The 72,089-nt window shown below is 42.7% G+C and overlaps 2 protein-coding genes across 2 annotated transcripts; both read left to right on the top strand.

The window, feature by feature from the left end:
- Positions 1–36,571: 36,571 nt before the first annotated feature.
- Positions 36,572–52,583, top strand: LOC138800103 (mucin-2-like). Its single transcript, XM_069981911.1, has 8 exons — positions 36,572–36,790; positions 38,558–38,616; positions 39,602–39,753; positions 40,500–45,940; positions 47,157–47,215; positions 48,315–48,466; positions 49,198–51,455; positions 52,521–52,583. The coding sequence occupies exons 1-8, from the start codon at positions 36,572–36,574 to the stop codon at positions 52,581–52,583; spliced, it is 8,403 nt and encodes a 2,800-aa protein (XP_069838012.1).
- A 2,812-nt stretch (positions 52,584–55,395) lies between these two features.
- LOC138800102 (mucin-2-like) lies at positions 55,396–68,906 on the top strand. The gene is made up of 9 exons (XM_069981910.1): positions 55,396–56,142; positions 56,712–56,770; positions 58,309–58,460; positions 59,044–60,881; positions 61,451–61,509; positions 63,047–63,198; positions 63,782–65,586; positions 66,252–66,310; positions 68,738–68,906. Exons 1-9 carry the CDS (start codon positions 55,396–55,398, stop codon positions 68,904–68,906), a joined length of 5,040 nt encoding a protein of 1,679 aa, XP_069838011.1.
- The last annotated feature ends 3,183 nt before the right edge of the window (positions 68,907–72,089 follow it).

Here is a 72,089-nt window from a genome sequence, read left to right as displayed (position 1 = left end):
ATCATCATACCACTACACCCCCCATCATCCTCATGTTCCATCATCATCATACCACTACACCCCCATCATCCTCTTGTTCCATCATCATACCACTACACCCCCCATCATCCTCTTGTTCCATCATCATACCACTACATCCTCATCATCCTCTTGTTCCATCATCATCATACCACTACACCCCCCATCATCCTCTTGTTCCATCATCATCATACCACTACACCCCCATCATCCTCTTGTTCCACCATCATACCACTACACCCCCATCATCCTCTTGTTCCACCACCATACCACTACACCCCCCATCATCCTCTTGTTCCATCATCATACCACTACACCCCCATCATGCCCTTTAAAACAAAAAAATCTTTACTCACCTGAATGGTTCCTCTAGTCTTCTTGTCACGCGCGCTGGCGGGCTTACCGCGGCTGGGGGCGGGGCTTCCAGCGGAGGGGGCGGAGCTTCGCGGGACCTGTTTTTTTCCCCTCAAGATGCTCCCAGCCCCGCAAGTCAGCCGGGGACCGTCCCAGCCTCCTCTTGTGATCGCAGGCAAAACATTGCTTGTGGTCACAAGAGGGAGTGGGAGGCGGGCAGTACAGTGGCAGTACAGTAGCGGCCCGGTCGCGGCGGCGACCGCTGCGACCGTGGTAGCTACGCCACTGAATGCCGCCCCCATGATAACAGCTGGTGGCGCCGCCTGAGGCAGACGACTCAGGTCGCCTCATCATTGCGGCGCCACTGCTGGTATCCGTGGCTACCATCGGGATTCTGCAATCACATTACACAGCCCCGTTGGGGAACAAAGAGAGAATTCTCCCTCTATACAAGGATAATTCCTTCTCTGCAGCCCTATAGATGATGCAGTCATGCATTTATAGAGCTAACTGTGAGCACCGGAGCGTGTCTCTAGTGCTGACAACTGTGGTGGGCCCTGGCTATCACTGAAAGCCGGGACCCTCTACGGATGACACAGGCACAGCTTCTCTGTACCTGTGTCATTCAGAGGACACTAATTACCAGAGAAGAAGGGGGATCAGTCTGGGGGGGGGGGGGGGGGGGGGTCCTGGTGACTGCTGGAACTGCTCCCTGCACGGCTGCACTGAGGGTTCTGTTCCTGGATGCTATGGCACTCTTTCTTCCTCCTCCAAGCTCAGCCATGCCTACTTGTGCCCTCCACGCACTCTTGTCCTGCTCACACGCTCTCTCCTCCTTCATCATGGTCCTGTCAGCACTGTAGGGTAGCAGTTATACAATGTGGTAGGTCCTTAACATATTATAACATAGACATTTTGGGGGACAATTATCAAACATGGTGTAAAATAGAATTTCCTTAGTTGCCCCTAGCAACCAATCAGATTCCACTTTACATTCCTCACAGATTCCTTTGAAACTGAAAGGTGTAATCTGATTGGTTGCTAGGGGCAACTAAGACAATTCTACTTTACACCAGTTTGATAAATCCCCCCCTTTATGTTTGCCCAGCAATGGTCTTCCATTACCTTCAGTGACCTGGCTCTATTAAAGGGATAACCTTCTAAGTATAGCATCCTCAGGCCCCAGGATGGTGATAGGAGTTGGGGCCCCGCCTAGGACTGTCACAGCTTCTCTCTCTCATTCCTCACATACCTGTATCACATTTTACAATGACGATGACTGTGCTAATTGATGTGTCCGTCTCTCCCTGCATCCCAGTGTCAGGTGTGAGCAGGAAAAGGGGATGTAATAGTGTGCAGGTCCCTGACTCAGGTCACCGACTGGCCCTGCCTCCTTTATTTAAGCCATTGTCACCTGTCGGGCCTCACATTCACCTTTATCAGCCGGGAGGATTATACAGGGATTGCACACACTCAGGTGAGGATGGAGAATTTCACTTTTGATGGATTTTTTTGTGTTTTTGAATATACATTTCACAACTTTGCTTGGCTCAATTGAAATGTCCACTACTATTACCTGAAGTCATGTGTGGTCTGCATAGGGGAGCTACTGGATTGTGCTGTCTTATTGGAGGCTGAACACAAAACTGAAGGCTATCTGGATATATCTGAAGGAACGTTATAGTCCCTGGTGGTCCTCAGTATTATAATATAATGAATTGTCTGCTTCTCCATTAGAACCGCAACACTAGCTTCAAATATCTACAACATGTGATATATATATATATATATATATATATATATATATATATATATATATATATATATATTCTCTTACCTATCATTTATAAAGGGGTAGAGTTAATATTTGGGATAGTTAGGGCTAGGGTAAGTCCTATTTCTAACCCCCTGTATGGTCACTGTTGATGGTGGTCAGAGGGGGTGCAAGCACACTGTGGACCTGGTGCCCAATGGACATTCTACCACTAAGACGATTGCCGGACTACAAATGGGACTGATGGACTTCAAGCTGCAGCTCCCTGGCTTTTGCCAAACTACAACTCCCAGCAAGCTCAGACAGCCAACAGCAGCCTGGGCATGCTGGGAGTTATGGTTTCGCAACGGCTGGAGAGCCACAAATTGCGATGCTAAGCACGACAAGAGGGGTCGTTCTCTGCCCTTCCTGCTGCAGCTCCTGTTTTTCTATTGTTCTCATATAACCAATGAAAATTAACCCTTATTCACAGTATCAGGAAGTTTCTAGATGGTGATGATGATGGTTATTGTTGTTGCTGTTATTAGGCTAGTTTCACACTGCGTTTTTGCAGTCTGTTTAATATGTTCGTTTTATGGGAAAAGACGGATGCAAAAACAGATTCTGTTTGGATTCATTTTTACATTGACTTCATTAAAAAAAAAGATCCTTTTTATTTATTTTTTTAGTGTACAAAAAACGTTAAAAAAATAATTATTTAAAAATGGATCTAATAAATGGACTGCAAAAGCACCGTGTGAACCCAGCCTAATACTAGGAGAAGAAATGCATCAATATTGTTAAGGAAGAAGTGGAGCAGTTGTCCATAGCAACCAATCAGATTCCAACTTTAATTTTTAAAAAGGGTCTCTGAAAAACGAAAGCTGATTGGTTGTTTTGAGCAACTGCTCCACTGCACAAGATTTGATACATCTCCCCATAGCCACAGGGAAGGAGATTCAAGAGGATGGAGGAAGGGAGCGCAGTGATGGTGCAGACCCCATTGAGGGTGTTATATGTGATATACCTGTGCTCCGTACGGCGTCCATCTGTCCAATGTACATGATGTATATTCATTACACTACACCTGCGCCGTACACACGCACACACATCTCTACAGCCATTTATTCACAGTAGGAAAGATTTTATTATAAAGGGACAATAGATGATATCTTTAGACTGACAACATAATGGAAACTGGTTCTGCTGCCTGGACTCAGCTGTCTATGTGTGTGACAGTGACTTTACTTAAAGGGATTCTCTATTTTAGACAATTCACAATAAGCAGACCACAAGTGTGTTTCTTGTGGGACCCCCCCCCCCCCCCATTGATCCGTTGTATTCTGTGGGGGAAACCTGGAAATAAGTGTTCAGTTTTCTTACAGCGCCATCACAGGGTAAATTAAGCATTGCACAATATCCCTTCATATTAGTGTGTTCTGTGTAATGTAGGACAGGACGGGTCCTCCAGGTAGACAGATGCTCTTTGTAACCGTTTCTAAACATAGGCCGCTCTCTATTAATACAGAAGGACAACTGGACAACCCCATTTAAGCTACAACAGATTCCTGATAATCTTCTTCCTCTCAATGGTGATATAGTTACATGTAATTATTCTGTCTTTGCTCTAAAAGGCCCCGTTCCCACTGAGGAAATGCCGTTAGCCTCCCGCTCATAATGGGAGTCTATGGGAGGCGCGCGCTCCTGCTCTGTCCGCGCTGAAGAATGAACATGTTCATTAATCGTTGAGGCAACTTATGCTGCGTTTACACGGAACGATTATCGTGCGAATTCGAATTCGAACGATAATCGTACGTGTAAATACAGCGAACAATCAAACGACGAGCGAGAAATCGTTCATTTTGATCTTTCAACAAGTTCTCAAATCGCCGTTGATCGTTCGCAAAAAATTCGCAGATCGTTCCGTGTGAACAGTCATTCGCCGATTTAACCAATGTGTGAGATAGGCTTTAAGCGATCGCAAAACGATCGTAAAACGAATTTCCCTACAATATATTGTACCGTCTAAACGCTGATCGTTTAAAAAAAAAACGTTACTCCGACATCGTTAATCGTACGATCGGGCGAATTATCGTTCCGTGTAAACGTAGCATTAGCTGAATAGCTGTGACCTAATAGAGTGGAGCTAAAACAGTCAGACTAGCATAGACTCCGATAGGCAGTGTATCTAAGCTGGAGGAAGGCAGCACCCAGAAGCATTTTTGGCGTCTTGTTTTTTGACGACATTTACGTTTGCATTAGGATTTAGCGACATTTACAAAGGAATCTAGTATAGTATGAAAACATAGTGTATGCTGGCCTGGAGTTCATTCAGTGACTGCTATCAGGTGGGGCAGGTTGCACATTTTCCGCCCCCTCCCTACACTTAGAGCTGGCAGCATTTCGGAGCCCATTTTTCAGGAATGCAGCCTGGTATTCACTCCATTTCCAATCTCACCCAAGCATCGCGGTGATGTCACCGGTGGCCGCAGATACGGCTGGTGACATTCTTGCCAATTTTAGTTCAGTCCTGCAGATGATATCACATTTGGGTGGAGACTGCAAGAACTTTAATGTCCCTAATAGCTTCTTAATTAAAAATAAATGTACAATGAGCAATAGAAAGACAATGAGATGTGCGGCAAACGCCTGGCGGTACGTGCCTGGGGGGGAACTGGGCCAGGGGCAGAAAGTTCGAGGAGCTGGAGGGGAAATCCTAAAGAGGAAAAACCTTCATTGTTTTGGATACAGAAATTTGGATTTGGTAAAAAAGTATATCTAAAATTTTTTGGTTAAAAATATGTGTTCAATATTTTTTTGTGCTGAGAATTCTGTAAGAATTATGAGGAGCCCGGCGGCAGAGGAAGAACTTGTTCTTCCAGAGTTGGAGGCTCGTGATCTGCGGCGTTTGCTTCATCTCCTGTCAGTGGAGTCTCATAAGGGGTTGTCTTGTCTGAAAGTTGTCATGCGCTGCTATTCTGATGAAGAGGACTTGATCCTTGAAATGTGAATATTGTATATTGTAAATTGTAAAATATTGTAAAATATTGTAAGAAATATTTTAAACTTTTTATCTTTTTCCAACTGTTGGAGTTCTTTGGGCAGCGCTGACCATTATGGATTAGTTAGTTTTTTCTTTGCATCTGGTTTTGTCTGAAAGTTGAAATTATGAGAATTTATGATTATACAACCCCTGGCAAAAAGTATGGAATCACCAGTCTTGGATGAGCACTCATTCAGACATTTCATGCTGTAAAACAATCTCAGATCAAAAACATGATACAATATTAAGGTCATTCCAAAGTGCAACTTGTTGGCTTTCGGGAACACTCAAAGAAATGAAGAGAAAACATTGTGGAAGTTAGTGAATGACCCTTTTATTGACCAAGCACAGGGAAATAAATATGGAATCACTCAATTCTGAGGAAAAAAAGTGTGGAATCATGAAAAACACATAAACAAAAGACCATTCAAAATACATCACTAGTATTTAGCTGCCCCACCTTTGGCTTTTATAACAGCTTTCAGTCTTTGAGGCATGGACTTGATGAGTGACAACAGTATTCTGCATCAATTTGGTGCCAACTCTCTTTGATAGCAGTTGCCAGATCAGCTTTGCAGGTTGGAGCCTTCTTGTGGACCATTTTTTTTCAATCTCCACTACAGGTTTTCAATTGGGTTGAGATCTGGACTATTTGCAGGCCATGACATCGACTGAATGTGTCTTTCTTCAAGGAATGCCTTCACTGTTTTTGCCCTATGGCACGATGCATTGTCATCTTGGAAAATTATTTCATCATCTCCAAACATCTGTTCAATTGAAGGGATGAGAAAACTGTCCAAAATGTCAATGTAAACTTGTGCATTGATGGAAGAATTAACCACAGTCATCTCCCCAGTGCCTTTGCCTGACATGCAGCCCCATATCATCAAGGACTGTGGAAATTTGGTTGTTTTCTTCAGGCAGGCCTCTTCATAAATCTCACTGGAACGGCACCAAACAAAAGTTCCAGCATCATCACCTTGTCCAATGCAGATTCTTGACTCATCACTGAAGACAACCTTCATCCAGTCATCCACAGTCCATGATTGCCTCTCCTTAGCCCATTGGAGTCTTGTTTTTTTATGTTTAGGTGTCAATGCTGGTTTTCGTTTAGCTTTCCTGTATAGAAATCCCATCTCCTTTAGGCGATTTCTTACGGTTCGGTCACATACATTGACTCCAGCTTCCTCCCATTTGTGCTTCATCTGTTTAGTTGTACTTTTTCGGTTTTCAAGACAAATGGCAAGGGAAAGGAAATAGACTGGGTGTGTCCTTTTTTTCTACCTCCAATTTGAGTGATTCCACACTTTTTTCCTCAGAATTGAGTGATTCCATATTTATTTCCCTGTGCTTGGTCAATAAAAGTGTCATTCACTAACTTCCACAATGTTTTCTCTTCATTTCATTGAGTGTTCCTGAAAGCCAACAAGTTGCACTTTGGAATGACCTTAAGGCTGCGTTCACACTACGTATATTTCAGTCAGTATTGCAACCAAAACCAGGAGTGGATTAAAAACACAAAAAGGATCTGTTCACATAATGTTGAAATTGAGTGGATGGCCGCCATTTAATGGCAAATATTTGCTGTTATTTTAGAACAACGGCTGTTATATTGCAATAATGGCCGTTATTTACTGTTATATGGCGGCCATCCACTCAATTTCAACATTGTGTGAACAGATCCTTTCTGTGTTTTTAATCCACTCCTGGTTTTGGTTGCAATACTGACTGAAATATACGTAGTGTGAACGCAGCCTAATATTGTATCATGTTTTTGATCTGAGTTTGTTTTACAGCATGAAATGTCTGAATGAGTGCTCATCCAAGACTGGTGAGTCCATACTTTTTGCCAGGGGTTGTAGGATACAATAATTATTATATTGCAGTTTGTGCACTGTTATGTCCACTCCAGCCTTAGTATTTAGAGTACCTGTCAATAAAAATAACTTTTGATATGTCATCAGGCAGGTCTTACTGCTGAAACCCGCTGTGATCAGGAGATATAGTTGGGGAAAGAGCGCGGCGACCATGTCATCCACTCCCCAGCCACTCACTAATTCTGACAATGTAGCCTCATAGACTTACATTGTCAGTGGGTCTTAGCAGTGAGACCCACTGCAATCAAGAATTTTTGACATGTCAAGAGTTATTTTTAATGACAGTGAATTTAAAAAAAACAAAAAAACAAAACAAAAACACTTTCACTAAAAGTTGCATAAATCATTAGTACAAGCAAATATAAGATACTTTGTAATTGATCCCGTCAGAGAAAAACACTTTTTCTAAACTTACCAGGTTCCTTTTTTTCCTCCCCAGTTTGGAGGCAGGATATCTGAGTGAGAGGTTAGGTTATGGCTGACTGTTTAAGTCTACTTACAGGGGAGGAGGAAGGTGCAGGAGACAGATGCAGAGACACAAGGAAGCTAATGAAAGCTTTTGTGATGAATTTACAGCTAACACTTCTCAGTACTGCTCTATAATGTCCTCTATGCTGCTGCTGCCTCTAAGAGTTTGCTATAGAGATACAGGGAAGTAGGGTGCCTGGACAGCACAATGTCGTCCACCTGTTGAAGCGCATGAAGTACAGAGAGATGTAAACTATAGTTCTTACTGATAAATAAAAGATAAAAAGAAATGTATGTAAGTTCTCCATAAGTTTTTACCCCCAAAGATTTCCTTAATGTCAGATAGATAACTGTTCGGCAGGCTCTTGGGCGGCTTTCCCATCTCCCTCCTGGGTGACTCATCGTCGACTCGTTTTGCTTCAAAACAAAGTAAAATGACACAGATGCAAATAGGGAAATTATTGCTAAACAAATTGTGTTAATGTAGAGAGAAGGAAAACCTATGCATATTAGTGACCAGGGACTAACCCAATCCATCACCTGCAGCAGGTAGCAGTGCTAGAGAGAGAGGGATATGAGATAGAAGAAGAATGGTGATGTGTATGACATGTAGCGGTGGTACATATGAAGGTGTGATGTATATGACATGTAGCAGTGTTACATATGAAGGTGTGATGTGTATGACATGTAGCAATGTTACATATGAAGGTGTGATGTGTATGACATGTAGCAGTGTTACATATGAAGGTGTGATGTATATGACATGTAGCAGTGTTACATATGAAGGTGTGATGTATATGGCATGTAGCAGTGTTACATATGAAGGTGTGATGTATATGACATATAGCAATGTTACATATGAAGGTGTGATGTATATGACATGTAGCAGTGTTACATATGAAGGTGTGATGTATATGACATGTAGCAGTGGTACACATGAAGGTGTGATGTATATGACATGTAGCAGTGTTACATATGAAGGTGTGATATATATGACATGTAGCAGTGGTACACATGAAGGTGTGATGTATATGACATGTACAGTAGCAGTGTTACATATGAAGGTGTGATGTATATGACATGTAGCAGTGTTACATATGAAGGTGATATATATGACATATACAGTAGCAGTGTTACACATGAAGGTGTGATGTATATGACATGTACAGTAGCAGTGTTACATATGAAGGTGTGATGTATATGACATGTAGCAGTGTTACACATGAAGGTGTGATGTATATGACATGTAGCAGTGTTACATATGAAGGTGTGATGTATATGACATGTAGCAGTGGTACACATGAAGGTGTGATGTATATGACATGTAGCAGTGTTACATATGAAGGTGTGATATATATGACATGTAGCAGTGTTACACATGAAGGTGTGATGTATATGACATGTAGCAGTGTTACATTTGAAAGTGTGATATATATGACATGTAGCAGTGTAACATATGAAAGTGTGATGTACATGATATTTAGTGGTGTTAAATATGAAGCTGTGATGTATATGACATGTAGCAGTGTTATTTATACAGTAAAGCTGTGATGTATATGACATGCAGCAGTGTTATTTATACAGTAAAGCTGTGATGTATATGACATGTAGTGATGTTACTTATACAGTAAAGCTGTGATGTATATGACATGTAGCAGTGTTACTTATACAGTAAAGCTGTGATGTATATGACATGTAGCAGTGTTATTTATACAGTAAAGCTGTGATGTATATGACATGTAGCAGTGTTATTTATACAGTAAAGCTGTGATGTATATGACATGTAGCAGTGTTATTTATACAGTTAAGCTGTGATGTATATGACATGTAGCAGTGTTATTTATACAGTAAAGCTGTGATGTATATGACATGTAGCAGTGTTATTTATACAGTAAAGCTGTGATGTATATGACATGTAGTGATGTTATTTATACAGTAAAGCTGTGATGTATATGACATGTAGCAGTGTTATTTATACAGTAAAGCTGTGATGTATATGACATGTAGCAGTGTTATTTATACAGTAAAGCTGTGATGTATATGACATGTAGTGATGTTATTTATACAGTAAAGCTGTGATGTATATGACATGTAGTGATGTTATTTATACAGTAAAGCTGTGATGTATATGACATGTAGCAGTGTTATTTATACAGTAAAGCTGTGATGTATATGACATGTAGCAGTGTTATTTATACAGTAAAGCTGTGATGTATATGACATGTAGCAGTGTTACTTATACAGTAAAGCTGTGATGTATATGACATGTAGCAGTGTTATTTATACAGTAAAGCTGTGATGTATATGACATGTAGCAGTGTTATTTATACAGTAAAGCTGTAATGTATATGACATGTAGTGATGTTATTTATACAGTAAAGCTGTGATGTATATGACATGCAGCAGTGTTATTTATACAGTAAAGCTGTGATGTATATGACATGTAGCAGTGTTATTTATACAGTAAAGCTGTGATGTATATGACATGTAGCAGTGTTACGTATACAGTAAAGCTGTGATGTATATGACATGTAGTGATGTTATTTATACAGTAAAGATGCAATGTATATGACATGTAGCAGTGTTACTTATACAGTAAAGGTGTGGTATATATGACATATAGAAGTGTTACATATACAGTAAAGGTGCAATGTACAGTATATGACATGTAGCAGTGTTACTTATACAGTAAAGGTGTGGTATATATGACATATAGCAGTGATACTTATAAAACCAGACAAGAGTTTGGACCTACTTTTCCATTCCATAGTTTGCCTTGTTTTTTCCCAACACTGTATATTCATGCTGAAGGCACAGACAAAAGATTTTAAGGAAACACATGGATTAAAGTAGTAAACAAAAAAGTTTACTAACCTTACTAGAATAAGTTTTATATTTGCGACTTCTTCCCTTTGCCTTGGTGACAGCTTTGCACACTCCTGACATTCTCTCGCTCAGCTCAGTAGTCACCGGCAATGGTTTTCTAACAGTCTTTGAGAGCTCTCCCAGGGGCGGAGGACATGTTGGCTGCTTCTCTACACTCTCTGGTACAGCTTACCTCGAAGCATCTCAAAAGGATTTGTGCTGGGTGATTGCGGTGGTGGCCATGTCGTCTGCCTATCACTTTATTGGTCACATAGCCTGGTAGTAGCTGCAGAATGCTGCAGTAGCCATGCTGGTTACATGTGCCTTACACTTGGAATACATTACACACATAGCAGCAAAGAAGAGTTGTCAGTTAAAGGGGTAGTCTGGAGAATAAAAATATCTTTTAAGTCAACTGGTGTCTCAAAGTTATACAGATATGTGAATTACTTCTATTTAAAAATGTCACGCCTTCCAGTACTTATCAGCTGCTGTATGCTCTGCAGGAAATTGTATATTCTTTCCAGTCTGACACAGTTTATAGGTGTGATGTATATGTCATGTAGCGGTGTTACATGACCAGTATGTGTATTTCATGCATTACACCCCATCATGTGACTATAACCAGTAACCCTTATATTTATATCCCAACAGATACTGGGGGCGCCGAATGATAAAGTCTGAGACTCCGATCTCAGAATGAATTGGAGGATATGGAGCAGTCTGTGGCTTTTTCTGGCAGGTAAGAGAAGGACCTGAAGGTCATGTAAGAACCGTACCCTGTATAGCTGAACCTATAACCCATGCTGGAAGCTGAGATATACTGAGTTGTTTGATAAAGTTCATGTGTTTAGTTTGTACATGTGACATGGACGAAAAAGTGGTTCTATCCCAGTCTGACACAATACCCTATCAGAAGAAAATCACCAATAACTTCAGTGTTCAATGTCACAATGTCACATTTTCAGACTTTGGTCTGAAAGAGTCACATTCATTACAAATAACTTTTGACAAGTGTGTCAAAAGTTACTGATTGCAGCGGGCCTCACTGCTGAGACCTGTTGTGATCTGCAGATATAGGCAGGGAGAGTGCGGCAGCAGCGGGATCCACTCCCCGGCTGTGATTGGCTAATTCTGAAAATGTAAATCTATGAGGCTACATTGTCGGAATTAGCGAGCGGCTGGGAAGTGTCTCAAACTGCTGCTCTGCTTCCTGCCAGCTACATCTACTCTTTACAGCAGGTCTCAGCAGTGAGATCCTTTGCTATCAATAACCTTCGACATGCTGGACAAAATGTTCTAAGTTATTTTTAATGACAGGTTCTCTTTAAATTTTCATTTCCATCTACACAATACATGATGTATTTATAACATAAAGTATGGATACAATATAACTTAGTCAGGAGCTCCCTCCACTGGTCAATGTCTGAAATTGTACCAATTTATATGACATTGCAGCACAACAAACAGAATCACCCTAAGGCCACGTTAACGCAACAGAGTTTTTCAAAATTTACATTGTGCTGCAGTCTGCAGAATGACGGTCGGAGTGTAAATACCTAGTTCACGCTCCGGCCGGGATCCCTAGCAGCCGCAACAAAAACTGACAGTGCACACATTGGAGAGTGTGGCTCCAGCCGCACTTTCCATTGTGTGTAATAGTGAATTGAGATGCGGGAGCACTTGGATGCACCCGAATCCCAATTCAATAAAAATGAAATTTATCCCGGCGGATACTGCAGTAGCGGCCGTTCTGTGACTAAGGCTATGTTCCCACACAGTATTTATGCTCAGTATTTTGCAGCCAAAACCAGGAGTGGATTGAAAACACAGATAGGTTATGTTCAAACACTGCTAAAATTTTGAAAATGGCCGTCATTTAATGGCAAATAACGGCCATTATTTCAAAACAATGGCCGTGCAGTGTGTAAACATGGCCTTTCTGTGTTTTCAATCCACTCCTGGTTTTGATTGAAAAATACTGACCAAAATACAAAATATGATGTAAGCGTTATAAGAGGAGAGGCTGATATCAGTCATTTTGGCTACAATGGCTGATAACAGATAACAATTGTTTTTGACTGCACTGAGGTATTTCATAACAGTATTATTATCATGACATATATTCTGTGTTTCTTGTATACAGCCCTGTGTGCAGAAGCCGGAGCGCAGAGTACCATGCCAAGTAAGTGAAACTTTACCTCAGTCTCACATCTTTAATACTGGTGAAACTGGGAATAGCTTGAGACTCTATGCAGGTCACATAGAAGTACACTTTGTAGTTATTGTGCCTTTAAATGTACAACCATCTGTCACATGTAATACTGCATTTCACCTGCAGAGGGCACTGTATTTTTCTTCTGTGTAGATGGGAGTTGTTGGTGTCTTTGCGATATCTTTTTATTGTATAATGGACAGTTATGATATTTTTGACATTTTCTAGATGTAACATCAGAACTCCCCATAACCAGCACTCCAACGACTACACAGGCACTAAACAGTGCTAGCAATATAACAACTAAAGAACCTTCAACTAGTGCAACTACAGATAGTACAACCAATGCTCAGCTTACAACAGAGAATAAAACCAGTGGTAAGCCTACAACTACAGATAGTACAACCAGTGTTCAGTCTACAATAAAGAGTACAACGAGTGCTCAGACTACAACAGATAGTACAACCAGTGCTCAGACTACAACTGATAGTACAACCAGTGCTCAGCTTACAACAGAGAATAAAACCAGCGGTAAGCCTACAACTACAGATAGTACAACCAGTGTTCAGTCTACAATAAAGAGTACAACGAGTGCTCAGACTACAACAGATAGTACAACCAGTGCTCAGACTACAACTAATAGTACAACTAGTGCTCAGCTTACAACAGAGAATAAAACCAGTGGTAAGCCTACAACTACAGATAAGACAACCAGTGGTCAGTCTACAACAGTGAGTACAACCACTGCTCAGGATAAAACAGAGAGTACAATCAGTGCTCAGCCTATAACTGCAGATAATACAAACAGTGCTCACCCTACAACAGTGAGTACAACCAATTCCAAGCCTACAACAGAGAGTAGAACCAGTGCTCAACCTACAACTACAGATAGTACAACCAGTGCTCTAACTACAATTACAGATAGTACAACCAGTGCTCTACCTACAACTACTACAATTACAGATAGTACAACCAGATCCCAGCCTACAACTAAAAATAGTACAACCAGTGCTCAGCCTATAACTACAGATAGTACAACCAGTGCTCAGACTACAATTACAGATAGTACAAACAGTGCTCTACCTACAACTACTACAAGTAAAGATAGTACAACGAGATCCCAGCCTATAACTACAAATAGTACAACCAGTGCTCAGCCTATAACTACAGATAGTACAACCAGTGCTCAGACTACAATTACAGATAGTACAACCAGTGCTCTACCTACAACTACTACAATTACAGATAGTACAACGAGATCCCAGCCTATAACTACAGATAGTACAACCAGTGCTCAGCCTACAACTACAAATAGTACAACCAGTTCTCAGCCAACAACTATAGCTAGTATAACCAGTGCTCAGTCTACAATAAAGAGTATAACCAGTGCTCAGACTAAAACAGAGAGTACAACCAGTGCTCAGTCTACAACAAAAAGTAAAACTAGTGCTCAGCCTATAACTACAGATAGTACAACCAGTTCTCAGCCTACAACTCCGAATAGTACAAACAGTGCTCAGCCTACAACTACAGATAGTACAACCAGTTCACAGCCTACAACTACAAATAGTACAACCAGTGCTCAGCCTACAACTACAGATAGTCCAACCAGTTCCCAGCCTACAACTACAAATGGTACAACCAGTGCTCAGCCTAAAACTACAAATAGTACAACCAGTGCTCAGCCTACAAGTTCAGATATTACAACCAGTTTCCAGCCTACAACTACAAATAGTACAACCGGTGCTCAGCCTATAACTACAAATAGTACAACCAGTGCTCAGCCTACAACTACAGCTAGTATAACCAGTCCTCAGTCTACAACTACAGCTAGTATAACCAGTCCTCAGTCTACAATAAAGAGTACAACCAGTGCTCAGACTACAACAGAGAGTACAACCAGTGATCAGTCTACAACAAACAGTACAATCAGTGCTCAGCCTACAATTACAGATAGTACAACCAGTTCCCAGCCTACAACTATAAATGGTACAACCAGTGCTCAGTCTACAACTACAAATAGTACAACCAGTGCTCAGCCTACAACAGAGAGTAGAATCAGTGCTCAGCCTACAACTACAAATAGTACAAGCAGTGCTCAGTCTACAACTACAGATAGTACAACCAGTTTCCAGCTTACAACTACAAATAGTACAACCAGTGCTCAGCCTACAACTACAGATAGTACAATCAGTTCCCAGCCTACAACTACAAATAGTACAAGCAGTTCTCAGTTTACAACAAAAAGTACAACCAGGGGTCAGCCTATAACAGAGAGTAGAAACAGTGTTCAGCCTACAACTATAGATAGTACAACCAGTTCCCAGCCTACAACTACAAATAGTACAGGCAGTGCTCAGCCTACAACTAGTATAACCAGTGCTCAGTCTACAATAAAGAGTTCAACCAGTGCTCAGACTACAACAGAGAGTACAACCAGTGCTCAGCTTACAACAAAAAGTACAACCAGTGCGCAGCCTATAATTACAGATAGTACAACCAGTTCCCAGCCTACAACTACAAATAGTACAACCAGTGCTCAGCCTACAGCAGAGAGAAGAACCAGTGCTCAGCCTACAACTACATATAGTACAGCCAGTGCTCAGTCTCCAACCACAGATAGTACAACCAGTTTCCAGCCTACAACTATAAATGGTACAATCAGTATTCAGCCTACAACTACAAATAATAAAACCAGTGCTCAGTCTACAACTACAGATAGTACAACCCGTTCTCAGCCTACAACTACAAATAGTACAAGCAGAGCTCAGTCTACAACTACAGATAGTAAAACCAGTTTCCAGCCTACAACTACAAATAGTACAACCAGTGCTCAGCCTACAGCAGAGAGTAGAACCAGTGCTCAGCCTACAACAACAAATAGTACAGCCAGTGCTCAGTCTACAACTACATTTAGTACAACCAGTTTCCAGCCTACAACTACAAATAGTACAACCAGTGCTCAGCCTACAACTACAGATAGTACAAGCAGTTCCCAGCCTACAACTACAAATGGTACAACCAGTGTTAAGCCTACAACTGCAAATAGTACAACCAGTGCTCAGCCTACAAGTTCAGATAGTACAACCAGTGCTCAGCCTACAAGTTCAGATAGTACAAAGAGTTTTCAGCCTACAACTACAAATAGTGCAACCAGTGCTCAGCCTATAACTACAGATAGTACAACCAGTGCAAAGCCTACAACTACAGCTAGTATAACCAGTCCTCAGTCTACAATAAAGAGTACAACCAGTGCTCAGACTACAACAGAGAGTACAACCAGTGCTCAGTTTACAACCAACATTACAACCAGTGCTCAGCCTACATTTACAGATAGTACAACCAGTTCCCAACCTACAACTATAAATGGTAAAATCAGTACTCAGCCTACAATTACAAATAGTACAACCAGTGCTCAGTCTACAACTACAGACAGTAAAACCAGTTCCCAGTCAACAACTACAAATAGTACAACCAGTGCTCAGCCTACAACTAAAGATAGTACAACCCGTTCTCAGCCTACAACTACAGATAGTACAACCAGTTCCCAGCCTACAACTACAAATAGTACAACCAGTGCTCAGCCTACAACTAGTATAACCAGTGCTCAGACTACAACAGAGAGTACAACCAGTGCTCAGCTTACAACAAAAAGTACAACCAGTGCTCAGCCCATAATTACAGATAGTTCAACCAGTTCCCAGCCTACAACTACAAATAGTACAACCAGTGCTCAGCCTACAGCAGAGAGTAGAACCAGTGCTCAGCCTACAACTACAAATAGTACAGCCAGTGCTCAGTCTACAGCTACAGATAGTAAAACCAGTTTCCAGCCTACAACTACAAATAGTACAACCAGTGCTCAGCCTACAACAGAGAGTAGAATCAGTGCTCAGCCTACAACTACAAATAGTACAAGCAGTGCTCAGTCTACAACTACAGATAGTACAACCAGTTCCCAGCCTACAACTACAAATAGTTTAACCAGTGCTCAGCCTACAGCAGAGAGTAGAACCAGTGCTCAGCCTACAACTACAAATAGCACAGCCAGTGCTCAGCCTACAACTACAGATAGTACAACCAGTTTCCAGCCTACAACTACAAACAGTACAACCAGTGCTCAGCCTACAACTACAGATAGTACAACCAGTTCCCAGCCTACAACTAAGAATGGTACAACCAGTGCTCAGCCTACAACTAGTATAACCAGTGCTCAGACCATAATTACAGATAGTACAACCAGTTCCCAGCCTACAACTACAAATAGTACAACCAGTGCTCAGCCAAGAACTACAACTAGTATAACCAGTGCTCAGTCTACAATAAAGAGTACAACCAGTGCTCAGACTACAACAGAGAGTACAACCAGTGCTCAGTCTACAACAAAAAGTACAACCAGTGCTCAGCCTATAACTACAGATAGTACAACCAGTTCCCAGCCTACAACTACAAATAGTACAACCAGTGCTCAGCCTACAGCAGAGAGTAGAACCAGTGCTCAGCCTACAACTACAAATAGTACAGCCAGTACTCAGTCTACAACTACAGATGGTAAAACCAGTTTCCAGCCTACAACTACAAATAGTACAACCAGTGCTCAGCCTACAACTACAGATAGTATAGCCAGTTCCCAGCCTACAATTACAAATAGTACAACCAGTGCTCAGCCTACAACAGAGAGTAGAACCAGTGCTCAGCGTACAACTACAAATAGTACAAGTACCCAGCCTACAACTACAGGTAGTACAACCAGTTCCCAGCCTACAACTACAAACAGTACAACCAGTGCTCAGCCTATAACAGAGAGTAGAAACAGTGCTCAGCCTACAACTACAGATAGTACAACCAGTTCCCAACCTACAACTACAAATAGTACAACCAGTGCTCAGCCTACAACTAGTGTAACCAGTGCTCAGACTACAACAGAGAGTACAACCAGTGCTCAGCTTACAACAAAAAGTACAACTAGTGCTCAGCCCATAATTACAGATAGTACAACCAGTTCCCAGCCTACAACTACAAATAGTACAACCAGTGCTGAGCCAACAACTACAACTAGTATAACCAGTGCTCAGTCTACAATAAAGAGTACAACCAGTGCTCAGACTACAACACAGAGTACAACCAGTGCTCAGTCTACAACAAAAAGTACAACCAGTGCTCAGCCTACAACTACAGATAGTACAGCCAGTGCTCAGTCTACAACTACAGATGGTAAAACCAGTTTCGAGCCTACAACTACAAATAGTATAACCAGTGCTCAGCCTACAATAAAGAGTACAACCAGTGCTCAGACTACAACAGAGAGTACAACCAGTGCTCAGTCTACAACAAAAAGTACAACCAGTGCTCAGCCTATAACTACAGATAGTACAACCAGTTCCCAGCCTACAACTACAAATAGTACAACCAGTGCTCAGCCTACAGCAGAGAGTAGAACCAGTGCTCAGCCTACAACTACAAATAGTACAGCCAGTGCTCAGTCTACAACTACAGATGGTAAAACCAGTTTGCAGCCTACAACTACAAATAGTACAACCAGTGCTCAGCCTACAACTACAGATAGTATAGCCAGTTCCCAGCCTACAATTACAAATAGTACAACCAGTGCTCAGCCCTTAGCAGAGAGTAGAACCAGTGCTCAGCGTACAACTACAAATAGTACAAGTACCCAGCCTACAACTACAGGTAGTACAACCAGTTCCCAGTCTACAACTACAAACAGTACAACCAGTGCTCAGCCTATAACAGAGAGTAGAAACAGTGTTCAGCCTACAACTACAGATAGTACAACCAGTTTCCAGCCTACAACTACAAATAGTACAACCAGTGCTCAGCCTACAACTACAGATATTACAACCAGTTCCCAGCCTACAACTACAAATAGTACAACCAGTGCTCAGCCTACAACTAGTGTAACCAGTGCTCAGACTACAACAGAGAGTACAACCAGTGCTCAGCTTACAACAAAAAGTACAACCAGTGCTCAGCCCATAATTACAGATAGTACAACCAGTTCCCAGCCTACAACTACAAATAGTACAACCAGTGCTGAGCCAACAACTACAACTAGTATAACCAGTGCTCAGTCTACAATAAAGAGTACAACCAGTGCTCAGACTACAACAGAGAGTACAACCAGTGCTCAGTCTACAACAAAAAGTACAACCAGTGCTCACCCTATAACTACAGATAGTACAACCAGTTCCCAGCCTACAACTACAAATAGTACAACCAGTGCTCAGCCTACAGCAAAGAGTAGAACCAGTGCTCAGCCTACAACTACAGATAGTAAAGCCAGTGCTCAGTCTACAACTACAGATGGTAAAACCAGTTTCGAGCCTACAACTACAAATAGTACAACCAGTGCTCAGCCTACAACTACAAATAGTATAGCCAGTTCCCCGCCTACAATTACAAATAGTACAACCAGTGCTCAGCCTACAGCAGAGAGTAGAACCAGTGCTCAGCCTACAACTACAAATAGTACAAGTACCCAGCCTACAACTACAGGTAGTACAACCAGTTCCCAGCCTACAACTACAAACAGTACAACCAGTGCTCAGCCTATAACAGAGAGTAGAAACAGTGTTCAGCCTACAACTACAGATAGTACAACCAGTTTCCAGCCTACACCTACAAATAGTACAACCAGTGCTCAGCCTACAACTACAGATAGTACAACCAGTTCCCAGCCTACAACTACAAATAGTACAACCAGTGCTCAGCCTACAACTAGAATAACCAGTGCTCAGACTACAACAGAGAGTACAACCAGTGCTCAGCTTACAACAAAAAGTACAACCAGTGCTCAGCCCATAATTACAGATAGTACAACCAGTTCCCAGCCTACAACTACAAATAGTACAACCAGTGTTCAGCCAACAACTACAACTAGTATAACCAGTGCTCAGTCTACAATAAAGAGTACAACCAGTGCTCAGACTACAACACAAAGTACAACCAGTGCTCAGTCTACAACAAAAAGTACAACCAGTGCTCAGCCTATAACTACAGATAGTACAACCAGTTCCCAGCCTACAACTACAAATAGTAGAACCAGTGCTCAGCCTACAGCAGAGAGTAGAACCAGTGCTCAGCCTGCAACTACAAATAGTACAGCCAGTGCTCAGTCTACAACTACAGATAGTAAAACCAGTTTCCAGCCTACAACTACAAATAGTACAACCAGTGCTCAGCCTACAACTACAGATAGTATAGCCAGTTCCCAGCCTACAATTACAAATAGTACAACCAGTGCTCAGCCTACAGCAGAGAGTAGAACCAGTGCTCAGCCTACAACTACAAATAGTACAGCCAGTGCTCAGCCTACAACTACAGATAGTATAGCCAGTTCCCAGCCTACAACTACAAACAGTACAACCAGTGCTCAGCCTACAACAGAGAGTAGAAACAGTGTTCAGCCTACAACTACAAATAGTGCAACCAGTTTCCAGCCTACAACTACAAATAGTACAACCAGTGCTCAGCCTACAACTACAGATAGTACAACCAGTTCCCAGCCTACAACTACAAATAGTACAACCAGTGCTCAGCCTACAACTAGTATAACCAGTGCTCAGACTACAACAGAGAGTACAACCAGTGCTCAGCTTACAACAAAAAGTACAACCAGTGCTCAGCCCATAATTACAGATAGTACAACCAGTTCCCAGCCTACAACTACAAATAGTACAGCCAGTGCTCAGTCTACAACTACAGATGGTAAAACCAGTTTGCAGCCTACAACTACAAATAGTACAACCAGTGCTCAGCCTACAACTACAGATAGTATAGCCAGTTCCCAGCCTACAATTACAAATAGTACAACCAGTGCTCAGCCCTTAGCAGAGAGTAGAACCAGTGCTCAGCGTACAACTACAAATAGTACAAGTACCCAGCCTACAACTACAGGTAGTACAACCAGTTCCCAGTCTACAACTACAAACAGTACAACCAGTGCTCAGCCTATAACAGAGAGTAGAAACAGTGTTCAGCCTACAACTACAGATAGTACAACCAGTTTCCAGCCTACAACTACAAATAGTACAACCAGTGCTCAGCCTACAACTACAGATAGTACAACCAGTTCCCAGCCTACAACTACAAATAGTACAACCAGTGCTCAGCCTACAACTAGTTTAACCAGTGCTCAGACTACAACAGAGAGTACAACCAGTGCTCAGCTTACAACAAAAAGTACAACCAGTGCTCAGCCCATAATTACAGATAGTACAACCAGTTCCCAGCCTACAACTACAAATAGTACAACCAGTGCTGAGCCAACAACTACAACTAGTATAACCAGTGCTCAGTCTACAATAAAGAGTACAACCAGTGCTCAGACTACAACAGAGAGTACAACCAGTGCTCAGTCTACAACAAAAAGTACAACCAGTGCTCACCCTATAACTACAGATAGTACAACCAGTTCCCAGCCTACAACTACAAATAGTACAACCAGTGCTCAGCCTACAGCAGAGAGTAGAACCAGTGCTCAGCCTACAACTACAGATAGTACAGCCAGTGCTCAGTCTACAACTACAGATGGTAAAACCAGTTTCGAGCCTACAACTACAGGTAGTACAACCAGTGCTCAGCCTACAACTACAAATAGTATAGCCAGTTCCCCGCCTACAATTACAAATAGTACAACCAGTGCTCAGCCTACAGCAGAGAGTAGAACCAGTGCTCAGCCTACAACTACAAATAGTACAAGTACCCAGCCTACAACTACAGGTAGTACAACCAGTTCCCAGCCTACAACTACAAACAGTACAACCAGTGCTCAGCCTATAACAGAGAGTAGAAACAGTGTTCAGCCTACAACTACAGATAGTACAACCAGTTTCCAGCCTACACCTACAAATAGTACAACCAGTGCTCAGCCTACAACTACAGATAGTACAACCAGTTCCCAGCCTACAACTACAAATAGTACAACCAGTGCTCAGCCTACAACTAGAATAACCAGTGCTCAGACTACAACAGAGAGTACAACCAGTGCTCAGCTTACAACAAAAAGTACAACCAGTGCTCAGCCCATAATTACAGATAGTACAACCAGTTCCCAGCCTACAACTACAAATAGTACAACCAGTGTTCAGCCAACAACTACAACTAGTATAACCAGTGCTCAGTCTACAATAAAGAGTACAACCAGTGCTCAGACTACAACACAAAGTACAACCAGTGCTCAGTCTACAACAAAAAGTACAACCAGTGCTCAGCCTATAACTACAGATAGTACAACCAGTTCCCAGCCTACAACTACAAATAGTAGAACCAGTGCTCAGCCTACAGCAGAGAGTAGAACCAGTGCTCAGCCTGCAACTACAAATAGTACAGCCAGTGCTCAGTCTACAACTACAGATAGTAAAACCAGTTTCCAGCCTACAACTACAAATAGTACAACCAGTGCTCAGCCTACAACTACAGATAGTATAGCCAGTTCCCAGCCTACAATTACAAATAGTACAACCAGTACTCAGCCTACAGCAGAGAGTAGAACCAGTGCTCAGCCTACAACTACAAATAGTACAGCCAGTGCTCAGTCTACAACTACAGATAGTATAGCCAGTTCCCAGCCTACAACTACAAACAGTACAACCAGTGCTCAGCCTACAACAGAGAGTAGAAACAGTGTTCAGCCTACAACTACAAATAGTGCAACCAGTTTCCAGCCTACAACTACAAATAGTACAACCAGTGCTCAGCCTACAACTACAGATAGTACAACCAGTTCCCAGCCTACAACTACAAATAGTACAACCAGTGCTCAGCCTATAACTAGTATAACCAGTGCTCAGACTACAACAGAGAGTACAACCAGTGCTCAGCTTACAACAAAAAGTACAACCAGTGCTCAGCCCATAATTACAGATAGTACAACCAGTTCCCAGCCTACAACTACAAATAGTACAATCAGTGCTCAGACAACAACTACAACTAGTATAACCAGTGCTCAGTCTACAATAAAGAGTACAACCAGTGCTCAGACTACAACAGAGAGTACAACCAGTGTTCAGTCTACAACAAAAAGTACAACCAGTGCTAAGCCTATAACTACAGATAGTACAACCAGTTCCCAGCCTACAACTAGAAATAGTACAACCAGTGCTCAGCCTACAGCAGAGAGTAAAACCAGTGCTCAGCCTACAACTACAAATAGTACAGCCAGTGCTCAGTCTACAACTACAGATAGTAAAACCAGTTTCCAGCCTACAACTACAAATAGTACAACCAGTGCTCAGCCTACAACTACAGATAGTATAGCCAGTTCCCAGCCTACAACTACAAACAGTACAACCAGTGCTCAGCCTACAACAGAGAGTAGAAACAGTGTTCAGCCTACAACTACAGATAGTACAACTAGTTTCCAGCCTACAACTACAAATAGTACAACCAGTGCTCAGCCTACAACTACAGATAGTACAACCAGTTCCCAGCCTACAACTACAAATAGTACAACCAGTGCTCAGCCTACAACTAGTATAACCAGTGCTGAGACTACAACAGAGAGTACAACCAGTGCTCAGCCCATAATTACAGATAGTACAACCAGTTCCCAGCCTACAACTACAAATAGTACAACCAGTGCTCAGCCAACAACTACAACTAGTATAACCAGTGCTCAGTCTACAATAAAGAGTACAACCAGTGCTCAGACTACAACAGAGAGTACAACAAGTGTTCAGTCTACAACAAAAAGTACAACCAGTGCTAAGCTTATAACTACAGATAGTACAACCAGTTCCCAGCCTACAACTAGAAATAGTACAACCAGTGCTCAGCCTACAGCAGAGGGTAAAACCAGTGCTCAGCCTACAACTACAAATAGTACAGCCAGTACTCAGTCTACAACTACAGATAGTAAAACCAGTTTCCAGCCTAGAACTACAAATAGTACAACCAGTGCTCAGCCTACAACTACAGATAGTATAGCCAGTTCCCAGCCTACAACTACAAACAGTTCAACCAGTGCTCAGCCTACAACAGAGAGTAGAAAAAGTGTTCAGCCTACAACTACAGATAGTACAACCAGTTTCCAGCCTACAACTACAAATAGTACAACCAGTGCTCAGCCTACAACTACAGATAGTACAACCAGTTCCCAGCCTACAACTACAAATAGTACAACCAGTGCTCAGCCTACAACTAGTATAACCAGTGCTGAGACTACAACAGAGAGTACAATCAGTGCTCAGCTTACAACAAAAAGTACAACCAGTGCTCAGCCCATAATTACAGATAGTACAACCAGTTCCCAGCCTACAACTACAAATAGTACAACCAGTGCTCAGCCAACAACTCCAACTAGTATAACCAGTGCTCAGTCTACAATAAAGAGTACAACCAGTGCTCAGACTACAACAGAGAGTACAACCAGTGCTCAGTCTACAACAAAAAGTACAACCAGTGCTCAGCCTATAACTACAGATAGTACAACCAGTTCCCAGCCTACAACTACAAATAGTACAACCAGTGCTCAGCCTAAAGCAGAGAGTAGAACCAGTGCTCAGCCTACAACTACAAATAGTACAGCCAGTGCTCAGTCTACAACTACAGATAGTAAAACCAGTTTCCAGCCTACAACTACAAATAGTACAACCAGTGCTCAGCCTACAACTACAGATAGTATAGCCAGTTCCCAGCCTACAACTACAAATAGTACAACCAGTGCTCAGCCTACAGCAGAGAGTAGAACCAGTGCTCAGCCTACATCTACAAATAGTACGAGTGCCCAGCCTACAACTACAGGTAGTACAACCAGTTCCCAGCCTACAACTATAAACAGTACAACCAGTGCTCTGCCTATAACAGAGAGTAGAAACAGTGTTCAGCCTACAACTACAGATAGTACAACCAGTTTCCAGCCTACAACTACAAATAGTACAACCAGTGCTCAGCCTACAACTACAGATAGTACAACCAGTTCACAGCCTACAACTACAAATAGTACAACCAGTGCTCAGCCTACAACCAGTATAACCAGTGCTCAGAATACAACAGAAAGTACAACCAGTGCTCAGCTTACAACAAAAAGTACAACCAGTGCTCAGCCCATAATTACAGATAGTACAACCAGTTCCCAGCCTACAACTACAAATAGTACAACCAGTGCTGAGCCAACAACTACAACTAGTATAACCAGTGCTCAGTCTACAATAAAGAGTACAACCAGTGCTCAGACTACAACAAAAAGTACAACCAGTGCTCAGACTACAACAAAAAGTACAACCAGTGCTCAGCCTATAACTACAGATAGTACAACCAGTTCCCAGCCTACAACTACAAATAGTACAACCAGTGCTCAGCCTACAGCAGAGAGTACAACCAGTGCTCAGCCTACAACTACAAATAGTACAGCCAGTGCTCAGTCTACAACTACAGATAGTAAAACCAATTTCCAGCCTACAACTACAAATAGTACAATCAGTGCTCAGCCTACAACTACAGATAGTATAGCCAGTTCCCAGCCTACAATTACACATAGTACAACCAGTGCTCAGCCTACAGCAGAGAGTAGAACCAGTGCTCAGCCCACAACTACAAATAGTACAAGTACCCAGCCTACAACTACAGGTAGTACAACCAGTTCCCAGCCTACAACTACAAACAGTACAACCAGTGCTCAGCCTATAACAGAGAGTAGAAACAGTGTTCAGCCTACAACTACAGATAGTACAACCAGTTTCCAGCCTACACCTACAAATAGTACAACCAGTGCTCAGCCTACAACTACAGATAGTACAACCAGTTCCCAGCCTACAACTACAAATAGTACAACCAGTGCTCAGCCTACATCTAGAATAACCAGTGCTCAGACTACAACAGAGAGTACAACCAGTGCTCAGCTTACAACAAAAAGTACAACCAGTGCTCAGCCCATAATTACAGATAGTACAACCAGTTCCCAGCCTACAACTACAAATAGTACAACCAGTGCTCAGCCAACAACTACAACTAGTATAACCAGTGCTCAGTCTACAATAAAGAGTACAACCAGTGCTCAGACTACAACACAAAGTACAACCAGTGCTCAGTCTACAACAAAAAGTACAACCAGTGCTCAGCCTATAACTACAGATAGTACAACCAGTTCCCAGCCTACAACTACAAATAGTAGAACCAGTGCTCAGCCTACAGCAGAGAGTAGAACCAGTGCTCAGCCTGCAACTACAAATAGTACAGCCAGTGCTCAGTCTACAATTACAGATAGTACAACCAGTTCCCAGCCTACAACTACAAATAGTACAACCAGTGCTCAGCCTACAACTACAGATAGTATAGCCAGTTCCCAGCCTACAATTACACATAGTACAACCAGTACTCAGCCTACAGCAGAGAGTAGAACCAGTGCTCAGCCTACAACTACAAATAGTACAGCCAGTGCTCAGTCTACAACTACAGATAGTATAGCCAGTTCCCAGCCTACAACTACAAACAGTACAACCAGTGCTCAGCCTACAACAGAGAGTAGAAACAGTGTTCAGCCTACAACTACAAATAGTGCAACCAGTTTCCAGCCTACAACTACAAATAGTACAACCAGTGCTCAGCCTACAACTACAGATAGTACAACCAGTTCCCAGCCTACAACTACAAATAGTACAACCAGTGCTCAGCCTATAACTAGTATAACCAGTGCTCAGACTACAACAGAGAGTACAACCAGTGCTCAGCTTACAACAAAAAGTACAACCAGTGCTCAGCCCATAATTACAGATAGTACAACCAGTTCCCAGCCTACAACTACAAATAGTACAATCAGTGCTCAGACAACAACTACAACTAGTATAACCAGTGCTCAGTCTACAATAAAGAGTACAACCAGTGCTCAGACTACAACAGAGAGTACAACCAGTGTTCAGTCTACAACAAAAAGTACAACCAGTGCTAAGCCTATAACTACAGATAGTACAACCAGTTCCCAGCCTACAACTAGAAATAGTACAACCAGTGCTCAGCCTACAGCAGAGAGTAAAACCAGTGCTCAGCCTACAACTACAAATAGTACAGCCAGTGCTCAGTCTACAACTACAGATAGTAAAACCAGTTCCCAGCCTACAACTACAAATAGTACAACCAGTGCTCAGCCTACAACTACAGATAGTATAGCCAGTTCCCAGCCTACAACTACAAACAGTACAACCAGTGCTCAGCCTACAACAGAGAGTAGAAACAGTGTTCAGCCTACAACTACAGATAGTACAACTAGTTTCCAGCCTACAACTACAAATAGTACAACCAGTGCTCAGCCTACAACTACAGATAGTACAACCAGTTCCCAGCCTACAACTACAAATAGTACAACCAGTGCTCAGCCTACAACTAGTATAACCAGTGCTGAGACTACAACAGAGAGTACAACCAGTGCTCAGCCCATAATTACAGATAGTACAACCAGTTCCCAGCCTACAACTACAAATAGTACAACCAGTGCTCAGCCAACAACTACAACTAGTATAACCAGTGCTCAGTCTACAATAAAGAGTACAACCAGTGCTCAGACTACAACAGAGAGTACAACAAGTGTTCAGTCTACAACAAAAAGTACAACCAGTGCTAAGCTTATAACTACAGATAGTACAACCAGTTCCCAGCCTACAACTAGAAATAGTACAACCAGTGCTCAGCCTACAGCAGAGGGTAAAACCAGTGCTCAGCCTACAACTACAAATAGTACAGCCAGTGCTCAGTCTACAACTACAGATAGTAAAACCAGTTTCCAGCCTAGAACTACAAATAGTACAACCAGTGCTCAGCCTACAACTACAGATAGTATAGCCAGTTCCCAGCCTACAACTACAAACAGTTCAACCAGTGCTCAGCCTACAACAGAGAGTAGAAAAAGTGTTCAGCCTACAACTACAGATAGTACAACCAGTTTCCAGCCTACAACTACAAATAGTACAACCAGTGCTCAGCCTACAACTACAGATAGTACAACCAGTTCCCAGCCTACAACTACAAATAGTACAACCAGTGCTCAGCCTACAACTAGTATAACCAGTGCTGAGACTACAACAGAGAGTACAACCAGTGCTCAGCTTACAACAAAAAGTACAACCAGTGCTCAGCCCATAATTACAGATAGTACAACCAGTTCCCAGCCTACAACTACAAATAGTACAACCAGTGCTCAGCCAACAACTCCAACTAGTATAACCAGTGCTCAGTCTACAATAAAGAGTACAACCAGTGCTCAGACTACAACAGAGAGTACAACCAGTGCTCAGTCTACAACAAAAAGTACAACCAGTGCTCAGCCTATAACTACAGATAGTACAACCAGTTCCCAGCCTACAACTACAAATAGTACAACCAGTGCTCAGCCTAAAGCAGAGAGTAGAACCAGTGCTCAGCCTACAACTACAAATAGTACAGCCAGTGCTCAGTCTACAACTACAGATAGTAAAACCAGTTTCCAGCCTACAACTACAAATAGTACAACCAGTGCTCAGCCTACAACTACAGATAGTACAACCAGTTCCCAGCCTACAACTACAAATAGTACAACCAGTGCTCAGCCTACAGCAGAGAGTAGAACCAGTGCTCAGCCTACATCTACAAATAGTACGAGTGCCCAGCCTACAACTACAGGTAGTACAACCAGTTCCCAGCCTACAACTATAAACAGTACAACCAGTGCTCTGCCTATAACAGAGAGTAGAAACAGTGTTCAGCCTACAACTACAGATAGTACAACCAGTTTCCAGCCTACAACTACAAATAGTACAACCAGTGCTCAGCCTACAACTACAGATAGTACAACCAGTTCACAGCCTACAACTACAAATAGTACAACCAGTGCTCAGCCTACAACCAGTATAACCAGTGCTCAGAATACAACAGAAAGTACAACCAGTGCTCAGCTTACAACAAAAAGTACAACCAGTGCTCAGCCCATAATTACAGATAGTACAACCAGTTCCCAGCCTACAACTACAAATAGTACAACCAGTGCTGAGCCAACAACTACAACTAGTATAACCAGTGCTCAGTCTACAATAAAGAGTACAACCAGTGCTCAGACTACAACAAAAAGTACAACCAGTGCTCAGACTACAACAAAAAGTACAACCAGTGCTCAGCCTATAACTACAGATAGTACAACCAGTTCCCAGCCTACAACTACAAATAGTACAACCAGTGCTCAGCCTACAGCAGAGAGTACAACCAGTGCTCAGCCTACAACTACAAATAGTACAGCCAGTGCTCAGTCTACAACTACAGATAGTAAAACCAATTTCCAGCCTACAACTACAAATAGTACAATCAGTGCTCAGCCTACAACTACAGATAGTATAGCCAGTTCCCAGCCTACAATTACACATAGTACAACCAGTGCTCAGCCTACAGCAGAGAGTAGAACCAGTGCTCAGCCCACAACTACAAATAGTACAAGTACCCAGCCTACAACTACAGGTAGTACAACCAGTTCCCAGCCTACAACTACAAACAGTACAACCAGTGCTCAGCCTATAACAGAGAGTAGAAACAGTGTTCAGCCTACAACTACAGATAGTACAACCAGTTTCCAGCCTACACCTACAAATAGTACAACCAGTGCTCAGCCTACAACTACAGATAGTACAACCAGTTCCCAGCCTACAACTACAAATAGTACAACCAGTGCTCAGCCTACATCTAGAATAACCAGTGCTCAGACTACAACAGAGAGTACAACCAGTGCTCAGCTTACAACAAAAAGTACAACCAGTGCTCAGCCCATAAATACAGATAGTACAACCAGTTCCCAGCCTACAACTACAAATAGTACAACCAGTGCTGAGCCAACAACTACAACTAGTATAACCAGTGCTCAGTCTACAATAAAGAGTACAACCAGTGCTCAGACTACAACAGAGAGTACAACCAGTGCTCAGTCTACAACAAAAAGTACAACCAGTGCTCAGCCTATAACTACAGATAGTACAACCAGTTCCCAGCCTACAACTACAAATAGTACAACCAGTGCTCAGCCTACAGCAGAGAGTAAAACCAGTGCTCAGCCTACAACTACAAATAGTACAGCCAGTGCTCAGTCTACAACTACAGATAGTAAAACCAGTTTCCAGCCTACAACTACAAATAGTACAACCAGTGCTCAGCCTACAACTACAGATAGTATAGCCAGTTCCCAGCCTACAACTACAAACAGTACAACCAGTGCTCATCCTACAACAGAGAGTAGAAACAGTGTTCAGCCTACAACTACAGATAGTACAACTAGTTTCCAGCCTACAACTACAAATAGTACAACCAGTGCTCAGCCTACAACTACAGATAGTACAACCAGTTCCCAGCCTACAACTACAAATAGTACAACCAGTGCTCAGCCTACAACTAGTATAACCAGTGCTGAGACTACAACAGAGAGTACAACCAGTGCTCAGCCCATAATTACAGATAGTACAACCAGTTCCCAGCCTACAACTACAAATAGTACAACCAGTGCTCAGCCAACAACTCCAACTAGTATAACCAGTGCTCAGTCTACAATAAAGAGTACAACCAGTGCTCAGACTACAACAGAGAGTACAACCAGTGTTCAGTCTACAACAAAAAGTACAACCAGTGCTAAGCTTATAACTACAGATAGTACAACCAGTTCCCAGCCTACAACTAGAAATAGTACAACCAGTGCTCAGCCTACAGCAGAGAGTAAAACCAGTGCTCAGCCTACAACTACAAATAGTACAGCCAGTGCTCAGTCTACAACTACAGATAGTAAAACCAGTTTCCAGCCTAGAACTACAAATAGTACAACCAGTGCTCAGCCTACAACTACAGATAGTATAGCCAGTTCCCAGCCTACAACTACAAACAGTACAACCAGTGCTCAGCCTACAACAGAGAGTAGAAAAAGTGTTCAGCCTACAACTACAGATAGTACAACCAGTTTCCAGCCTACAACTACAAATAGTACAACCAGTGCTCAGCCTACAACTACAGATAGTACAACCAGTTCCCAGCCTACAACTACAAATAGTACAACCAGTGCTCAGCCTACAATTAGTATAACCAGTGCTGAGACTACAACAGAGAGTACAACCAGTGCTCAGCTTACAACAAAAAGTACAACCAGTGCTCAGCCCATAATTACAGATAGTACAACCAGTTCCCAGCCTACAACTACAAATAGTACAACCAGTGCTCAGCCAACAACTACATCTAGTATAACTAGTGCTCAGTCTACAATAAAGAGTACAACCAGTGCTCAGACTACAACAGAGAGTACAACCAGTGCTCAGTCTACAACAAAAAGTACAACCAGTGCTCAGCCTATAACTACAGATAGTACAACCAGTTCCCAGCCTACAACTACAAATAGTACAACCAGTGCTCAGCCTACAGCAGAGAGTAGAACCAGTGCTCAGCCTACATCTACAAATAGTACAAGTGCCCAGCCTACAACTACAGGTAGTAAAACCAGTTCCCAGCCTACAACTACAAACAGTACAACCAGTGCTCAGCCTATAACAGAGAGTAGAAACAGTGTTCAGCCTACAACTACAGATAGTACAACCAGTTTCCAGCCTACAACTACAAATAGTACAACCAGTGCTCAGCCTACAACTACAGATAGTACAACCAGTTCCCAGCCTACAACTACAAATAGTACAACCAGTGCTCAGCCTACAACCAGTATAACCAGTGCTCAGAATACAACAGAAAGTACAACCAGTGCTCAGCTTACAACAAAAAGTACAACCAGTGCTCAGCCCATAATTACAGATAGTACAACCAGTTCCCAGCCTACAACTACAAATAGTACAACCAGTGCTGAGCCAACAACTACAACTAGTATAACCAGTGCTCAGTCTACAATAAAGAGTACAACCAGTGCTCAGACTACAACAAAAAGTACAACCAGTGCTCAGACTACAACAAAAAGTACAACCAGTGCTCAGCCTATAACTACAGATAGTACAACCAGTTCCCAGCCTACAACTACAAATAGTACAACCAGTGCTCAGCCTACAGCAGAGAGTACAACCAGTGCTCAGCCTACAACTACAAATAGTACAGCCAGTGCTCAGTCTACAACTACAGATAGTAAAACCAATTTCCAGCCTACAACTACAAATAGTACAACCAGTGCTCAGCCTACAACTACAGATAGTATAGCCAGTTCCCAGCCTACAATTACACATAGTACAACCAGTGCTCAGCCTACAGCAGAGAGTAGAACCAGTGCTCAGCCCACAACTAGAAATAGTACAAGTGCCCAGCCTACAACTACAGGTAGTACAACCAGTTCCCAGCCTACAACTACAAATAGTACAACCAGTTTCCAGCCTACAACTACAAATAGTACAAACAGTGTTCAGCCTACAACTACAGATAGTACAACCAGTTTCCAGCCTACAACTACAAATAGTACAACCAGTTCCCAGCCTACAACTACAAATAGTACAACCAGTGCTCAGCCTACAGCAGAGAGTAGAACCAGTGGTCAGCCCACAACTAGAAATAGTACAAGTGCCCAGCCTACAACTACAGGTAGTACAACCAGTTCCCAGCCTACAACTACAAATAGTACAACCAGTTTCCAGCCTACAACTACAAATAGTACAACCAGTTCCCAGCCTACAACTGCAGATAGTACAACCAGTTCCCAGCCTACAACTACAAATAGTACAACCAGTGCTCAGACTTCAACTAGTATAACCAGTGCTCAGACTACAACAGAGAGTTCAACCAGTGCTCAGCTTGCAACAAAAAGTACAACCAGTGCTCAGCCCATAATTACAGATAGTACAACCAGTTCCCAGCCTACAACTACAAATAGTACAACCAGTGCTCAGCCAACAACTACAACTAGTATAACCAGTGCTCAGTCTACAATAAAGAGTACAACCAGTGCTCAGACTACAACAGAGAGTACAACCAGTGCTCAGTCTACAACAAAAAGTACAACCAGTTCTCAGCCCATAATTACAGATAGTACAACCAGTTCCCAGCCTACAACTACAAATAGTACAACCAGTGCTCAGCCAACAACTCCAACTAGTATAACCAGTGCTCAGTCTACAATAAAGAGTTCAACCAGTGCTCAAACTACAACAGAGAGTACAACCAGTGCTCGGTCTACAACAAAAAGTACAACCAGTGCTCAGCCTATAACTACAGATAGTACAACCAGTTCCCAGCCTACAACTAGAAATAGTACAACCAGTGCTCAGCCTACAGCAGAGAGTAGAACCAGTGCTCAGCCTACAACTACAAATAGTACAGCCAGTGCTCAGTCTACAACTAGAGATAGTAAAACCAGTTTCCAGCCTACAACTACAAATAGTACTAATAGTGCTCAGCCAACAACTACAGATAGTATAACAAGTGCTCAGTCAACAAAAAAGAGTACAACCAGTGCTCAGACTACAACAGAGAGTAGAAACAGTGCTCAGTCTACAACAAAAAGTGCAACCAGTGCTCAGCCTATAACTACAGATAGTACAACTAGTTCTCAGCTTAAAGCTACAAATAGTACATCAAGTGCTCAGCCTACAACTACAGATAGTACAACCAGTTCTCAACCTACTACTACAAATAGTACAACCAGTAATCAGCCTACAGCAGAGAGTAAAATCAGTGCTCAGCCTACAACTACAAATAGTACAAGCAGTGCCCAGTCTTCAACTACAGATAGTACAACCAGTAACCAGCCTACAACTACAGATAGTACAGCCAGTTCCCAGCCTACAACTACAAATAGTACAACCAGTGCTCAGCCTACAACTACAGATAGTACAGCCAGTTCCCAGCCTACAACTACAAATAGTACAACCAGTGTTCAGCTTACAACTACAGATAGTACAACCAGTGCTCAGCCTAGAGCAGAAAGTAGAACCAGTGCTCAACCTACAACTACAGATAGTACAACCAGTTCCCAGCCTACAACTACCAATAGTACAACCAGTTCCCAGCCTACATCTTTAAATAGTACAACCAGTTCTCAGTTTACAACAAAAAGTACAACCAGTGCTCAGCCTATAACAAAGAGTAGAACCAGTGCTCAGCCTACAACTACAAATAGTACAACCAGTGCTCAGCCTATAGCAGAGAGTAAAACCAGTGCTCAGCCCACAACTACAGATAGTATAACCAGTTCCCAGCCTACAACTACAAATAGTACAACCAGTGCTCAGCCTACAAATGCAGCTAGTATAACAAGTGCTCAGTCTACAATAAAGAGTACAACCAGTGCTCAGACTACAACAGAGAGTACAAACAGTGCTCAGTCTACAACAGAGAGTACAACCAGTGCTCAGACTACAACAGAGAGTACAAACAGTGCTCAGCCTATAACTACAGATAGTACAACCAGTTCCCAGTCTACAACTACAAATAGTTCATCAAGTGCTCAGCCTACAACTACAAATAGTACAGCCAGTCCTCAGCCTACAACTAAAAATAGTACAACCAGTGTTCAGCCTACAACAGAGAGTAGAACCAGTGCTCAGCCTACAACTACAAATAGTACAACCAGTGCTCAGTCTACAATTACAGCTAGTACAACCAGTTTCCAGCCTACAATTATAGATAGTACAGCTAGTGCTCAGCTTATAACTACAGATAGTACAACCAGTTCTCAGCCTACAACAACAAATAGTACAACCAGTGCTCAGCCTAGAGCAGAGAGTAGAACCAGTGCTCAGTTTACAACTACAGATAGTACAACCAGTTCCCAGCCTACAACTACAAATAGTACAACCAGTGCTCAGCCTACAACTACAGATAGCATAACCAGTTACCAGCCTACAAATAGTACAACCACTGCTCAGTCTACAACTACTGATAGAATAACCAGAGTTGAGCCTGCAACAGATAGTACAACCAGTGCTCAGTCTACAACAGAGAGTACAACCAGTGCTCAGTCAACAAAAAAGAGTACAACCAATGCTGAGCCTACAACTACAGATGGTACAACCAGTGCTCAACCTACAACTACAGGTAGTGTAACCAGTGGTCAGTCTGCAATAGAAAGTACAACCAGTGCTCAGCCTACAACAGATAGTAGAACTAGTGCTTGGCCTACAACAGAGGGTTTAACCAGTGCTTCATCTACAACAGAGAGTGCAAGCAGTGCTCAGCCTACAACTACATATAGTACAACCACTGCTCTGCCTATAACTACAGATAGTACAACCAGTGCTCAGTCTACATCTAAAGATAGTAAGACCAGTACTCTGTCCCCAACAACTTCAAATAGTATAACCAGTACCCAGCCTACAAGAATTACAGAGCGTAGAACCAGTACTCAGCCTACAAAAACAGAGGAGAGTAGAAGTAGTACTAAGTTTACAACAAATGAGAGTAAAATCAGTAGTAAGTCTATAATGACTACAGAGTCTGTAAGTAGCACCTGGCTGACAACCACTACTAATCTTTTAACCAATATTGGCCTTACAACTTCCACAGAACTAACAGCCAAAGAGCCAACAACCACTACAGAAACCACCATGGAAAACATCAGTATTACACCTACAACTAAAGAAATTAGGAGCAGTACTCAGCCTACAACAGCTAAAGAGAGTACAACCAGTACTAAAATATCGACAACTACAGAGAGTACAACCAGTACTCAGCCTACCACAATTACAGAAGGTTCAACCAGTATAAAAACATCAACAACTAAAGAGAGTACAACTGGTACAGAAACATCATCAACAATAGAAAGTACCACCAAAACTCAATCTACAAGTACAGAGTCTGTAACCAGCACCTGGATGACAACTATTACAAATCTTTTAACCAGTATTGGCCTTACAACTACAGCAGAAATAACAGCCGAAGAGGCAACAACTACAAAATTAATATCCACAGAGTTATCAATAACTACAGAACCAACATCAACCACACCGCAAAAAAATACAGAACCAGCAACTACACAAGCTCCAACCACTACAGAAGTAACATCAACTACAGAGCCAACAACAACCACACAGTCTACAACCACCACAACGTCCAGAACTACAGAACAAACAAGTATAACAACAAAGCCCCAAACCACCACAGAACTAACAGAACCACCAACAACCACAGAGTCACAAACAACCAGCAAACCACCAACTACAGAGTCACCAACAACCACAGAATCACCAACAACCACCACCAAACAACCAACAACTACTACAGAGTCACCAACAACCACAGAGCTACCTACAACACAACCACCAACAACCTCAGATTCACCAACCACAGAGCCAACAACATCCACAGTGCCACCAACAACAGGGCAAACAACCACAGAGCCAACACCATCCATAGTGCAAACAACCACAGAGCCAACAACCATGCTAACAACATCGACAGTGCAAACAACAAGACAGCAAACGACCACAGAGCCAACAACAACAACAACAACAACAACAGAGCAAACTACCACAGAACCACCAACTGTAGAGCCAACCACAACCACAGTGCAAACAACCACATTGCCACCAACAACTACAGAACCAACAACAACTATAGAGGCAACAACCACAGAGCCACCAATAACCACAGAGACAATTACAACTACTGTGACAACTACCACAAACCCTATATCTACAGAAATCCCAAAACAGCCTCCAACAACAGCACTTACTATGACCACAGAGGCTCCAACAACAACACAGCAAACAACCATGCAACTTCCAACAACTATAGAACCCACTACATCCACACAGCCTCAAACAACCACAAGGCCTACAACTATAGAGGCTCCGGCAACAACTACACAACTTCTAACAACCACAGAAACTACAACAACTAATGAACCTACAACAACTACACAGCCTCCAACAACCACAGAAACTACAACAACTAATAAACCTACAACAACTACACAGCCTCCAACAACAGCAGAGCCACCAACAACTGAAGAACTCCCCACAAATGCATTGAATGTAGTCAGCACAGTACCAGGAAGTAGTAACCAGCCACCAACTATTGGAAACGTAACCAGCCCACTGGAACCAACAAGCATGGCGATGCCAACTAATACATTACCGGGAACAGGGGAAACTACTAAGACACTAAGTACAGATAACCCTGAACCACCGACTGGAAGTCCTCTTTCTACTTCTAATGAAGATCTCACAGCAAATATGACTTTTAAAATGCCTAATGAAGTATTTGACAAAGACCTCACAGACCTCAAATCTCAGAGATCACAGGAACTAAGCAGTCAGATAGAGAATGAAGTGAGTAACATCAGTAAATTACTTTATATAACTCAGATACAGCAAAAGGCTAATGTTATATATATATACTGTAGAGATCATACAATGGAATAGTGAAAAAGTTTCACATTATTCATGTTTATGTTATTATAATGACTGAAAGGGCATGCCCAACCAGACCACCCCTTTAGGGAAAGCTCCTTCTAGCGCAATGTAGTATCACAACCAGGGCCGGGACAAGGAGTTTTGGTGCCCTAGGCAGAGAAGGCAAATGCCCCCCCCCCCCAAAATAAAAGACATGTATACACACTTTCAAACACATTTAATATAGAACGATCATAAATTAATGTTATTAATATAAATAGTTTTTTTCCCCTTTAACTAGTGCAAACAACTTAACTAGTGCAAACAATTAGAGGTATTTTAGACATCAATAAAGTGCTTCATAACTTTTAATACTCAATACCATTTTGATACCTAATAAAGGTTAAAAAAAAAAGTGCTTAAAATACAGCGCACTGCAACTCCCAACATACCTTCTTGTGCACTACAACTCTCAACATACCTTCTTGTGCACTACAACCTCCAGCATACCTATTTGTGCTCAAGAAGGTATGCTAAGAGTTGTAGTTGTGCAGCAGCAACCTCCAGACACAACTCCCAGCATACCTCTTTGTTCACTACAACTCTCAGCATATCTTCTTGTGCACAAGAAGGTATGCTGGGTGGTGTAAGGCACAAGAAGCTATGCTGGGAGTTGTGTCGGGAGGTTGCTGGGGGTGGGGTGGGGGGGGGTTGTGCTGTCGGAAGCGAAGCCTGTCGCCTGCAGCAGCTTCATAGCTGATGCTGCTGCAGGTGAGGGGGATATGAGGGCGCTGGTGGTATGTGAGCGTGCAGGGGCAGCGCTTGGCAGCCACCAGGAGGCAGAATACAGTAGCCTATAGTAAAAAAAAAATTACATAGAGACTGCAATTGCGCCCCCTGTAATTTACCACTAGATGGCGCCCTAGGCCATCGTCTACCCTGGCCTACCCTTTGTCCCAGCCCTGATCACAACCTCCAGAGCAATAGGCAGTCTGCAGCTTACTCTTGAAATTTTGGAGGCCTACTGATAGGTGATAGTTTGTCATGATGGAAAAAGCGTGTTAAACCCCCTACCATCTATGACCCTGTCCCAGTCTACACAGTAAAGCTGACAAATAAGCAGCCTACTGCATTTGCTTTTGTGTCCAGTTGGTGAGCTGTAATATTTCAGGATTCCTTCTTGTATATAGTTAGATTGAGCAAATTTGTTTAAAATATTTTTTAACAGAATACAAAAAAGCCTGATGTAATTTTCCATTGGTTCAACTGCTGGGACCCACAACAGTCCTGAAAGTGAGGTGGTTTAGCACTTCTTCCCTATCAAAGTTATTTTCTCTGCAATGGCCACTGGCTTTGCAGTAAAGTGCAACACAGTAACAGTAATATCAATTGGGCTGTGCTGCAGTTCACTGCACAGGGGTGACAGGGAGCGCTGCTGTGGAGGGTAAAACTGAGAATGGGCCATAGTGCTAGTTTAGGCGCGTCACTGTGCAGGAAATAACAAAGCACTAAACCAACACTGCAGCCCTTTCCATCCCAGGATTGTTGGGGTCCTGGCAGTCAGAGTCCCACCAATCACAAAGTGATGGCCTATCAGCCCATTATAGGAACACCCCATTATTACTTATCATGCAAAGGATATATAAACCTGTTCTATATATTTACTTTTCCTATTTTAACTTCTTTTCTTTTTTGTCCCTATAGTTACTGAGGTTAATACAACCTTATTTTGGAAATGTGAAGGTGCAGGTCCTTTCATTCACGTAAGTAAAGACATTGATGTGTGACGTCTTACACTACAGGATGGGGGAATCACTGATATTTATGGAGTGTTCACATTATGGATATAAGATCAGGCATACCATCTGATTTCTGCTGCAGATTTGCAGCTTGAGCCTATGTTTACACACTGTAATATAAAAAAAATACTGCCGTATAAATAATGTGCCCCATTGGAGTCAGTGGGAAATTGCACACCACGTATAGAATAACAGCTGTAATTGATGATCGCCCAAATAATGAACATACTTATTATATACTAGCTGCTAACATAGTTATAGGGGTTATCCAGCCTTAGAAAAACATGGCCCTTTTCTTCCAGAGACCGTACCACTCTTCTCTCCAGTATGGGCGAAGTTTTGCAAAATGGTTCCATTGAAGTGAATGGAGCTTTATTGCAAACCCCACCTGAACTGGAGACAAGAGTCACAGTGTCACTGTAAGAAAGCGGACATGCTTTTTCTAACACTGGATAACCCCTTTAAACTTGTAGAGTTTATCAAACTTGTCTCCTTCTCCTCATATGCGGCTCTTTTCCTTCCAATATTGATAGCTCAATGTCTGGGTTACTGACCACCACCCTGCTCTAAAAGCAATGTGTGCATATATATAGATATAGTGTAGATGTATAGCGATATATCCCTATATCTATATAAACACCAGCCTGAACATTGCTTTTAGAGCAGAGTGGTGGTGGGTAACATAAACAACATGCTACCAACTATATATATATATATATATATATATATATATATATATATATATATATACTCACACTGATAATAGTTTTAATTCTTGAATTAATTTTACCAGTATTTCAATGTTTTAATACTTTGACCAAGCTGTAACCCAGGCAATAGCGGCAAATTGTCAAAAGTGTCATAAGACCCTCAGAATCAGCTTAATGCCAGGGAACCTGCTCACAGGTCAGTATCTGATTTAAAAATCTTCACATATTATTTCTCACAGCAATGGCTCGGTGGACACCGTTGTACAAATGGTCTTTCCTGATGGAACTGCGGTCCCCATAAATATTACACAACTTCAACAGGTTCTTGATGAGATGAGGAGAGGACAGCTGGGAAATCTGACAGTGGATCCCGAAAGTGTCGCATTTAATGGTAAAGAAGGACTCTAATCCATGAGACATTAGTAGATCATGACTCTTATTTGCCGGCTACACTTATAGCCGTAATAACCGTACCTTAATTACTGTAATATACGGGTCTCAACAATTTGGTAATATATTACATCTATGGTTCCAAAATGATTGGATATTCGCCCACATTTTAGTTTCTTTGATCAGAACAATTATGGGTGTCATAACCTCTGACCTCTTACATATCGGATTTAGGTGAAAAATTGTATGCAGTTTAATTTTATTATGTTTTCTAATATATCTGTCTACATATCACTGCTTTCCATACTATTCTTAGCTTAGTAGTCTGCGCTATTGTGACAACAAAAAAGAGGAAAATATAGGCTGAAATGCGTTTTTTAATATAATGAAAATCAATGATTTGCAGCCACTGTTTGGAAACAACGTCCCCAAATAAATTGACAGTTCACACACTATCATGTTGGCTATGGTGTGCATGAATGTCAATGGTTATATGACTTTCAGACACACCCATACGGCTGGCAGGTTACAATGGGCCTTAGATAATGTTCCCCTGGCCAATACTGCAGTATCGGCGGGAGGAACACGTTAAACAGCGTCTGAACATTGCCCTAATATGTACATTGTGATACTTTATATTAACTATAGACTGTGCTATGGGTCTAGGTACCTTGTACCCAGAAGACATCTGGTTACTCCAGGGTCCTTAGAAAATAATTATTCTAATGTGTGTTTTATATTATATAGGAACAACTCTATTTACTGGGACAACCACACCAAGTGCCACCACAACTCCTGAAGTCACAACCACACCAAGTGCCACCACAACAGCTCCTGAAGTCACAACCACACCAAGTGCCACCACAACACCTGAAGTCACAACAACACCAGGTGCCACCACAACACCTGGAGTCACTACTACCCCAAGTGCCACCACAACACCTGAAGTCACAACAACACCAGGTGCCACCACAACACCTGTAGTCACTACTACCCCGAGTGCCACCACAACATCGGAAGTCACCACCACACCAAGAGTGACCACAACACCTAAAGTCAGTACTATCCCAAGTGCCACCACAACACCTGAAGTCACCACCACACCAAGTGCCACCACAACAACTGAAGTCACTACTACCCCAAGTGCCACCACAACACCGGAATTTACCACCACACCAAGAGTGACCACAACACCTAAAGTCAGTACTACACCAAGTGCCACCACAACACCTAAAGTCACAACCACACCAAGTGCCACGACAACTTCTGAACTCACTACCACACGGAGTGCCACCACAACACCTGAATTTACCACCACACCAAGAGTGACCACAACACCTAAAGTCAGTACTACACCAAGTGCCACCACAACACTTAAAGTCACTACTACACCAAATGCCACCACAACACCTGAAGTCACAACCACACGAAGTGCCACCACAACTTCTGAACTCACCGCCACACCAAGTGCCACCACAACACCTAAAGTAACAACCACACCAAGTGCCACCACAACTCCTGAAGTCACAACCACACCAAGTGCCACCAAAACTCCTGAAGTCACAACAACACCAGGTGCCACCACAACACCTGGAGTCACTACTACACCAAGTGCCACCACAACACCCGAAGTCGGTACTACACCAAGTGCCACCACAACACCTCAAGTCACCACCACACCAAGTGCCACCACAACACCTGAAGTCACTATTAAACCAAGTGCCTCCACAACTCTTGGAGTCACTACTACACCAACTGTTACCACAATGCCCGAAGTGACCATCATACCAAGTGCCACTACAACACCTGAAGTCATCACCACACTAAGGGACACCACAACTCCTGAACTCACCACTTCACCAGGTGCCACCACAACACCTGGAGTCACTACTACACCAAGTGCCACCACAACACCTGAAGTCACCACCACACCAAGTGCCACCACAACACCTGAAGTCACTACTACCCCAAGTGCCACCACAACACCTGAAGTCACTACCACACCAAGTGTGACCACCACTCCTGGAGTCAGTACTACCCCAAGTGCCTCCACAACACCTAAAGTCACTACTACACCAAATGCCACCACAACACCTGAAGTCACAACCACACGTAGTGCCACCACAACTTCTGAACTCACCACCACACAAAGTGCCACCACAACACCTAAAGTAACAACCACACCAAGTGCCACCACAACTCCTGAAGTCACAACCACACCAAGTGCCACCACAACTCCTGAAGTCACAACAACACCAGGTGCCACCACAACACCTGGAGTCACTACTACCCCAAGTGCCACCACAAGACCTGAAGTCACAACAAAACCAGGTGCCACCACAACACCTGGAGTCAGTACTACCCCAAGTGCCACCACAACACCTGAAGTCACCACCACACCAAGTGCCACCACAACAACTGAAGTCACTACTACCCCAAGTGCCACCACAACACTGGAATTTACCACCACACCAACAGTGACCACAACACCTAAAGTCAGTACTACACCAAGTGCCACCACAACACCTCAAGTCACCACCACACCAAATGCCACCACACCAAGTGACACCACAACACCTGCAGTCACTACTACCTCAAGTGCCACCACAACACCTGAAGTCACTACTACCCCAAGTGCCACCACAACACCTGAAGTCACTACCACACCAAGTGTGACCACCACTCCTGGAGTCAGTACTACCCCAAGTGCCTCCACAACACCTAAAGTCACTACTACACCAAATGCCACCACAACACCTGAAGTCACAACCACACGTAGTGCCACCACAACTTCTGAACTCACCACCACACAAAGTGCCACCACAACACCTCAAGTCACCACCTCACCAAATGCCACCACACCAAGTGACACCACAACACCTGCAGTCACTACTACCTCAAGTGCCACCACAACCCCTGGAGTCACTACTACCCCAAGTGCCACCACAAGACCTGAAGTCACAACAAAACCAGGTGCCACCACAACACCTGGAGTCAGTACTACCCCAAGTGCCACCACAACACCTGAAGTCACCACCACACCAAGTGCCACCACAACAACTGAAGTCACTACTACCCCAAGTGCCACCACAACACCGGAATTTACCACCACACCAACAGTGACCACAACACCTAAAGTCAGTACTACACCAAGTGCCACCACAACACCTCAAGTCACCACCACACCAAATGCCACCACACCAAGTGACACCACAACACCTGCAGTCACTACTACCTCAAGTGCCACCACAACACCTGAAGTCACTACTACCCCAAGTGCCACCACAACACCTGAAGTCACTACCACACCAAGTGTGACCACCACTCCTGGAGTCAGTACTACCCCAAGTGCCTCCACAACACCTAAAGTCACTACTACACCAAATGCCACCACAACACCTGAAGTCACAACCACACGTAGTGCCACCACAACTTCTGAACTCACCACCACACAAAGTGCCACCACAACACCTCAAGTCACCACCTCACCAAATGCCACCACACCAAGTGACACCACAACACCTGCAGTCACTACTACCTCAAGTGCCACCACAACCCCTGGAGTCACTACTACCCCAAGTGCCACCACAAGACCTGAAGTCACAACAAAACCAGGTGCCACCACAACACCTGGAGTCAGTACTACCCCAAGTGCCACCACAACACCTGAAGTCACCACCACACCAAGTGCCACCACAACAACTGAAGTCACTACTACCCCAAGTGCCACCACAACACCGGAATTTACCACCACACCAACAGTGACCACAACACCTAAAGTCAGTACTACACCAAGTGCCACCACAACACCTCAAGTCACCACCACACCAAATGCCACCACACCAAGTGACACCACAACACCTGCAGTCACTACTACCTCAAGTGCCACCACAACACCTGAAGTCACTACTACCCCAAGTGCCACCACAACACCTGAAGTCACTACCACACCAAGTGTGACCACCACTCCTGGAGTCAGTACTACCCCAAGTGCCTCCACAACACCTAAAGTCACTACTACACCAAATGCCACCACAACACCTGAAGTCACAACCACACGTAGTGCCACCACAACTTCTGAACTCACCACCACACAAAGTGCCACCACAACACCTCAAGTCACCACCACACCAAATGCCACCACACCAAGTGACACCACAACACCTGCAGTCACTACTACCTCAAGTGCCACCACAACACCTGGAGTCACTACTAGCCCAAGTGCCACCACAAGACCTGAAGTCACAACAAAACCAGGTGCCACCACAACACCTGGAGTCAGTACTACCCCAAGTGCCACCACAACACCTGAAGTCACCACCACACCAAGTGCCACCACAACAACTGAAGTCACTACTACCCCAAGTGCCACCACAACACCGGAATTTACCACCACACCAACAGTGACCACAACACCTAAAGTCAGTACTACACCAAGTGCCATCACAACACCTCAAGTCACCACCACACCAAATGCCACCACACCAAGTGACACCACAACACCTGCAGTCACTACTACCTCAAGTGCCACCACAACACCGGAAGTTACCACCACACCAAGAGTGACCACAACACCTAAAGTCAGTACTACACCAAGTGCCACCACAACACCTCAAGTCACCACCACACCAAATGCCACCACACCAAGTGACACCACAACACCTGCAGTCACTACTACCTTAAGTGCCACCACAACACCGGAAGTTACCACCACACCAAGAGTGACCACAACACCTAAAGTCAGTACTACACCAAGTGCCACCACAACACCTAAAGTCACAACCACACCAAGTGCCACGACAACTTCTGAACTCACTACCACACAGAGTGCCAACACAACACCTGAAGTCACTACTACGCCAAGTGTGACCACAACACCTGAGGTCACTACTACACCAAGTGCCACCACAACATCTACAGTAACCACCACACCAACTGCCACCACAACTCCTAAAGTCACAACCACACCAAGTGCCACCACAACACCCGAAGTCGGTACTACACCAAGTGCCACCACAACACCTCAAGTCACCACCACACCAAGTGCCACCACACCAAGTGACACCACAACACCTGAAGTCACTATTAAACCAAGTGCCTCCACAACTCTTGGAGTCACTACTACACCAACTGTTACCACAACGCCCAAAGTGACCATCATACCAAGTGCCACTACAACACCTGAAGTCACCACCACACTAAGGGACACCACAACTCCTGAACTCACCACCTCACCAGGTGCCACCACGACACCTGGAGTCACTACTACACCAAGTGCCACCACAACACCTGAAGTCACCACCACACCAAGTGCCACCACAACACCTGAAGTCACTACTACCCCAAGTGCCACCACAACACCTGAAGTCACTACCACACCAAGTGTGACCACCACTCCTGCAGTCAGTACTACCCCAAGTGCCTCCACAACACCTAAAGTCACTACTACACCAAATGCCACCACAACACCTGAAGTCACAACCACACGAAGTGCCACCACAACTTCTAAACTCCCCACCACACCAAGTGCCACCACAACACCTAAAGTAACAACCACACCAAGTGCCACCACAACACCTGAAGTCACTACTACGCCAACTGTGACCATAACACCTAAACTCACTACACTCACTACACCTAGTGCCACTACAACATTTGAAGTCACCACCACACCAAGTGCCACAACAACTCCTCAAGTTACCACCACAAGTGCCACCACAACCCCTAAAGCCACTACTGCATCAAGTGCCACAACACCAAGTGCCACCACAACACCAGAAGTCACTACTACATTAAGTGTTACCACAACACCTGAAGTCACCACCACACCACGGGACACCACAACTCCTGAAGACAATACCACACCAAGTGCCACCACAACACCTGAAATCACAGCCACACCAAGTGACACCACAACTCGTGAAGTGACAACCACTGCAAGTGCCACCACAACTTCCGAACCAACAAGCATGGCGATGCCAACCAATACATTACTGGGAACAGGAGAAACTACTAACACTCTAAGTACAGATAACCCTGAACCACCGACTGGAAGTCCTCTTTCTTCTTATAATGAAGATCTGGCCGCAAATATGAGTTTTAAAATACTTAATGAAGTGTTTGATGAAGACCTCAAAAATCTCAGCTCTCAGAGATCAAAGGCACTAAAGAGTCAGATTGAGGATGAAGTAAGTAACCTCAGTAAATTACTAAACGAATGTAAGCTGAACAGCACTGTGTAGACTTCAAGTCAAAAATTAAGCTTGTAGCTCATAGGTGCACGTCCTTATGGCACCCAAACTCTAGGTTGCCAAGAGGAAAAGGCGGCACTCCAATATGAAGTTGAAAAAGTGCTGATTTATTCACCCATCAACGTGCACATTGATGGGTGAATAAACCAGCACTTTTTCAACTTCATATTGGAATGTCGCCTTTTCCTTGTCATCGTTTAGTATTCAGTAAATTACTAGATTTTCCTCAGAGAGAGCAGAAGGCTAACGGGATAGATAGATAGATAGATAGATAGTTATACTGTATTGCTTATACATTGGAATAGTTTCACATTCATTCCTATTTATGTTATTATGACTGAAAGGGCATGTCTACCTGGACCACCCCTTTAGGGAAAGATCCTTCTAGTACAATGTAGTATCACAACTTCCAGTGCAATAAGCCCTCCGCAGCTTACTATTGAAGTTTTGGAGGCCTGCTGATAGTTTGTCATGATGGAAAAAGCCTGTTAAACCCCCTTCCATCTATGACCCTGTCCCAGTCTACACAGTAAAGCTGACAAGTAAGCAGCCTACTGTGTTTGCTCTACTGTCCAGTTGGTGAGCTGTAATATTTCAGGATTCCTTCTTGTATATAGTCAGATTGAGCAAATTTGTTTAAAATATGTTTTCACAGAATACAAAAAGGCCTGATGTAATTTTTCATTGGTTCAACTGCTGGGACCTACAACAGTCCTGAAAGTGAGGTGGTTTAGCACTTCTGCCCCGTCAAAGTTTTTTTCTCTGCAATGGTGGCCCTCACCACTGGCTCTGCAGGAAACTGCAACAAGGCAACAGTCATATGAATCGGGCTGTACTGCAGTTCACTGCACAGGGGTGACAGGGAGCGCTGCTGTGGAGGGTAAAACTAAGAATGGGTCATAGTGCTAGCTTAGGCGTGTCACTGTGCAGGGAATAAACGTTGACACTAACACAGCACTAAACCAGCACTGCAGCCCTTTCTGTCCCAGGATTGTTGGGGTCCTGGCAGTGAGTTTCCCACCAATCACAAAGTAATGACCTGTCAGCCCATTATAGGAACACCCCATTATTACTTATCATGCAAAGGATATATAAACCTGTTCCATATATTTACTTTTCTTTTTTCAACTTCTTGTCCTTTTTGTCCCTATAGTTACTGAAGTTAATACAACCTTATTTTGGAAATGTGAAGGTGCAGGTCCTTTCATTCACGTAAGTAAAGACATTGATGTGTGACGTCTTACACTACAGGATGGGGGAATCACTGATATTTATGGAGTGTTCGCATTACGGATATAAGATCAGGCATACCATCTGATTTTTGCTGTGGATTTGCAGCTTGAGCCTATGTTTACACACTGTAATATAAAGTAAAAAAACTGCCGTATAAATAATGCGCTCCATTGGAGTCAGTGCGAAAATGCATACAACGTATAGAATAACAGCTGTAATTGATGATCGCTAAAATAATGAACATACTCATTATATACCAGCTGCTAACATAGTTATAGGGGTTATCCAGCCTTAAAAAAACATGGCCACTTTCTTCCAGAGACCGTACCACTCCTCTCTCCAGTTTGGGTTTTGCAAAATGGTTCCATTGAAGTGAATGGAGCTTTATTGCAAACCCCACCTGAACTGAAGAAAAGAGTCGTGGTGTCACTGGAGGAAAGCGGACATGTTTTTTCTAACACTGTATAACCCCTTTAAACTTGTAGAGTTTATCAAACTTGTCTCCTTCTCCTCATATGCGTCTCTTTTCCTTCCAATCTTGACGGCTCAATGTCTAGGATACTGACCACCACCCTGCTCTAAAAGCAATGTGTGCACATATATATATATATATATATATATATACACACATATATATATATATATATATATATATATATACATATATATATATATATATATATATATATAGATAGATAGATAGATAGATAGATAGATAGATAGATATAGTGTAGATGTATAGAGATATATCCCTATATCTATGTAAACACCAGCCTGAACATTGCTTTTAGAGCAGAGTGGTGGTCGGTAGCATAAACAACATGCTACTAACAAAACATATATATATATATATATATATATATATATATATACTCACACTGATAATAGTTTTAATTCTTAATTCTTGAATTAATTTTACCAGTGTTGCATTTTTTTAATAATTTGACCAAGCAGTAACCCAGGCAAAAGTGGCAAATTGTAGCAAGGTTCATAAGATCCTCACAATCAGCTTAGTGCCAGGGAACCTGCTCAGAGGTCAGTATCTGATTTAAAAATTTTCATATGTTATTTCTCACAGCAATGGTTCGGTGGACGCGCTTGTACAAATGGTCTTTCCTGATGGAACTACGGTCCCTATAAACATTACACAACTTCAACAGTTACTCGATGAGATGAGGAGAGGACAGCTGGGAAATCTGAAAGTGGATCCTGAAAGTGTCGTATTTAATGGTAAAGAAGGACTCTAATCCATGAGACATTAGTAGATCATGACTCTTATTTGCCGGCTGCACTTATAGCCGTAATAACTGTACCGTAATTACTGTAAAATATAGGTCTCAACAATATGGTAAAATATTACATCAATCATTCCAAAATAACTGGATATTCGCCCAAATTTTGGTTTCTTTGATTAGAACAATTATGGGTGTCATAACCTCTGACCTCTTGCAGATCGGAATTAAGTGAAAAATTGTATGCAGTTTAATTTCATTATATTTTTTAATATATCTGTCTACATATCACTGCTTCCATACTATTCTTAGCTTAGTAGTCTGCGCTATTGTGCCAATAAAAGAGGAAAATATAGGCTGAAATGCGTTTTTAATATAATGAAAATCAATGATTTGCGGCCACTGTTTGGAAACAACGGTTGAAAATAAATTGACAGTTCACACACTGTCATGTCGGCCATGGTGGACATGAATGTCAATGGTTATATGACTTTTAGACACACCCATACAGCTGGCAAGTTACAATAATGTTCCTCCGGCCAATAATGCAGTATCAGCAGGAGGAACACGTTAAACAGCGTCTGAACATTGCCCTAATATGTACATTGTGATACTTTATATTAACCATAGACTGTGCTATGGTTCTAGGCACCTTGTACCCAGAAGCCATCTGGTTACTCCAGGGTCCTTAGAAAATAGTTATTCTAATATGTGTTTTATATTATATAGGTACAACTCTATTTACTGGGCCAACCACACCAAGTGCCACCACAACAGCTCCTGAAGTCACAACCACACCAAGTGCCACCACAACTCCTGAAGTCACTACTACACCAAGTGCCACCACAACTCCAGAAGTCACAACCACACCAAGTGTCACCACAAAACCTAAAGTCACTACTATGCCAAGTGCCACCACAACACCTGAAGTCACTACTACACCAAGTGTGACCACAACATCTAAAGTCATGACCACACCAAGTGCCACCACAACTCAAGAAGTCACAACCACACCAAGTGCCACCACAACTCCTGAACTCACCACCACACCAAGTGACACCACAACACCTAAAGTCACTACTACACCAAAGGCCAACACAACTCCTGAAGTCACTACTACCCCAAGTGCTACCACAACACCTGAAGTCACAACCACACCAAGTGCCACCACAACATCTAAAATAACCACAACTCCTGAAGTCACAACCACACCAAGTGCCACAACAACTCCTGAAGTAACTACTACACCCAGTGCCACCACAACTCCTGAAGTCACAACCACACCAAGTGCCACCACAACTCCTAAACTCACCTCCACACCAAGTGACACCACAATACCTAAAGTCACTACTACACCAAAGGCCAACACAACTCCTGAAGTCACTACTACCCCAAGTGCCACCACAACATCTGAAGTCACAACCACACCAAGTGCCACAACACCTGAAGTCACTACTACACCAACTGCCACCACATCTAAAATAACCACCACAACTCCTAAAGTCACAACCACACCAAGTGCCACCACAACACCTGAAGTCACTACTATGCCAAGTGTGACCACAACACCTGAGGTCCCTACTACACCAATTGCCACCACAACATTTAAAGTCACTACTACACCAAAGGCCAACACAACTTCTGAAGTCACTACTACCCCAAGTGCCACAACACCTGAAGTCACAACCACCACACCAAGTGTGACCACAACACCTGAAGTCACTACTACACCAAGTGCCACCACAACACCTGAAGTCACTACTTCACCAAGTGCCACCACAACACCTGAAGCTACAACCACAAAAAGTGCCACCACAACTCCTGAAGTCACTACTACACCAAGTATGACCACAACACCTGAAGTTACAACCACACCAACTGCCACCACAACATCTAAAATAACCACCACAACTCCTGAAGTCACAACCACACCAAGTGCCACCACAACACCTGAAGTCACTACTACACCAATTGCCACCACAACATCTGAAGTCACTACTACACCAAGTGTGACCACAAGATTTGCAGTAACCACCACAGCAACTGCCACCATAACTCCTGAAGTTACCACCACATCAAGTGCCACCACAAATCCTGAAGTCACTACTATGCCAAGTGTGACCACAACACCTGAGGTCCCTACTACACCAATTGCCACCACAACATCTAAAGTCACTACTACACCAAAGGCCAACACAACTTCTGAAGTCACTACTACCCCAAGTGCCACAACACCTGAAGTCACAACCACACCAAGTGTGACCACAACACCTAAAGTCACTACTACACCAAGTGCCACCACAACACCTGAAGCTACAACCACAAAAAGTGCCACCACAACTCCTGAAGTCACTACCACACCAAGTGCCACAACACCTGAAGTCACTACTACACCAACTGCCACCACAACATCTAAAATAACCACCACAACTCCTGAAGTCACAACCACACCAAGTGCCACCACAACACCTGAAGTCACTACTACACCAAGTGTGACCACAAGATTTGCAGTAACCACCACAGCAACTGCCACCATAACTCCTGAAGTTACCACCACATCAAGTGCCACCACAAATCCTGAAGTCACAACCACTCCAAGTGCCGGCACAACACCTGAAGTCACTAGTTCCCCAAGTGTTACCACAACCCCTGAAGTCACTACTGCATCAAGTGCCACAACCCCTGAAGTCACTACTACACCAAGTGCCACCACAACTTTTGGAGTCACCACCATTCCGAGTGCCACCACAACTTCTGGACCAACAAGCACAGCGATTCCAACTAATACATTACCCGGTACAGGAGAAACTACTAACACACTAAATACAGATAACCCTGAACCACCGACTGGAGGTCCTCCATCTACTTATAATGAAGTGCTCACAACAAATATGACTTTTAAAATACTTAATGAAGTATTTGATGCCGACCTAAAAAATCTCAGCTCTCAGAGATCAAAGGCACTAAAGAGTCAGATAGAGGATGAAGTGAGTAACCTCAGTAAATTACTTAATCAATGTAAGCTGAACAGCACTGTGTAGACTTAAAGTAAAAAATTAAGCTTGAAGCTCATGGATGCACGTCCTTATGGCAGCCGAACTCCAGGTTGCCAGAAGGAAAAGGCGACACTTAAATATAAAGTTGAAAAAGTGCTGATCTATTCAACCATCAACGCACGTAAACCAGCTTTTTCAAATTAATATTGGAGTGCTGCCTTTTCCTCCTTATTGTTTAGTATTCAGAAAATTACTACATTTACCTCAGACAGAGCACAAGCCTAATGGGATAGTTAGATAGATCCTTCTCGCAATGTAGTATTATAGACTGCACAGCAATAGGCAGTCTGCAGCTTACTCAAAGTTTTTGAGACCTGGCGATTTTGTCATGATGGAAAAAGGCTGTTAAACCCTCTACCATCTTTGACCCTGTCCCAGTCTACACAGCAGCTGACAAATGAGCAGCATATTGTGTTTGCTCTTGTGTCTAGTTTGTGAACTGTATTATTTCAGGGTTCCTTCTTGTATATAGTTAGATTGAGCAAATTTAAAAAAAATATTTTTACCAGAATACAAAAAAGCCTGATGTAATTTGGTTTAACTGCTGGGACCCACAACAGTCCTGAAAGTGAAGGGATTTAGAACTTCTGCTCTATCAAAGTTTTTTCTCAGCACATTGGCAATCCTCACCACCGACTCTGCAGTAAACTGCAACACGTCAACAGTCATATGAATCGGGCTGTGCTGCAGTTCACTGCACAGGGGTGACAGGGAGCGCTGCTGTGGAGGGTAAAACTGAGAATGGGCCATAGTGTTAGTTTAGGAGCGCCACTGTGCAGGGAATAAACTTTGACACTAACACAGCATTAAACTAGTACTGCAGCCCTTTCTGTCCAGGGATTGTTGGGGTCCTGGCAGTCAGAGTCCCACAATCACAAAGTGATGGCCTATCAGCCCATCATAGGAACACCCCATTATTACTTATCATGCAAAGGATATATAAACCTGATCAATGTTTTACATTTGTTTTACTTCTTGTCCTTTTTGTTCCTATAGATACAGAAGTTAATGCAAGTTTATTTTGGAAATGTGAAGGTGCAGGTCCTTTCATTCACGTAAGTAAAGACATTGATGTGTGACGTCTTACAGGGGAATGGGGAAATTATATAGGATGGGGAAATCACTGATATTTATGGAGAGTTCACATTATCGACTTTTCTATCAGATCAGGCATATCATCTGAATTCTTCTGTGGATTTGCAGCTTTTGGCTGTGTTCACACACCATAATATAAAATAAAAATGCTGCCGTATTTTTTAGGTAAAAATACTGACACACTGATATTTATGGAGTGTTCACCTTATGGATTCTTCAGGCATAGCATCTGATTTTTACTGCGGCTTGAGGCTGAGGCTGTAATATAAAAGAAAAATACTGCTGTAATTTTTATGTAAAAATACTGTCATAAAAATAATGTGCTCCACTGGATTCAGTGGGAAAATGCACACAACGTATAGAATAACGCTGTAAATAATGAACAACCAAATACTGAACATATTTCTTTTCCAAAATACGGCTACCCCCATCCAGGTAGCACAGAATCTGCAGGGATTTTGCATCAGAGAGGTGCAGGAACTGTTCAGGAACTGTTCAGAATTGGAGAGGTTTTCTATGGGGCTTTCAGTATAAAACCTCTCCTGCTCTGGGCAGTTCCTGTCTTGGCCAGAGATGTCAGCAGAGAGCACTGTGTCAGACTGAAAATAAAATAACATTTCCTGTAGGACATACAGCAGCTGATAAGTATGGGAAGAGTGAGATTTTTTAATAGTAGTAAATTACAGATCTATATAACTTTTTGATATCAGTTGATTTGAAAGAAAAATATTTTTGCTGGACAACCCCTTTAATGGCAGGGAAACTGCTCACAGGACAGTATCTAATTGAAAATTTTTCACATATTATTTCTCACAGCAATGGCTCGGTGGACACAGTTGTACAAATGGTCTTTCCCAATGGAACTGCGGTCCCCATAAATATTACACTACTTCAACAGGTTCTCGATGAGATGAGGAGAGGACAGCTGGGAAATCTGACAGTGGATCCCGAAAGTGTCGCATTTAATGGTAAAGAAGGACTCTAATCCATGAGACATTAGTAGATCATGACTCTTATTTGCCGGCTACACTTATAGCCGTAATAACCGTACCGTAATTACTGTAATATATAGGTCTCAACAAGAATATATTACATCTATGGCACCAAAATAATTGGATATTCGCCCAAATTTTAGTTTCTTTGATCAGAACAAGTAAAGGTGTCATAACCTCTGACATGTCAGATTTAGGTGAAAGATTCTGTGCAGTTTAATTTCTTTGTTTTCTAATACATCTGTCTGCATATCATTGCTTACCATACTATTCATAGCTTAGTAGTGCAAAAAACAAACAAACCGGAAAATATAGGCTGAAATGCGTTTTTTAATATAATGAAAATAAACGGAAAACAGATTCTGCTATATGGCCTACATAAGAATCTACTTATATCCTTAGGCTATGTTTACACAATGTAAATGAATGGGAAAACTACGACCATATTTTTCAGCATTCTTTTATTTACACTGATCTTAATAGAACCACGTATCTACATTCATACACATATACATATATATAGCACACAATGGCTGTTATTGACAGTTCACACACTGTGTAGCTGTCGTGTCGGCCATGGTGTGTATGAATGTCAATGGTTTTATGACTTTCAGACACATCCATAAGGCTGGCATTTTACAATAGGCCTTAAAAAATGTTCCTACAGCCAATAATGCATTATCGGCAGGAGGAACATGTTAAACAGGGGCTGTTGTTTGACACTGCAAACAACGGCCATGTCAAACAATAGCTGCTGTTTTACAGCGTCTGAACATTGCCTTAATATGTACATTGTGATACTTTATATAGACTGTGCTGTGGGTCTAGGCATCTGCTATCCAGAAGACATCTGGTTACTACAGCGTCCTTAGAAGATAATTTTTCTAATATGTGTTTTATATTACATAGGTACAACTGTATATCCTGAGACAACCACATCAAGTCCCACCACAACACCTGTAGTCACTACTACCCCAAGTGCTACCACAACACCTGAAGGCACCACCACATTAAGTGTGACCACAACACCTGAAGTCACTACTACCCCAAGTGCCACCAGAACTTCTGAAGTTACTACCACTCCAAGTGCCACCACAACACCTGAAGTTACTACTACCCCAAGTGCCACCACAACACCTGAAGTCACCACCACACCAAGTGCCATCAGAACATCTGAAGTCACTACTACCCCAAGTGCCACCAGAATGCCTGAAGTCACTACTACCCCAAGTGCCACCACAACATCAGAAGCCACTACTACTCCAAGTGCCACCACAACACCTGAAGTCACAACCACATTAAGTGTGACCACAACACCTGAAGTCACTACTACCCCAAGTGCCACCACAACATCTGAAGTTACTACTACTCCAAGTGTGACCACAACACCTAAAGTCACAACCAAACCAAGTGCCACCACAACTCGTGAACTCACCACTACACTGAGTGCCACAACACCTGAAGTCACTACTACACCAAGTGTGACCCCAACACCTGAAGTCACTACTATAACAACTGCCACCACAACTCTTAAACTTACTACCACACCAAGTGTCACAACACCTGAAGTCACTACCACACCAAGTGCCACCACAAAACCTGAAGTCACTACTACACCAAGTGCCACCACAACATCTGAAGTCACCACCACAGCAAGTGCCACCACAAATCCTGAAGTCACAACCACACCAAGTCCCTCCACAACATCTGAAGTCACCACTACACCACGTGCCAACACAACTCCGGAAGTCACAACCAAACCAAGTGCCACCACAAAACCTGACATGACTACTATGCCAAGTGCCACCACAACACCTGAAGTCAACACTACACCAAGTGCCACCACAACATCTGAAGTCATGACCACACCAAGTGCCATCACAACTCCAGAAGTCACAACCACACCAAGTGCCACCACAACACCTGAAGTTCCTACTACGCTAAGTGTGACCACCACGACTGAATTCACTACTACGCCAAATGCCACCACAATGCCTAAGGTCACTACTAGACCAAGTGCCACCACAACATTGGAAGTCCCCACCACACCAAGTGCTAGTAAAACACCTGAAATCACTAGTTCAAAAAGTATGATCACAACTCCTGAAGTTACTACTGCTTCAAGTGCCACAAGACCTGGAGTAACTACTACAACAACTGCTTCCACAACACCTGAAGTGACCACCACACCAAGTGCCACTACAACACCTGAAATCACCACCGCACCACGGGACACAACAACTCCTGAACTCACCACCACACCTGAGGTCACTACTACTCCAAGTGTCACCCCAACTCCTAAAGTCTCCACGACACCCAGTGTCACCACAACTGAAGTCACCACCACTCCTGCGATCAACACCATTCCAATTGTCACCACTGAACCTCCGACTGGAAGTCCTCTTTCTACTTATAATGAAGATCTCAGAACAAATATGACTTTTAAATTACCTAATGAAGTATTTGATAACGACCTCAACAATCTCAGCTCTCAGAGATCACAGGCACTAAAGAAACAGATAGAAGATGAAGTGAGTAACCTCAGTAAATTACTAAATCAATGTAAGCTGAATGACACTGTGTAGACTTCAAGTCAAATTTTTTTAACACAATACAAAAAAAAGCCTGATGTAATTTTTCATTGGTTCAACTGCTGGGACCCACAACAGTCCTGAAAGTGATGGGTTTCAGCACTTCTGCCCTGTCAAAGTTCTTTATCTGTAATGGTGGTCCTCACCACTGGCTCTGCAGTGAAGTGCAACACGGCAACAGTCATATGAATCTGGCTGTGCTGCAGTTCACTGCACAGGGGGGACAGGGAGCGCTGCTGTGGAGGGTAAAACTGACAATGGGTCATAGTGCTAGTTTAGGCGTGTCACTGTGCAGGGAATAAACTTTGACACTAACACAGCACTAAACCAGCACTGCAGCTCTTTCTGTCCCAGGATTGTTGGGGTCCTGGCAGTCAGAGTCCCACCAATCACAATGGCCTATCATCCTATTATAGGAACACCCCATTATTACTTATCATGCAAAGGATATATAAACCTGATCCATATTTTACTTTTTTTTTAACTTCTTGTCCCTTTTGTCCCTATAGATACTAAAGTTGCTGCAACCTTATTTTGGAAATGTGAAGGTGCAGGTCCTTTCATTCACGTAAGTAAAGACATTGATGTGTGACGTCTTACACTACGGGATGGGGGAATCACTGATATTTATGGAGTGTTCACATTAAGGACTTTTCTGAGAAATCAGGCATAGCATTTGAATTTTTCTGTGGATTTGCAGCTTAAGGCTATGTTCTCACACCATAATATAAAAAAAAAAAAATGCTGCCGTATAAATAATGTGCTCCATTGGAGTCAGTGGGAAAATGCATGGCAGTGCATACAACATATAGAATAATGGCTGTAATTGATGATTGACCAAATAAAGAATATACTCATATATAAAAGTATTTTCCAAAATACGGCTTAAAAAAAAAAAATAATAATAATAAAAAAAAAATCTGTAAAAATATTGTTTTATTTTCATTTAAAATGATGGCCATATTTAGCTTTTACGATGTGTGAACCCAGACTGAATGTTGCAAATTCACCTAAGGTTTGGGATGCAGGTTTGCCCTATTTAATTGGCCTCACCCCCATCCAGGTAGCACAGAATCTGCAGAGATTCCACATCAGAGAGGGGAGATGTCACATGTTATTTCTGGCTAATATAGATTTCAAATCAGCGTCAGAAAAAGATCCATGTTGTAGTCAGCGGTGTAAACTACAGGGAAGAGTCTGATTAGAGGGGATTTCCCATATTAGCTAACATAGTTAAAGGGGTTATCCTGCCTTAGAAAAACATGGCCACTTTCTGCCAGAAACTGTACCACTCTTCTCTCCAGTTTGGGTGGAGTTTTGAAACTCGGTTCCATTGAAGTGAATGAAGCTTAATAGAAATGTCTAGACAAAAAGGATTTTTTTTAAATATGTTATTACCTAAGCAAAGTTAGACAAATTCCTAATGTACACTAATTATGGAAAATGCACATGTAGTACTATTTTGCTCAATTTAGTAGATCAGGCAGGCTTCAATTTTCATTAGGTGTATACCTGAAGTGTCCAGCAGGGGGTGCAGTATAAAGCGATTACATGTAAAAAAAAAATTTGCACTTTACATGTAATTTCTACATATATGTGAATCTCTAATAATTAGTGTATATTAGGAATTTGTCTAACTTTGCTCATGTAATAACATATAAAAAGATTTTGACCAGAGTTGATCTTTAATTGCATAACAATTGCACCTAGGAGGAGATTTATCAAACCAGGTGTAAAGTAGAACTAGCTCAGTTGCCCCAATAACCAATTAGATAGTATTTACACCATGTTTGATAAATCTCCCCCTTCATAACTCTATTACACATACTGTCCACTTATTTTGGACCGCCCTGTGTGTGTGTATATATATATATATATATATATATATATATATATATATATATATATATTTTTTTTTTTGTATTGTTGAATTATTTTACCAGTGTCTCCATTTTTTTTAATAATTTGACCAAGCAGTAAGCCAGGCAATGGCGGCAAATTGTAAAAAAGGTTTATAACACCCTCAGAATCAGCTTAATGCCAGGGAACCTGCGCACAGGAAAGTAAGTGACAGTATTTAAAATTTTCACATATTATTTCTCACAGCAATGGCTCGGTGGACGCGCTTGTACAAATGGTCTTTCCCGATGGAACTAAGGTCCCCATAAATATTACACAACTTCAACAGTTACTCGATGAGATGAGGAATGGCAAGCTGGGAAATCTGACAGTGGATCCTGAAAGCGTCGTATTTAATGGTAAAAAAAGATTCTGATCCATGAGACATTAGTAGATCATGACTGTTATTTGCCGGCTGCACTTATAGCTGTAATTACCATATACAGATCTCAACAATAATATATTACATCCATGCTATCAAAATCGTTGGATATTCGCCCAAATTTTAGTTTCTTTGATCAGAAAAATGATAGGTGTCATTACCTCTGACCTCTTGCATGTTAAATTTAGGTGAAAAATTCTGTGCAAACAACTTAATTTTGCATACAACAGCCATTATAACAGCGTCTGAACATAGACATAATGGGGGAGATTTATCAAAGGGTGTAAAATTTAGACTGCAAACTGCCCACAGCAACCAATCACAGCTCAGCTTTCCTTTCAGCACTGCCTAAAGCTGAGCTGTGATTGGTTGCTGTGGGTAGTTTGCACCAGTCTAAATTTTACACCCTTTGATAAATCTCCCCCAAAATGTAGATTGTGATACTTTATATTAGCCATAAACTGTGCTATGGGTCTATGCACCTGGTACCCAGAAATAATCTGGTTACTTGCAGAGTCCTTAGAAAATAATTATTCTAATATGTGTTTTATATTATATAGGTACAACTGTATTTCCTGAGACAACCACATCAAGTGCCACCACAACTCCTGAAGTCACAACTACACAAAGTGCTACTACAACTCCTGAACTCACCACCACTCCAAGTGCCACCACAACACCTGTAGTCACTACTACACCAAGTGCCACCACAACTCCTGAGATCACAACCACACCAAGTGCCACCACGACACCTGTAGTCACTACTACACCAAGTGCCACCACAACTCCTGAGATCACAACCACACCAAGTGCCACCACGACACCTGAAGTCACTACTACACCAAGTGCCACCACAACTCCTGAGATCACAACCAAGCCAAGTGCAACCACAACTCCTGAAGTCACAACCACACCAAGTGTGACCACAACACCTGAACTCACAACTACACCAAGTGCCACCACAACTCCTGAAGTCACAATCACACAAAGTGCTACTACAACTCCTGAACTCACCACCACTCCAAGTGCCACCACGACACCTGTAGTCACTACTACCCCAAGTGCCACCAGAATGCCTGAAGTCACTACTACCCCAAGTGCCACCACAACATCAGAAGCCACTACTACTCCAAGTGCCACCACAACACCTGAAGTCACACCCACATTAAGTGTGACCACAACACCTGAAGTCACTACTACCCCAAGTGCCACCACAACATCTGAAGTTACTACTACTCCAAGTGTGACCACAACACCTAAAGTCACAACCAAACCAAGTGCCACCACAACTCGTGAACTCACCACTACACTGAGTGCCACAACACCTGAAGTCACTACTACACCAAGTGTGACCCCAACACCTAAAGTCACTACTGTAACAACTGCCACCACAACTCTTAAACTTACTACCACACCAAGTGTCACAACACCTGAAGTCACTACCACACCAAGTGCCACCACAAAACCTGAAGTCACTACTACACCAAGTGCCACCACAACATCTGAAGTCACCACCACAGCAAGTGCCACCACAACTCCTGAAGTCGCAACCACACCAAGTCCCTCCACAACATCTGAAGTCACCACTACACCACGTGCCAACACAACTCCGGAAGTCACAACCAAACCAAGTGCCACCACAAAACCTGACATGACTACTATGCCAAGTGCCACCACAACACCTGAAGTCAACACTACACCAAGTGCCACCACAACATCTGAAGTCATGACCACACCAAGTGCCATCACAACTCCAGAAGTCACAACCACACCAAGTGCCACCACAACACCTGAAGTTCCTACTACGCTAAGTGTGACCACCACGACTGAATTCACTACTACGCCAAGTGCCACCACAATGCCTAAGGTCACTACTAGACCAAGTGCCACCACAACATTGGAAGTCCCCACCACACCAAGTGCTAGTAAAACACCTGAAATCACTAGTTCAAAAAGTATGATCACAACTCCTGAAGTTACTACTGCTTCAAGTGCCACAAGACCTGGAGTAACTACTACAACAACTGCTTCCACAACACCTGAAGTGACCACCACACCAAGTGCCACTACAACACCTGAAATCACCACCGCACCACGGGACACAACAACTCCTGAACTCACCACCACACCTGAGGTCACTACTACTCCAAGTGTCACCCCAACTCCTAAAGTCTCCACGACACCCAGTGTCACCACAACTGAAGTCACCACCACTCCTGCGATCAACACCATTCCAATTGTCACCACTGAACCTCCGACTGGAAGTCCTCTTTCTACTTATAATGAAGATCTCAGAACAAACATGACTTTTAAATTACCTAATGAAGTATTTGATAACGACCTCAACAATCTCAGCTCTCAGAGATCACAGGCACTAAAGAAACAGATAGAAGATGAAGTGAGTAACCTCAGTAAATTACTAAATCAATGTAAGCTGAATGACACTGTGTAGACTTCAAGTCAAATTTTTTTAACACAATACAAAAAAAAGCCTGATGTAATTTTTCATTGGTTCAACTGCTGGGACCCACAACAGTCCTGAAAGTGATGGGTTTCAGCACTTCTGCCCTGTCAAAGTTCTTTATCTGTAATGGTGGTCCTCACCACTGGCTCTGCAGTGAAGTGCAACACGGCAACAGTCATATGAATCTGGCTGTGCTGCAGTTCACTGCACAGGGGGGACAGGGAGCGCTGCTGTGGAGGGTAAAACTGACAATGGGTCATAGTGCTAGTTTAGGCGTGTCACTGTGCAGGGAATAAACTTTGACACTAACACAGCACTAAACCAGCACTGCAGCTCTTTCTGTCCCAGGATTGTTGGGGTCCTGGCAGTCAGAATCCCACCAATCACAATGGCCTATCATCCTATTATAGGAACACCCCATTATTACTTATCATGCAAAGGATATATAAACCTGATCCATATTTTACTTTTTTTTTAACTTCTTGTCCCTTTTGTCCCTATAGATACTAAAGTTGCTGCAACCTTATTTTGGAAATGTGAAGGTGCAGGTCCTTTCATTCACGTAAGTAAAGACATTGATGTGTGACGTCTTACACTACGGGATGGGGGAATCACTGATATTTATGGAGTGTTCACATTAAGGACTTTTCTGAGAAATCAGGCATAGCATTTGAATTTTTCTGTGGATTTGCAGCTTAAGGCTATGTTCTCACACCATAATATAAAAAAAAAAAAATGCTGCCGTATAAATAATGTGCTCCATTGGAGTCAGTGGGAAAATGCATGGCAGTGCATACAACATATAGAATAATGGCTGTAATTGATGATTGACCAAATAAAGAATATACTCATATATAAAAGTATTTTCCAAAATACGGCTTAAAAAAAAAAAATAATAATAATAAAAAAAAAATCTGTAAAAATATTGTTTTATTTTCATTTAAAATGATGGCCATATTTAGCTTTTACGATGTGTGAACCCAGACTGAATGTTGCAAATTCACCTAAGGTTTGGGATGCAGGTTTGCCCTATTTAATTGGCCTCACCCCCATCCAGGTAGCACAGAATCTGCAGAGATTCCACATCAGAGAGGGGAGATGTCACATGTTATTTCTGGCTAATATAGATTTCAAATCAGCGTCAGAAAAAGATCCATGTTGTAGTCAGCGGTGTAAACTACAGGGAAGAGTCTGATTAGAGGGGATTTCCCATATTAGCTAACATAGTTAAAGGGGTTATCCTGCCTTAGAAAAACATGGCCACTTTCTGCCAGAAACTGTACCACTCTTCTCTCCAGTTTGGGTGGAGTTTTGAAACTCGGTTCCATTGAAGTGAATGAAGCTTAATAGAAATGTCTAGACAAAAAGGATTTTTTTTAAATATGTTATTACCTAAGCAAAGTTAGACAAATTCCTAATGTACACTAATTATGGAAAATGCACATGTAGTACTATTTTGCTCAATTTAGTAGATCAGGCAGGCTTCAATTTTCATTAGGTGTATACCTGAAGTGTCCAGCAGGGGGTGCAGTATAAAGCGATTACATGTAAAAAAAAATTAGCACTTTACATGTAATTTCTACATATATGTGAATCTCTAATAATTAGTGTATATTAGGAATTTGTCTAACTTTGCTCATGTAATAACATATAAAAAGATTTTGACCAGAGTTGATCTTTAATTGCATAACAATTGCACCTAGGAGGAGATTTATCAAACCAGGTGTAAAGTAGAACTAGCTCAGTTGCCCCTAATAACCGATTAGATAGTATTTACACCATGTTTGATAAATCTCCCCCTTCATAACCCTATTACACATACTGTCCACTTATTTTGGACCGCCCTGTGTGTGTGTGTGTGTGTGTGTGTATATATATATATATATATATATATATATATATATTTTTTTTTTTTTATTCTTGAATTATTTTACCAGTGTTTCCATTTTTTTTAATAATTTGACCAAGCAGTAAGCCAGGCAATGGCGGCAAATTGTAGGAAGGTTTATAACACCCTCAGAATCAGCTTAATGTCAGGGAACCTGCGCACAGGAAAGTAAGTGACAGTATTTAAAATTTTCACATATTATTTCTCACAGCAATGGGTCGGTGGACGCGCTTGTACAAATGGTCTTTCCCGATGGAACTAAGGTCCCCATAAATATTACACAACTTCAACAGTTACTCGATGAGATGAGGAATGGCAAGCTGGGAAATCTGACAGTGGATCCTGAAAGCGTCGTATTTAATGGTAAAAAAAGATTCTGATCCATGAGACATTAGTAGATCATGACTGTTATTTGCCGGCTGCACTTATAGCTGTAATTACCATATACAGATCTCAACAATAATATATTACATCCATGCTATCAAAATCGTTGGATATTCGCCCAAATTTTAGTTTCTTTGATCAGAAAAATGATAGGTGTCATTACCTCTGACCTCTTGCATGTTAAATTTAGGTGAAAAATTCTGTGCAAAAAACTTAATTTTGCATTCAACAGCCATTATAACAGCGTCTGAACATAGACATAATGGGGAAGATTTATCAAAGGGTGTAAAATTTAGACTGCAAACTGCCCACAGCAACCAATCACAGCTCAGCTTTTGTTTCAGCACTGCCTAAAGCTGAGCTGTGATTGGTTGCTGTGGGTAGTTTGCACCAGTCTAAATTTTACACCCTTTGATAAATCTCCCCCAAAATGTAGATTGTGATACTTTATATTAGCCATAAACTGTGCTATGGGTCTATGCACCTGGTACCCAGAAATAATCTGGTTACTTGCAGAGTCCTTAGAAAATAATTATTCTAATATGTGTTTTATATTATATAGGTACAACTGTATTTCCTGAGACAACCACATCAAGTGCCACCACAACTCCTGAAGTCACAACCACACAAAGTGCTACTACAACTCCTGAACTCACCACCACTCCAAGTGCCACCACGACACCTGTAGTCACTACTACACCAAGTGCCACCACAACTCCTGAGATCACAACCACACCAAGTGCCACCACGACACCTGTAGTCACTACTACACCAAGTGCCACCACAACTCCTGAGATCACAACCAAGCCAAGTGCAACCACAACTTCTGAACTTACCACTACACCAAGTGCCACCACAACACCTGAAGTCACTACTACACCAAGTGCCACCACAACTCCTGAAGTCACAACCACACCAAGTGTGACCACAACACCTGAACTCACAACTACACCAAGTGCCACCACAACTCCTGAAGTCACAACCACACAAAGTGCAACTACAACTCCTGAACTCACCACCACACCAAGTGCCACCACAACACCTGAAGTCACTACTACACCAAGTGCCACCACAACTCCTGAAGTCACAACCACAACAAGTGCCACCACAACTCCTGAACTCACCACTACACCAAGTGCCACAACACTTGAAGTCACTACTACACCAAGTGTGACCACAACACCTGAACTCACAACTACACCAAGTCCCACCACAACTCCTGAACTCACCACCACACCAAGTGCCACCACAACACCTGAGGTCACTACTATGCCAAGTTCCACCACAACACCTAAAGTTACTACTACACAAAGTGCCACCACAACTACTGGGGTCACAACCACACCAAGTCCCACCACAACATCTAAAGTCACCACTACACCACTTGCCACCACAACACCTGAAGTCACAACAACACTAAGTGTGACCACAACACCTGAGGTCACTACAACGCCAAGTGCCAACACAACATCTGAAGTCACTACTACACCAAGTGCCACCACAACACTTGAAGTCACTACTACACCAAGTGCCACCACAACTCCTGAGGTCACAACCACACCAAGTGCCACCACAACACCTGAAGTCACTACTACACCAAGTGCCACCACAACTCCTGAGGTCACAACCACACCAAGTCCCACCACAACATCTAAAGTCACCACCACACCACTTGCCACCACAACACCTGAAGTCACAACAACACCAAGTGTGACCACAACACCTGAGGTCACTACAACGCCAAGTGCCACCACAACATCTGAAGTCACTACTGCATCAAGTGCTACCATAACACCTGAAGTGACGACCACACCAAGTGCCACTACAACAATTGAAGTCACCACAGCACCACGGGAAACTGCAACTCCTGAACTCACCACCACACCAAGTGCCACCACAACTCCTGAACTCACCACCACACCAAGGTCCACCACAACACCCGAGGTCAATACTACACCAAGTGCCACCACAACATCTGAAGTGATGACCACTCCAAGTGTAACCAAAACTTTTGAAGTCACCACCATGCCAAGTGCCACCACAACTCCTGAACTCACCACCACACCCAGTGTCACCACAACTAAAGTCACCACCACACCTGAGGTCACCACCATTCCAAGTGTCACCACAACTCCCGAACCAACAAGCATGGCGATGCCAACTAATACATTACCGGGAACAGGAGAAACTACTAGCACACTAAATACAGATAACCCTGAACCACCGACTGGAAGTCCTCTGTCTACTTATAATGAAGATCTCACAGCAAATATGACTTTTAAAATACTTAAGGAAGTATTTGATGACAATCTCAAAAATCTCAGCTCTCAGAGATCACAGGCACTAAAGAGTCAGATTGAGGATGAAGTGAGTAACCTCAGTAAATTACTAAATCAATGTAAGCTGAATGACACTGTGTAGACTTCAAGTCAAAAATTAAGCTTCTAGCTCATGGGTGCGCGTCCTTATGGCAGCCGAACTCCAGGTTGCCAGAAGGAAAAGGCTGCACTTCATTATGAAGTTGAAAAAGTGCTGGTTTAGTTGCGCAGAATACAAAAAAGCCTGATGTAATTTTTCATTGGTTCAACTGCTGGGACCAACAACAGTCCTGAAAGTGAAGGGGTTTAGCACTTCTGCCCTGTTGAAGTCTTTTCTCTGCACATTGGCAGTCCTCACCACTGGCTCAGCAGTGAACTGTAACACAGTAACAGTAATATCAATTGGGCTGTGCTGCAGTTCACTGCACAGGGGTGACAGGGAGCGCTGCTGTGGAGGGTAAAACTGAGAATGAGCCATAGTGTTAGTTTAGGAGCGCCACTGTGCAGGGAATAAACTTTGACACTAACATAGCCCTAACACAACACTGCAGTCCTTTCTGTCCCAGGATTGTTGGGGTCCTGGCAGTCAGAGTCCCACCAATCACAAAGTAATGACCTATCAGCCCATTATACGAACACCCGATATTTACTTATCATGCAAAGGATATATAAACCTGATCCATATTCACCTTCTTGTCTTTTTTGTCCCTATAGATACTGAAGTTGCTGCAACCTTATTTTGGAAATGTGAAGGTGCAGGTCATTTCATTCACGTAAGTAAAGATATTGATGTGTGACGTCTTACACTACAGGATGGGTGAATCACTGATATTTAGGGAGTGTTCACATTATGTATTCTTCTATAATATCAGGTATAGCATCTGAATTTTTCTGCGGATTTGCAGCTTGAGGCTGTGTTCACACACCATTATATAAAAGAAAAATACTGCTGTATAAATAGTGCGCTCCAGTGGGAAAATGTACACCAGTGCACACAGTATAGCGTGACGGCTGTAATTGATGATCGCCCAAACAATGAACATTATATAAGTATTTTGCAAAATACGGCTTTTTTTCATCTGTTCAAATATTGTTTTATGACCATATTTATCTTTTATGATGTGTGAAGCCAGTCTGAAAGTTGCAAATGAGGTTTTGCATGCAGGTTTGCCCTATTAATGGGCCTCTCCCCATCTAAGTAGCACAGAATCTGCAGGGATTCCGCACCATTGAAGTAATTGCAAACCCCGCTTGAACTGGAGACAAGAGTCGTTCTGTCACTGGAAGAATGTAGCCATGTTTTTCTAACACTGGATAATCCCTTTAAACTAGGTAGTGCTGATCAAACATGTCTCCTTCTCCTGATATGTGTCTCTTTCCCTTCCAATCTTGACAGCTCTAGGTTGTCTAGGTTACTGACCACCACCCTGCTCTAAAAGCAATGGTGTGCATATATATAGATTTAGGGGGAGATTTATGAAAAGGTGTAAATATACACCTGGTGTAAACTGCCCACAGCAACCAATCACAGCTCAGCTTTCAGCTCTAGTAGAATATAAGAGGAGCTGCGATTGGTAGCCGTGGGCAGTTTACACCAAGTGTATATTTACACCCTTTCATAATTCCCCCCATAGTGTAGATGTATAGAGATATATCCCTATATCTATATAAACACCAGCCTGACTATTGCTTTTAGAGCAGAGTGGTGGTCTGTAACCTAAACAACATGCTACCAACAATGGGAGGAATAGAGCAGCATATCAGGAGAAGGATAAAAGTTTGCTAAATTACGGTATTTGCAGAAATATGTAACGTAATGAGTCCTACAAGTATATTTCCTATTATATAACAGGAAACAGAATCTATAATATATATGTATATGTACTCTGTGTGAACAAAACCATACATGTGGATCTCACCCTCCCACCTAAAAAAATTCACATAGATAATTTTAATTCTAGAATTAATTCTACCGGTGTTTCAATTTTTTAATACTTTGACCAAGCAGTAACCCCGGAAATAGGAAGGTACATGAGTAGAGATGAGCGAGTACTACTCGATTGAGTAGGTTTTCGATCGAATAGTACACTATTTAAAATACTTGGTTTTGATTGAGTATTCGCTCAAAACCCTAATATAAATTTGATTCCCCTCCCACCTTCCCTGGCATTTTTTTTTAAACCAATAACTTTGCAGGAGGGTTGGGACAGGCACAAGGAGCACACAGGCAGTGAAAGAAAAGAATCTGCATTCATTGGCTGGCTAAACCATGTGACCTTTACAGTAATAGAATAGTGGATTGGAGATTCGTTTTCAGATGAGACTTGGAGCTAGACAGGGAGACAGTGTGTAGCAGGGACAGTCAGGTGTTAGGTGATTTTAGGCAGGAGGAACCCCTAAAAGCCATTTTTAGGGTTAAAGCTATAGAAACAATATATTTATCTAAAGAAATACTGCTAATAAAAAGGCTAGCAGCACATAGGTGTGTTCAGACAAGCAGGCAGCTGAAGTGTAATCACTACTGTATGAGGAATAGGCTGCAGTGTATCTGTCTATATAGGGTATACGGCTGTGTGCCAAGGCCAAAAAATATAAGCGTGGTACTACTTTTCTGCGTGGTGTGCACAACATAACAAAGTCTAATGCCTGTTGCCTGCTGTAAGGCATTCAGCTACGTAATAGAGAGGGTATATGGCTGTATACTCCTTGTATGTCAAGGCAAAAAATAAAAGCTTGGTACTACTTTTTTGCGTGCTGTGCGCAACATAAAATAGTTGAACGCCTGTTGCCTGCTATAAGGCATTCAGCTATGTCATAGCGAGGGTATATTGGGGTATATCTGTGGATGTTATAGGCAACGCGATTAAAAGGGGTGCATGAAAATGTTTCTTTGACTTAAAATGTGTCCATTCTGTCCATACTACTGTAAAGGAAAAGAGGTTCCCATGTATTTTTTCCACTTTACATAGAGGTTATATTGTGTTTGTAGTTTATAGTTGATAGGCTGTGATAGTGGCGTAATGATGCGACTTTGGCGTGTTGGATTCACCCAGGCATGCTTCCCCAGTTGCATTCCAGAGGTGTTGGCATCATTTCCTGAGGTGTCATTGTGGACTTGGTGACCTCCAAGTGGTCGAATGGTCGAAACTGCTCACAGGACAGAATCTAATTTCACATTTTTCATATATTATTTCTCACAGCAATGGCTCGGTGGACGCGCTTGTACAAATGGTCTTTCCCGATGGAACTGTGGTCCCTATAAATATTACACAACTTCAACAATTACTTGAAGAGATGAAGAGAGGACAGCTGGGAAATTTGACAGTGGATCCTGAAAGTGTCAAATTTAATGGTAAAGAAGGACTCTGATCCATCAGACATTAGTAGATCATGACTCTTATATGCCGGCTGCACTTAAAGCTGTAATAACCATACCGTAATTACTGTAATATACAGTTCTCAACAATAATATATTACATCTATGGCACCAAAATGATTGGATATATAATTTTAGTTTTTTTTTATCAGAACAATTATAGGTGTCATAACTAGAGATGAGCGAACCTGGAGCATGCTCGAATCGATCCGAACCCAAACCTTCTGCATTTGATTAGCGGTGGCTGCTGAAGTTGGATAAAACCCTAAGGCTATGTGGAAATCATGGATATAGTCATTGGCTGTATCTATGTTTTCCAGACAACCTTATAGCTTTATCCAAGTTCAGCAGCCGCCACTAATCAAATACCGAACGTTCGGGTTCGGATTGACTCGAACCCGAACCCGGTTCGCTCATCTCTAGTCATAACTTCTGACTTCTTACATGTCAGATTTAGATGGAAAATTTGGTGCACATTTCTCTCTTTATCTTTTCTAATATATTTGTCCATATATCACTGCTTTCCATACTATTCATAGTATAGTATAGTCTGTCCTATTGTGCCAAAATAGAGAATAATATACAGTGAAATGCATTTTTTTAAATAATGTAAATAAATGGAAAACAGATTCTGCTATATGGCATACATGAGAATCTACTTATATCCATAGAGTATGTTTACACAATGTAAATAAATGGGAAAACTGCAGCCATAGTTTTAAGCATGCATTTATTTACATTGATCTCAATAGAACAACGGCCGTTGTTGTGCACACTATATAGCAAATAAATAAATAAATAACTATACAAATAAATGCCATGTTAATTATTTGCGGCCGCTGTTTGGCTGTCATGTCGGCCGTAGTGTGCATAAAAGTCAATGGTTAAATGACTTTCAGAAGTAACCATACGGTCGGTAGTTTACCGTGTTATGGGTCTAGGCACCTTGTACCCAGAAGACATCTGGTTACTCCAGGGTCCTTAGAAAATAATAATTCTCATATGTGTTTCATATTATATAGGTACAACTCTATTTGCTGGGACAACCACACCAAGTGCCGCCACAACTCCAGAAATCACCACCACACCAATTGTGACCACAACTCCTGAAGTCACAACTACACCAAGTGATACCACAACACCTGAAGTCACAACTACACCAAGTGATACCACAACACCTGAAGTCACCACCACACCAAGTGCCACCACAACTCCTGAACTCACCACCACACCAAGTATCACCACAACACCTGGAGTCACTACTACACCAAGTGCCACCACAACACCTGAACTCACTACTACACAAAGTGCCACCACAACACCTGAACTCACTACTACACCAAGTATCACCACAACACCTGAAGTCACTACTACACCAAGTGCCACCACAACACCTGAAGTCACTACTACACCAAGTGCCACCACAACACCTGAACTCACTACTACACAAAGTGCCACCACAACACCTGAACTCACTACTACACCAAGTATCACCACAACACCTGAAGTCACTACTACACCAAGTGCCACCACAACACCTGAACTCACTACTACACAAAGTGCCACCACAACTCCTGAAGTCACTACCACACCAAGTGCCACCACAACTCTTAAAGTCACCACCACACCAAGTGTGACCACAACACCTGAAGTCACTACTGCACCAAGTGCCACCACAACACCTGAACTCACTACTACACCAAGTGCCACCACAACTCTTAAAGTCACCACCACACCAAGTGTGACCACAACACCTGAAGTCACCACTACACCAAGTGCCACCACAACACCTGAACTCACTACTACACCAAGTGCCACCACAACACCTGAACTCACTACTACACCAAGTGCCACCACAACACCTGGAGTCACTACTACACCAAGTGCCACCACAACTCCTGAACTCACCACAACACCAAGTGCCACCACAACTCCTGAACTCACCACAACACCAAGTGCCACCACAACACCTGGAGTCACTACTACACCAAGTGCCACCACAACACCTGGAGTCACTACTACACCAAGTGCCACCACAACTCTTAAAGTCACCACCACATCAAGTGTGACCACAACACCTGAAGTCATTACCACACTAAGTATCACCACAACACCTGAAGTCACTACTACACCAAGTGCCACCACAACACCTGAACTCACTACTACACAAAGTGCCACCACAACACCTGAACTCACTACTACACCAAGTATCACCACAACACCTGAAGTCACTACTACACCAAGTGCCACCACAACACCTGAACTCACTACTACACCAAGTGCCACCACAACTCCTGAAGTCACTACCACACCAAGTGCCACCACAACTCTTAAAGTCACCACCACATCAAGTGTGACCACAACACCTGAAGTCACTACCACACCAAGTATCACCACAACACCTGAAGTCACTACTACACCAAGTGCCACCACAAAACCTGAACTCACTACTACACAAAGTGCCACCACAACACCTGAACTCACTACTACACCAAGTATCACCACAACACCTGAAGTCACTACTACACCAAGTGCCACCACAACACCTGAACTCACTACTACACAAAGTGCCACCACAACTCCTGAAGTCACTACCACACCAAGTGCCACCACAACTCTTAAAGTCACCACCACACCAAGTGTGACCACAACACCTGAAGTCACCACTACACCAAGTGCCACCACAACACCTGAACTCACTACTACACCAAGTGCCACCACAACACCTGAACTCACTACTACACCAAGTGCCACCACAACTCCTGAAGTCACTACCACACCAAGTGCCACAACTCTTAAAGTCACCACCACATCAAGTGTGACCACAACACCTGAAGTCACTACTGAACCAAGCGTGACCACAACACCTGAAGTCACTACTACACCAAGTGCCACCACAACTCCTGAACTCACCACCACACCAAGTGCTACCACAACACCTGAAGTTACTACTACCCCAGGTGCCACCACAACATCTGAAGTCACTACCACACCAAGTGTCACCACAACTCTTGAGGTCACAACCACACCAAGTGTGACCACAACACCTGAAGTCACTACTACACTACGTGTGACCACAACTCCTGAAGTCACAACCACACTAAGTGCCACCCCCACACCTGAAGTCACTACTACACCAAGTGCCACCACAACCCCTGAACTCACCACCACAAGTG

The sequence above is a fragment of the Dendropsophus ebraccatus genome, chromosome 8, assembly GCF_027789765.1.
Source record: "Dendropsophus ebraccatus isolate aDenEbr1 chromosome 8, aDenEbr1.pat, whole genome shotgun sequence".
In the NCBI taxonomy this organism is placed as follows: domain Eukaryota; kingdom Metazoa; phylum Chordata; class Amphibia; order Anura; family Hylidae; genus Dendropsophus; species Dendropsophus ebraccatus.
The sequence above is the reverse complement of the archived record's forward strand: the minus strand, read 5'-3'. Positions and strand labels throughout refer to the sequence as shown.

Bases quoted from the DNA above. Each gene is read 5' to 3' on its own strand.
- LOC138800103 (XM_069981911.1), top strand. From the start codon at position 36,572: ATGGCGATGCCAACTAATACATTACCGGGAACAGGGGAAACTACTAAG. The intron at 38,617-39,601 runs GTAAGTAAAGAC...TATTTCTCACAG, and splicing joins GTGCAGGTCCTTTCATTCAC to CAATGGCTCGGTGGACACCG. The intron at 48,467-49,197 runs GTAAAGAAGGAC...TATATTATATAG, and splicing joins TGAAAGTGTCGTATTTAATG to GTACAACTCTATTTACTGGG.
- LOC138800102 (XM_069981910.1), top strand. From the start codon at position 55,396: ATGACTACTATGCCAAGTGCCACCACAACACCTGAAGTCAACACTACA. The intron at 60,882-61,450 runs GTGAGTAACCTC...TTGTCCCTATAG, and splicing joins AGAAACAGATAGAAGATGAA to ATACTAAAGTTGCTGCAACC. The intron at 61,510-63,046 runs GTAAGTAAAGAC...TATTTCTCACAG, and splicing joins GTGCAGGTCCTTTCATTCAC to CAATGGGTCGGTGGACGCGC.